The sequence below is a fragment of the Equus asinus genome, chromosome 2, assembly GCF_041296235.1.
Source record: "Equus asinus isolate D_3611 breed Donkey chromosome 2, EquAss-T2T_v2, whole genome shotgun sequence".
In the NCBI taxonomy this organism is placed as follows: Eukaryota; Metazoa; Chordata; class Mammalia; order Perissodactyla; family Equidae; genus Equus; species Equus asinus.
In genome coordinates, this window is record NC_091791.1 from 36,014,161 (window position 1) to 36,071,332 (window position 57,172).

At 41.4% G+C, this 57,172-nt stretch overlaps 1 protein-coding gene and 1 long non-coding RNA gene across 5 annotated transcripts; one reads left to right on the forward strand and one right to left on the reverse strand.

Annotated features, from left to right (window-relative positions):
• Positions 1–510: 510 nt before the first annotated feature.
• Positions 511–49,635, reverse strand: PDE6C (phosphodiesterase 6C). 3 transcript variants are annotated; one of them, XM_070486971.1, is made up of 23 exons: positions 49,561–49,635; positions 48,982–49,459; positions 42,798–42,950; positions 42,604–42,693; positions 41,509–41,649; positions 37,683–37,757; positions 36,626–36,690; positions 36,456–36,522; positions 31,453–31,500; positions 27,665–27,814; positions 26,932–27,075; positions 25,644–25,712; positions 21,336–21,482; positions 20,989–21,096; positions 20,259–20,368; positions 16,552–16,639; positions 7,731–7,831; positions 5,842–5,964; positions 5,693–5,756; positions 3,689–3,763; positions 3,490–3,573; positions 2,972–3,128; positions 511–679 (listed from the first exon to the last, which is right to left on the reverse strand). In XM_070486971.1, the coding sequence occupies exons 2-23, from the start codon at positions 49,438–49,440 to the stop codon at positions 618–620; spliced, it is 2,580 nt and encodes an 859-aa protein (XP_070343072.1). In that variant the 5' UTR covers positions 49,441–49,459; positions 49,561–49,635; the 3' UTR covers positions 511–617. The 3 variants fall into 3 exon arrangements, with proteins under 3 accessions (XP_070343072.1, XP_014718447.2, XP_070343078.1); XM_014862961.3 differs by having other exon boundaries at positions 5,842–5,949; positions 48,982–49,632; XM_070486977.1 differs by lacking the exon at positions 2,972–3,128 and having other exon boundaries at positions 48,982–49,632.
• On the forward strand, positions 22,267–47,477 carry LOC139040402 (uncharacterized). Of its 2 annotated transcripts, none has more exons than XR_011494896.1 (4): positions 22,267–22,530; positions 34,714–34,820; positions 41,470–41,559; positions 46,722–47,477. It is a non-coding gene; the product is annotated as an uncharacterized lncRNA (long non-coding RNA). The 2 variants fall into 2 exon arrangements; XR_011494897.1 differs by lacking the exons at positions 41,470–41,559; positions 46,722–47,477 and adding exons at positions 34,911–35,155; positions 35,308–36,447.
• Positions 49,636–57,172: the final 7,537 nt, after the last annotated feature.

Below are 57,172 nucleotides of genomic sequence, written 5' to 3' on the forward strand. Positions count from 1 at the left end.
ATGTGACTATTTGGAGATAGGGTGTTTAAAGAGGTGATTAAGGTAAAATGAGGTCGTATGAGCAGGACTAATCCGATAGCACTGTGTCCTTGTAAGAGGAGGCGATTAGGACAGACACACAGAGGGAAGGCCATGTGAAGACACAGGGAGAAGACGGCCATCTACAAGCCAGGGAGAGAGGCCTCACAGGAAACCAACCCTGCCAACACTTTGGCCTTGGACCTCCAGAACTGTGAGAAGACAAATTTCTGTTGTTGAAGCCCCGTGGTCTGTAGTGCTCTGTTACAGTAGCCCTAGCAAATGAATACAATTAAGGAGAACTTGCAAAAAAAGAAGTGGTGACTAGTTTTAGGATTTTATATTTTTAATTTAAAACAAATTGGCACCAAAAATGCACCTATTTTCATCTTACTTTGCACTTTTGTTGAACTTTATTTGACCCTCAGGGTTTTCAGGCTAGCAATATATTTTCTCTTGATGGTCACAAGGGTAGCTTTTCAGAAGATCCTCTTACTCTGTTACTTGATGGTTTGCTGAATGAAATTTGCAGACGTTCTTTGAACGTTTTCTGTCTTCAAAAGTAGATAGAATATTTGAAATTTAGACCAGTTGGACTGTTAGAGCATTAGACATGTTTTGGACTTTTTGTCATCACCACCACCTCCTGAATCTTCTGCAGCTAGTAAAAAGGAGAAAAGCAGTATTATTGGGAGTCAGTGGATATATAGTGTTTTTATTCTAACATTCTTATGATATTAATGTCAACTTTATAGCCTAATTAATAGATTTAACTTACAGCAAGTACTAAGAGTTTGACCATTTAAAAACTTGAATTCATATTCAGAATTGGTCCATTTAAGAAAAGAATCTAATAAATGATTAGCCAATTAAACATCTGTTTTTTTTTTAATTTTTTTTTATTTTATTATTATTATTTTTTTCTTTTTTCTCCCCAAAGCCCCCCGGTACATAGTTGTATATTCTTCGTTGTGGGTCCTTCTAGTTGTGGCATGTGGGATGCTGCCTCAGCGTGGTTAGATGAGCAGTGCCATGTCCGCGCCCAGGATTCGAACTGACGAAACACTGGGCCGCCTGCAGCGGAGCGCGCGAACTTAACCACTCGGCCACGGGGCCAGCCCCTAAACATCTGTTTTTTAAGAGAGCCACTGAACTATGCAGTCTGGGAATCTGAGTTGTTGCTTTGTGCCAGGCACAAAGCTTGTCGTCTGGAGATACAAAATAATGTTCTTGGTTCACAGAGACTTGTCAGTGTAGTAGGAAACAAATTCAGAAGTATTTTTTATGCAAATGAAGTACAAAGATCCATATCCAATATACTGACTATGAAAAGAAAATGTCAGGAGCCACTGACAAGACCTGATACCCTGTTCATCATAAAATTGAGATAGAGAGTAATTGCACTAGGAAATACCTTTGCTTTTCACTCACTCAGTACAAATTACTACTTCTATCATCTTTTTGAAATGCAAATCAGATCTTATCGCTTTCTTGTTTAAATCCCTTTAACGACTTCCCCTGCCTCTTCTGGAGGACAAATCCTTAGCAAGGCCTTCAGGGCAACAGGCTCTGGGCAGAGCTGCCAGCGTTACCGGCTTCATCTGGTACTTTGGCCCCCCTTGCTCTCTAGACTCCAACTAAACCAATTTTTTAAGTTCTTCAGCTGCATCAAGGTTATGTCCACTTCAAGGCTTTTGTGCATATTCTGTTCGTTCCCTTCCTCTCCAACCCCTCCTCCTTTCTTAGTCCAAGCCTACTGTCTTTAGAGATTAGCATAAGCATCCTTCTTCAGGAAATCCTTCCCCAGTGCCCCAGGTACACACCTCATGCTTGCTCTGAGAGTTATAGTTAGATAATCAATTGTCCATTTTCTGGTTTGATGTCTAGCTCCCCCACCAGATGGTCAGCTCTGTGAGACAAGGAACCCCTTTCCCAGGGCCTGCCTAACACGGGGCCTTGTACAGAATAGACCCTCGATAAATACCTAAGTGAACGGATATCAAGGTGTCAGAAACTCCCATTTTTATTCTGTTGAAGGACATCCTTAACCTTCTAAGCGAATACTTTCTCTCTCTCTGAATTCTTTAAAATACACCAAACACAATAGAAACATCTAAAAGGAATGTTGTATCTTCTGTTTTACAAGGCCTTTCCAGATAGAGATGATTTCTTTGTTAAACAACAATTTCTTACAAAACCTCTTGAGTGCTGAACTCTCAAGACAAAATACGAAGCCGTGACTTTAGCATTCCACTTCAAGATGACATTTGCGTCATCTCATGAACTAATAGTTGATTCTAAGCATCTTAACAGAGGCTTTCTGAGGATAATGTTAAACCTAACAGAAAGACTTCAGGAGTAGAAACTTCATCGGGAAAAACAGCACAGGGCGGAGACATCTGAGGCACAGGCAAAGTCCTGGAGTACCACTCAGGTCACCCCGCTCGGCTGGCCAGCTTCACTTTACATGTAGAGCTTCCTTAAGTCTGGAAGTGAGGCTGGAGATCTGTAAAACCTCAGTATTTAGAGATGAATATTCAGTTCAGAGAGGTTAAGCAAGTTGCCCAAAGTCTCACAGCTAATGCATACTGTTGGGATTAAAATTATTTTCTCACTTAACTCTGATCCCACTGATTCTATGGTTTTCATATTATTTCTAAAAACTCCGTATTCTGCAGAGGTACACCCAGGAGCCACCTTCTAGGTGGCTGAAGAAGCCTAACCCCAACCCCTACTTCAACTGGACCAGTCACTTCCATCTGGAATTATACCTAAGCTCTTGTTTGGGGGAAAAAATCTGAAAACCACCCATCACCTTCTTATAATTACCAGTCTGTGTACAGGAAAGCAAGTTTCCAATTTGCTTTCACTGTTTATGCTTTTATCATGTGAGGTTAAGCTCAGCCTGACTTCTGGCTACTTTACAAGAAGCAAAAACAAGATTACATCTAACCTTTTTCGATAGCGTTTCCTTCTTCCTGCTTTTTCAACTCCTCTTCAATTACCTTCATCTTTGCATCATACTCATCAGCTAGGGATTTCCACTCCACTCTGTTATTCTCAAGACCACTCAGCATAGGTGTGATTTCTTTGTGGAACCTTGAGAATTCCTAGAGAGAATCTTAGGTCAGAAACTACCTAAATCATGTAGTTGATTTTCAATATTTTTCATATGCAGAAAAGGAGCTGTAAGGAATTGTTACAGTGCTCAGAGCTGCTAAAATGAGTGGAACTCAGTGCCATGGAAACTTTCCTGCCTAAGTCAGTCCGTTTGGTTTGCTCACATCTGAGTTCCTTCACCTTTCAGTCCACCCCTGAATGAAAGATTAGGGAATAGCTCAAACACTGGAGAAACAAGGACACTCCTAATGGCTTTCCATGTGGGTGACTTTTTGATTTTGGTTACAGTTTGAAAGAAGAATTCTCATCCAGATGGTTATATATTTCACTCGAATATGTTTGGTTACTTACCTTATATACAAAAGTACAAACAAAATCAATAAATCCAACTTGAAGTTTAGGTAGTTCATCTTTTTTGTTTCTGTCCATCATAGGCTAGAAAGAGAAATAAATCCTTTAAAGATAGTTTTCTAAGATTCAGTGAACAAAATAGACTGACTTGTAGTGATAATGCGTAATAAGTAGTGCATTTTTATGTCAAGGTTTTTACAATAGGTTGTTGCTGCAGCACTGTTCTCTCCAGATCTCCTTGTTCCCAAAATTCATTTGCAACCATAAGTGCCACCTGCAAATAAGAGAGACTTGGTTCACGGAAGTGACTTATTAATAGAGAATTTGCATTTTGTTACTGAGTGATATGTAAGGATGCAGTTTCTAGCACAGTTTCTACTGGATGTGAGTTGTTTTCACACCATTGTCAAGTGGAACCATCTTAAGGTGAGGACCGTCTGTGTATCTGCCTGTGGGCACGCACACACACATGCACACACAGATTAGAACACAGCTTTTTTTGATTACAGTGTGAGGATATTTGAGGGTTAATCTATACAGTTTTTTAAAACCCAATATCTATCAAGTTTATTGAACACCTGCTATCTGCCTTACGTTGGCATGAGCCAGGCTTACCAAGAGGAATAGAATGTGACCTTTTTCCTGAAAATGCTCTCGGTCTAGTGACAGTCATGTAAACAATGTGGCAAGTGCTGTGATAGTAATAGTATGAAGTGCTGTGGATCAAGGAGAAGGGAGTAAAGATCAGAGATAAAACGGAAAGTACAGCGTTTGAGTAGGATCCCAGAGTGTGAGGCAGTGACAGGGGAGAAAGTGAGGGAAATAAACAGGGAGGGTGGGTTAAGGGCCGGTGGTGACAGGTCACGTGAGCCTTGCTGGGGAGTTTGAACTTAATTCTCTAGGCGGGTGGTTCTCATCCTTTGAGCCCTAGGGCTCCTCCAGAGTGTACTGGTAGCCCAAGAAGGCAGAGGCCAAGAGAGATTTAAGATAAGGTAACTTTGTTCTGTTCTCTTTTATAAAGTGACCTTTGTACAACTTTTTGTAGGAGGAAAATGGACTTTACTTCATTTTTTTAAAAAAGGTGGAAAACCTCCAGCAATGGGGAGTTTACAAGGCTTTTAAGTGGTGGAGTGGCTGAGAAGAGCTCTATTTATAAACGATCCCAGCAACAGGAAGGTTGGGGAGATAATGATGAAAGGACCACTTAGGAGGCTACCGCCACAGTTGTGACAGACGAGGAGGAAAGGCTGAACTAAGGTGGGAGCAAGGATGAGAGACAGGAGTGATTTTGAAAGGGGGGAGATGGACTCAAGCAAGACCCCAGCTTTCTGGCTTGGGTGATTGTGTAAAGACTAGAGGATGAAGAGCAGGCGTGTCACGGTGAAAGAAGCACGAGTGTCTGGTTGTGGACTTAATGGATCCAATTATTCTATCTTTACAAATATTAATCACATTCAGAGTTGAACCCAGTGAATTCCGACCTCTCTTCTCCTTAGGGTTTTCCCTAGAGGTTACTGAGGGAAAAAGAGAAGCTTCTTTCAACCAAGTTGTAAGAAATCAAGAGGTGAACTAGTGGCTCCCCACTCTCCCCAAGGTTGGGGAAGAACTTCTGTGGAAGGCACCCTTAAACCTGAACTCACAGACGGTGCCGTCTCTAGTTGACAGCACGTTGAAGAAGAGATGGTAGGAGCCAACCACCCTTGATAGAGGAAAGCACTAATGGCTCCTCCTTGTCTGGTGCTCATTTAGCTCCTCTACTAAAAACTCAGACATTCCCTAAATAATTCTAGAGAAACTTTTCACAGCCTGTTCAATGATAAGGAATTCTTTTCAAAAAGCATTTTCTTTCCAAGCTTCCTTCTGTCGGCCTGTCGTGGGGCCGACCCAATGACCTCTTATCTCACTGAGATTTGTGAGCGCTTGAGAGCTAGTTGCCTTTCTTCGTTAACAGAAACCTAACAGGGAACATTTTATTTTTGTCTTAACTTCTCAAGTTCCTTTTTTCTTGTTTTAAAATGATAAACCAGTTGTCTTAGAAGACAAGTCCAGGGTAATGAAAGATAATCGTTGACAAAACCTATAGTCATAGAATTGATAGCAATAACAAACTTCTGAGGCTGGCAGATGTCTTCGTGTTCACTCTTCCCTGGGGCCTAGACAGTACCTGAGAGTGTGACAGGAAAGGACACGGAGCTGTACTCGCCTGACTTTGCACCTCCCAGGGCTTGGTTATAGCTGACAAGTCACATGCAGTCATCATCATCGCCCTTTGGAAGGAAGCAAAAACGGTTAAAATAGAAATCTGAAATAAGCTATTTTTGCCCAAAGAGGGATACAATTCTGACTACTCACATGATGATCTCTTTTTTGGTTGGATCAATTGTTACATATTTGATGGCCTCATCTTCAGTTTCCATTTTTTCACAAGCATCAACAATTTTTTGAAACATGGTTCTCTTCCTAAAAAAGATACAGCTGTGCAACAGTTTTAGCATGTAAGACCAGAGATAAAAAGGTATCTTTAATAAGTACTTTTCAGACTTCGTGTTCCCACTTTGCATCAGATGTCCACATAGTGGATCTAAGGGTCCAGGGGATAAGAGAACAGGGAACGACCATGTAACCTTGGCACAGAAAGGGTTTAAAACAGCAAAAGCACAAACCATAAAGGGAAAAAACTGATAAGTGTGAATACCTTAAAACTACAGGTTTCATGTGACAAAGAGGTCATAACATACACATAAAGGCCAAAGCTGTGATAAGATGATGTAATGCATAAAACCAACAAAAAATTAGATCCCAAGATATATGAAAAGATGCTCAATCTCACTGGTAAACAAGAAAATACAAATGTGAACAACAATAAGATGCCATCTCATACTCAGATTAACAAAACCAACAAATAAGTAGATTAAATGTGCCCAGATCAAGAGTCATCTAGGTATGGGATAACAGGAACGTGAACTCTGCTGGTGGGAGTTTCAATTGGCACGAGTCAGGAGGGCAGTTTTGCAATGCGGTATAAAATGGAAGATATGCAAACCCTACAGCGATCCCATTTCTAAGTGTGTATTTTAGAGACACTGTCATGTATCTATAAGGAGGCACAATGAAGGATTGAAGGCCATGATGAAAAACTAGAAGTAATCTAAATGTCCACAAATAGAAGAATGGCTAAGTTAATCATAGTGTATTCGTACAGTTGAATATACAGTTAAAATGAACGAGCTGGATCTCCATTTACCATCAAGGGAAATCTTTAAAACATAGTGCGTGAAAAAATCAAGTTGCAGAAAGGTATGTACAGTATGACACCATTTACGGAAAATTTTAAAGCACACAACACCATACAAAACATGGGAGGAAAGAACAAACACGCATCAACCTGAGGAAAGTGACATCTGTGAGGGAGAAAAAGGGGTTTTTCATGGTGGAGTAGGGGTGTGATGCCTCACTGCATCACTTTTTTTCTCCTTAAAAAAAAAAAAGAGAGATTTAAGACAAGTGTGGCAAAATCTCAGCATTTGTTGAATCTGGGTCATGGATATTTGGATATCAATTATATTATTTTAAGTATCTGTCTTCATGTCTGAACTATGTAAAAATTAAATTTTTAATTAAGAAGGATCCGAGAGGCACAATTTGATACTGCCCATTCAAGTCTTTAAATGTTTAGATTCTATAACTAGTTATCTTGTCCTAATGCATTTTTGGCAAGCAACTTTATAGTTCACTGACAAGAAAGCATGCAGAAGATTAGAGTATCTGGTCTCCTCGGTAATTATTAGTATTATAAATAGGCTGGTGCTCTGCTGTATATAAGTCAGAATCTTGTGAGTTTGGTTAATGTGCATCAGTATCGCCAACATATTTCAGCCCCCAGACTCGGGCAGGATGAAATGTCTATGCCTGCAGCTCTACATACCAGACTCTGAACCATGAGGAATTCACCATGACACAAAGCCACCTCGTAAGGTTTTGGCGCGTCACTCTTCTGGCAGTGTACCAACCTTGCTGCATATTCTTCAATTCAAACTTCTTCAGATAACAAACTAATTAATATTAGGGGCTTAGCTTTTTAAAACATGTTTCCAGACGTCTAGTAAATTCACTATCATTCATCTTGAGAGTATTCTATTGATAATCCAAAAGGAAAATGAATAAATGCCTTTGAACTTTAATGCAAGGGACCATTTACAGAAGGCAGAACTACCCAGAGTGCAAGGGGGTTCCGTACTTACTTGAAGTATAAAGCCAGGTCAGTTGCTATTATTGCAACTTCAAACAAATGAATAACTGTTTCAAACTGGCGTTTATTTAGGTTCTGGAAGATGTTTAAACTCTGTAAGATGAAAATTCACAAAGTGCAATCATTAAGTTGCCTTTCATTCAACAAACAACCAAACAATGCTTAACAAAATAAAGACTATTCTACTATAGAGAGAAGAAAAACTAGGTCTTTCTCTCACTTTTTTTGCTTTCAATTTTCTCTCTTCGATTAAGTTACGCCCCTACTGTGCTTTGAGTAAGGTAATTTAAACTATAAAAGGAGATACTATGAGCAAATATTCCTGTAATCAATGTATAAGTTTTTGGAGTAAATATAAGTGTTTTTTCCAGGACCATTTAAAAAAATAACAATAGACTTAAAATTTGCTTGTATTAATTGAGAAGCTTTAATAAAGAATGCCTGGTAGATGTCGAATTGTTAGACATGTTGAATTACCCACCAGATAATTTCAGAGTGATTATAGAAACTGTTGGAAAACTTCTGCAAATTATACTACTACTCATGTGTACACAGGAAAAAATAATGAAATCCTCCCAAGTTGTTCTTCAAATGTTTTCTTGCAATTATATTTTACAAAGACTTAACTAGACCTTTCTTCAAAGAGTTTCACACTGATACTCTCTTCACATGTGGATCAGCTTCGTTTCTTAGTGTTCTAGAAAGTGAGACTGCGAATCTAGGAGAGGTTTTGTTTGTTTATTTTTGTGTGTGAGGAAGATTGGCCCTGAGCTAATACCTGTGCCCATCTTCCTCTATTTTATGTGAGATGCCATCTCAGCATGGCTTGACGAGCAGTGTGTAGGTCCTCACCCGGGACCCATGCCTGCGAACCCTGGGCCACCAAAGCAGAGCGGGCGAACTTAACCACTCTGCCACCGGGCCACCCCCTGGGAGTGGTTTACAAAAGGTCTGATATTTCAAGTACACCATTTTAGGCATACAGGCCAAAGGACGGATGTATAGTGGTTTTGCCAAATGAAGTTGACAGCTATGAAATTGTTGACTTCTACGAAATACAGAAAAATTCCACTGGAAAGAAAGAGGAAATAGTCTATTAACCTACCTAGAGACAGAGGCAGCAAAATTTAGAAAAGAATATTGGACTAAGCCCCAAATAACAATAGCAAACATTCACACAAGGTATACCACTTACTAGGCACTGTTCTAAGTGCTTTATGAAGACGCTTAACCTCACAACAAGCCACAGAGCAGAAAGGTTAAGTAACTTGCTTAAGGTTAAACAGCTAGTACACGGCAGGGCTGGTATCTAAGCCAAGGCAGCACGGCACCGCACTGCCTCGCAACAAGGAGCCCAGGTTCGGTTCCCAGCTTCACCGCTTGGTAGTTAAATAATCCTGGACATGTCACTTAACATCTGTGAGTATTTGTTTTCTTAAACAAGGATAACAGCTGCGCTGCTAACTCGCTAGCACTGTCTACGACCGTTAAATGTTTGTGGAATGTGGACTCAAATGAGACGGTCACTGGGAATGCATTTCAAAACTGTCAATTGCTACAAAATTTAATTATTGCTGTATCATTATTATTGTTATACAAAGTTTTGAAGCTAGCTCCAAGTTAAAACAGAATTACAAACCCAAGACCAAATATGGCTCTCTGTCATTCGAGGAGATTGAAATGTTAAAAAGCAAGAAATGGACAAGAACTCAAGTTTTCAATACTATACTATATATTATACAAAGTCATCTTTCTATAACAAACATCCAGGACAAGAAAAATGGTATTTTACACAGCAGATATAAATAATAGAAAGGGAAGCTGTGATATTTTTTGTTAAAATAATGAGTTCATAATAGCAACTACAGTTAGTCTTTTTAAACTGATAGAATGGAAAAAATGGCTGTTGATGATCATGCCAAATTACAATAAACAAAAAGAAAGCTTGTCTACATCAAAACCAACTTCCTTCTTGAGACAGTTCACAGCAGCCCCTTGGGTGTGATCTCTGACCCAATTTTCTGGATATAGGGTATTTTCAACCTGGTCTGGATTGGCGGGGGAAAAAGGAGGAGTAAATGGGGCATTTGGAATTTTAATCCCACTGAACCTGCTCCTGATTTTGGTGGTCTTCCTTTGGACTGGTGGTGACCCAGCAGCATATTTGCAAAAGCAAGTAGCAGCCTTTCTTTATCCACTGATATACATTGTTATGTTCCAAAAGTAATGTGTATGAGTGCTTCCGACACATACTCTGTAGATCCAGGAACACTTAAAGCCATCCTTGACTGAGGCACTGGGGAGAAAGGGAGCTGTGTGGAAATGCCTTCAACTTTTAGACAAATTAATAGCACATGAAGTCATTTTAATACTCATTGTATACTGAAAATTTGCTAAGAGCGTAGATCTCAGGTGTTCTCAACACACACACAGAAAAAGGTAACAGTGTGAGGAGATGGATTTGTTAATTAGCTTGACTGTAGTAATCATTTCACTATGTATATGCATATCAAAACATCATGTTGCACACCTTAAACATGTGTAATTTTAAAAAATAAAATTAAAATACACACAAAAAAATGGTTAGGAAAAAGAACCAAATAAAAACATTATAGGGGCCAGCCTGGTGGCGTAGCAGTTAGGTTCCTGCACTCCACTTCAGTGGCCCAGGGTTCGCAGGTTCGGATCCCAGGCGCAGACCTACGCGCTGCTCATCAAGGCATGCTGAGGCAGTATCCCACAGACAGAACAGAGGAAGACTGGCACAGATGTTAGCTCAGCAACAGTCTTCCTCAAGCAAAAAGAGGAAGATTGGCAACAGATGTTAGTTCAGGGCCAATCTTCCTCACACAAAAAAATATTAAGATTAGCAGAGGAGAAAAACAGGCTGCTGAATTTAAATAAATAATCCCTTAGGATAGGCCTTCTTGTCTCCACCAAGTGTCAGATTGGACAGAGTGCATAATCTACAACCATCGATCAAATGAATCAATATTTATTTTTTATGTACCAATTATTTTAATGCATGTTGCTCATATTTGTAAACCTGGATACCTGTCGCTATTTGCCAAATATACATGTGTGTGAGAGAAAAAGCTATGTATATAAAGAAAGATATAAAAATAAAAAGGACTAGCACTGTCATACTCCATTTAAGTCATACCTTTTTCCAATCCAAAATAATGAAACAACTGTGTTAAAGCTGACAGATTGTCAAAAGGTCTTTCACTTTATAAAGTAAATTAATATTAGACTAAAAAAAGGAAGAAGAATGACATACTTTTAAAATTGGTATAATTAAGAAAAATGGGTGTACCTTTAACTTTTCAGCACGGCTTCCTCTGTTGATAGCACAATATATCTGAATTTCACCTATCTTTTTTTCTCACTCATTCTCATTTTCATCGAAAAACATGTACAGGTCTCCTGATTGAAAAACCCTTTCTTAATTCCATATTCTTTTACATTTTCTCTTTTCTTCCTTTCATAGCTAAGTTTCCTAAAAGGAGAGCTCCTAAGTGGTTTCTTTTTAAGCTATGGATATAGATTCGTATAAAAGAGCCTGCTTGTGTTTTGTACACTTGCTAAAAAGCTCTTGACCAAATTTGTGGCCCATGTCTAACAAATGTTTATACCTCACTATGCACAGTTGGGGCCTTTACTATGCTTCATCTTATTTTTCCATTAGCCACCGTTTTCTTTTTCTCTAACGTTATATGTATTTTTGGAAACTCCATTAAATCCTTTTTGGAAAAAAATGAGGATTAAATACATACATACATATGCAATTTTTTTTTAAGTTAGCAAAGGCAGAATCCGTGATACCTTAATTAGAGCAAGAGGTCTCAGGATGTGGACAGCACACAAGGGGCATCAGGCTGTCCCTGAAGATCCAGTTTGACACCACAGAACAGGGGCCCAGGAGGAGTTGATGGAAAAGCTATGCTGATAGACATTTGTACTGACTCCTACTGCTTAGTCTCCTGGGCCAAAGAGAAAGCCATGGGTAACAAGAAGTGACGAAGGCAGACAGCAATGGCCAGATCCTAACACAGGGAGCCTGTAGCTTTGTGGACTTTGCTCAACACAGGCCTTACCAACTTCTGGAAAACCAAAATAAAAGAGGTGTGCTCCCCACACAAAAGAAATAGAATTGGTGAAAGAGTGTTGGAGATAATAAATAGGAAGCTGACGATTTCCTCAGTTCATTCCCACCCTTCTCTCCCTGTATTCTTCAGCGGAGAGCTGTTTCCATTAAGGGACGAGTAATTTCCAATAGGGAATAGGATAAAACCCCTGCATAAAGACCACAAAAGAACCTACAGACTCAATGTAATTCCAACCAAAATACCAACAGGTTTGTGTATGTGTGTGTGTGTTTGTAAGTTGATAAACTGATATTACGGAAATGCGAAAGGTTAATAAAAGCCAAGGCAGGTTAATAAAAGCCAAGATGATCTTGAAGGAGAACAAGGCTAGAGAATTTATGCCATAAGACATTAAGACTTATTACAGAGTTATAGTAAATAAGATAACACGGTATTGACAAAGGAGAAAGAAACTGATCAGTGGAATAGCATAGAGGGCAGAAATGGAGTCACGCCTGTACAGTTACCTGCTTTATGACAAAAGTAGCGCTGAAGTGTGGTGGAAAAGGGTGACTTTTTACATGAATGGTACTAGGTTCACATGGAAAAGAATGTGTCTTGATCTCTACCTCACACCACGTATAAATTATAAAAGGATTGTGGATCTAAATGAGAAAGGAGGAACAATACCACTTTTAGGGGAAAATATCTCTGTGACCTTGAGTAGCAAAGATTTTTTTAAGAGGGGAAAAAAAAAGAGCTACTCCTAAAAATTTTGATCAAATGGACTATATTAAAATCAAGAACTTCTAGTCACCAAAGTCCACCATTAAGAGAGTGAAAAGGCAACACAGAGAGAGAGAGAAGATATTTGCAATACACATATCCAACAAAAGACATGTAAACCAGAATATATAAAGAATTCCCACAAATCAAGTTGAAAGCAAAGTCAAGCAACCCCAAAAATATCAAAAAGCCAATAAACGTATGAAACTGTATCTCATAGGTATTGATCAATGCTATTTAATTTGATACAAATTAAATTCCATGCAATAATACTGCATCCCCTAATGACTAAAATGAGAAAGAGGGAAGGCACCAAATTTTAGAGAGGATGCAGAGAACTGGAACTGACTGTCGATAGGAACGTATGTTAGTACAACCATTCTGCAAAACTGTTTGTCCATACGCACTAAAGCGGAACATACGCACACCTGTGGCCAAGCAATTCTATTCCCAAGTATACGGCAATCAGAAATGCATGCACGTGTTCATGAAAAGACACATACTACATACTCATAGCCACATTATACGTAATAGCCCTGAATCAGAAATCATGTAAATGTCTTTCAATGGTTGACTGAATAAATAAAGGTAGTGTATTCATACACTCCCCCAAACCTTAAGAAAAAACAAAGGAAGAAAGGAACACAAATAAAAGACAGGTAAAAAATATATCAAAGGAAATATCGAGTGAAACATGAAAAATTCACACCAATAATTCTCCATTGTCTCAAATACATAAGAATTCAAAGACGATGTTGTCAGATAACAATAGTAAAATTAAAAATGAACTAGTGAAGCTCAGTAGTAGAATAAAAAAATGAAACTGAAAATAAAAGCATTATAGTTGATGAAATTCACATTAAAAGCTGCCCAGATGGGGCCGGCCCGGTGGCACAGCGGTTAAGTGCACATGTTCCGTTTCAGCGGCCCAGGATTCACCAGTTCGGATCCCGGATGCGGATATAGCACCACTTGGCAAGCCATGCTGTGGTAGGCGTCCCACATATAAAGTAGACGAAGATGGGCACAAATGTTAGCTCAAGGCCAGTCTTCCTCAGCAAAAAGAGGAGGATTGGCAGCAGATGTTAGCTCAGGGTTAATCTTCCTCAAAAAAAAAAAAAAAAAAAGCTGCCGAGAATAAACAACTTAAATGTTGGGGGACATAGCCCATAAGATTGAGGAAATTAAACAAAACAAAATGGAAAAGAATAAATATATAAAAAAGGCTATAAAGAATATACTAGACATGAATAGCAAAGGAAACTCAATATCTACATAATTGGAGGCCTAACCCCCAGCCCCATTCCATCTGGGCCCCCACTTGCCCAGCTGGCTTCACTTGCCATCAGAAAGAGTCTATTTTTGTTCTTTCCCTACTATTAAAATGGCAATAAAAATAGAAATTCTGTGTAGCACACCAAGGTAGGCAGAAATGGCTCTAATTCATTCTGATGAGGGCTCTCTGGTGAGGCCAGAGAAAGCACAGGCAGCTCACGTCTTCAACGTGGTAGCTGCCACACCCCTGAGAGAAGGTGGCCAACACGTTCCTGGCTCACTGGTGACCACACACAAGATGTGGTCATTTCTTCATGGCTTCTTTGTACAAAATGGAGTTGGCATGAAAAACCGTAAGTAAAATGATCATAAACGTCATAAAGAAGTGTTCTGAATAATAAACGGGTTCTGTTATTTACGCTGAGCAATTTATTTTGTCATTTCTACAGTACGCTACAGTATTAAAATCTATACTCTTACAAATTTGACTAAGAAGCGTTTTCTGTCTAGCACAGGTTCAAGGGTCGATCTCTGTCTGGTTAGAATACAGGTGATTTAATCCTCAAAGCACTGACTCCAACTCTACTGAGCTATACGGACATTTTAGGTCAAAGCCTTATAATACGCAAACAAAATGTCTGAGTCATGCCCGCAAACTGTCAAAATTGCTGGAAAATCCTAAGGATTTCTCTTATTTAAAAAAATTAAAGTTTTTTTTAATGTAAATATTTTCTTTATACAAAAAATAAATAAGTAGAAGAACTACACTGTCTTCCAAAAATGTATAAAGAACATCTGATGGCTAAAGATTTCATTTCTTTCCGTGTTCAATTGGCCTGGTCATAAAAAGCTCTGTGATTGCATTGCCTGGCGACGCTATTTACAGGTCTTAAAAGGTCTGCAATTGGCAGGTCGAATAGCATGGTAGACAGGTCCTCGCCAGGGTGGTATGGATTACCGGGATGCAATATTCCTTTTAGAAAGAATAATACGCCTTTATATAGCCATCAAAGCCAGTTAGGACTGCAGGGTAAATAACACTAAAAAAAAAAAATTAAGATGGAAAACCGTAACTCTGTTATAAACTCTCAAATCCCAAAAGGAAAAACATACGACATACTAGGAGTGCTCCAATGTCAAACATTTCAATATTTGGCTGTAGTTTTAAAAGATATTTTCCTTTAGTAAGTAAATGTAAAATTAAATGATAAATTCTATTTGACACTACCTGCCTTTGGTATCACATAGCGGATTGTATAGAAAATTCTTACTCGAAAATACAAGATTGTCCCCAACAGTAAAACAAAGACTCATAAGAAATTGGGTAAGAACAATTTACTCTTATCTTCTTTCAATTCTACTCCTTCTAATTTTCATGGAACAGATATTATCATCACTTTTATGGTGTAAATTCTACTGCAGGGAGAGGTTCTGGCTGTACATCAGAGTTGTTAAAGTTCTTATTAAAAATGCAGATTCCTGGGCCCGACCCGCAGAGAGCCCAGTCAGTGAGTGTGAAATGAAGCCCAGGATCTGTTTTTCACAGCCTGCCCCGCCGCCCTGTGAAATCCACGTTCCTGCGCAGTTGGTCCAGGTCCCTGTGTCTGGGCACAGCCTCGATCACAGGCTATTAAAAACACTCAAGTATTTCTTTTTCTGTTTCCACTTTTCTGCCTGGTCACTCTGCCTTACAAGTTTTCCCGCTTGGCTTTTCATTGCCTTGAAGAATGTAGTGTTGTCTCTAAACTTGGGCATATTTCAGTGTATTCTCTCCTCTGAGCCTTTAATAAAAGATTCTTATAGAAACGGAGAAAAGCTGCGCTCTCCAGAGGGCTTAGTGATCCTAACGAGCGTGTGTGATGCTAATCAAGCCTCTTCTTCTATGACAAAACAGGGTTCCCCTCCATCTAATAATGACTCATTTTACCCAGTTTTGGTGTGGAACTTTCTCAAGAGATTTTTTTTAAAACTATAACTAGATTATATCCACAACTTTTCCACAAGCCTAGATACCTCTTAAATAAAATTGATAGGGAGGAAGAATGACTACCGTCTATGGAAGGTAAGTAGCACATACTAAGTGAATTCAAGACCAAGCTCAAGCCACTTCCTGCATAAAAGCCACCCTGGGTCCAGCCCTCCTTCTCCCCTATGGTCTGCCCAGTCCTGTATGTGGCATCTCCCTCCAGAACTCTCTGAACTTAACTCAGTGCCTTTCTGATGGCAGTGGTCAGATTCTGTCTTATAGCCCAATTTCATGCCTGCCTCCACTACCAGACTTGACTTTCTCAAAGATAAAGACAACGCCTTCCAGTGTGGGCCCCATGAGTAAGAAAATCACTCGTTATGGAGCCTCCTTTCTTCTCTGCATTCATACATATTTTAGGGTGCACAGATCTCTCTCACATCTACCATAAGTTTTTTCTTCTTTCCCCACAGACCCACAGAGATTCTATGACTTTCCATGGCTCTTTTCTCTATCTCTGCTACTTCCAACTTGGTTTTTCAAAAACTGTTCCAGTATAGCAATTTCTGTTCATTGATTTCAATAATGGGTACACTGTCAACTGCCGTAACTCAAGGCCATCTTCTTTATAAGCATCTTCTGTGGGTTAGTGCGCTGATCCAGAGCTTGGGAGCCAGCCTAGAGAGAGGCTCACGTACCTCATCCTGCAGTAGAGTCTTACTGTACTCCAGGTGGTGCCTCTCCAAAATGGAAGATCCATGAAGCCTTGCCAATGGAGACGTGGATCTAAGAGGAAAAGGATTTGCTGTAATTTTAGCTGTTTAAAGCTTACACATAAGTCAATACAACACAGAATCTTCACTAGCTGAGGATTTTTTCATTTATTCTCTCTCCTTCTCTCCTAATGACTCAGTGCTCAAAAGTAATGTACTGGAAAAGATTTTTTAGATTTAGAAGATGAGAATATGTCCTTTAAAAAACCCTAATTTGTTGAATGCATAAAATGACTGAATTGCTTAAACTAGAACGTTTGCTTCACCCCCTGCATCTAAAATCTGTACGTTCTCTGGAGCTTATGGTGGTTCTCTGGAGCCTCTGACTTACAGACCACGTAGCAAACCCTATGTTTCTTCACACAGAAAGCGTTGATTAAGAATTTCCAGGAACCAAAATGAAAATGATTATAAAATAAAATTTCTTTCCTCTTTCAAGACAGTGACAGAAATTTAAACTTAAATTTCCCATTTCTTAAGGGTTAGGTCACAGTTTTATGTAAGTGGGGACCTCAGTCTTTGGTACCTTGTCTTTCTTCAATTCTTTCTTTTTGAGGAAGGGGAAACAACATTGAAAATAAAAAGGTGAGGGGCAGGCCCTGTGGCCGAGTGGTTAAGTTCGTGCGCTCCGCTGCAGGCAGCCCAGTGTTTTGTTGGTTCGAATCCTGGGCGTGGACATAGCACTGCTCATCAAACCACGCTGAGACAGCGTCCCACATGCCACAACTAGAAGGACGCACAACGAAGAATATACAACTATGTACCCGGGGGGCTTTGGGGAGAAAAAGGAAAAACTAAAATCTTTAAAAAAAAAAAAAAAGCAAAGAAAAAGGTGAAAAAAGGAAAAGATGGAGAGAGGATGAGGTCAAAGGGCTACATAGATGATGTGAAGACTTTGTTATGGAAATATGGAATAAATAATTTTAAGGACGGAAGAAATCAGAAATATGGGTGGAAGCCTCAGTAGAGACATTTCATTTTATTTCAGAAAGAACAGAACTTTAAGGAGGGGAGGAGTCATGAACAAGCCACTAAAAGGTCTGGTAAACAAATCCTCCAGTTAGGGAACAATTAGACTATGTCTGACCAATATTATAATTGCTCATAATTTTCACACATATTCAAATACCAACTCTGTGTCAGCACTGGAGATTTTTAAAAAATGAATGAAGTTCAAATCCAGTTTTGTCCTGATGCACAATTTTATAGATTTTGAACGAATATTGATGGAAATCATGACTATCCAATTTTCAGATAATAAAAACCTGGAAAAAATAACTAATCCATTGGCTGACAGAGTGCAATTTAAATGGCAATTTCATTTGAGTGGAATAAAGAATCAAATTAAGAAGATGAAATTTAACTAGGATTAAATATAAAGTGCGTCAGATCATGTCTGCATTAGTGTCAAGCCCCGAGACGTGCACTTAGGAATGACATAAGATATTGGAGTGGGTACAGAGAAGAATAACAAATAAGAATTATACGTATGGAAACTTTATATAAGCACTGGTTAAAACAACTTGGTGTGTTCAACCAGGAAAAGGGGAGAGAGAAATGATAGTTCTTTAACATATGAAGGAATAGCCTGGGGATGAGAAATTATATGCATTTTGTCAGCTCCTGAGACATGAACTAGGACAAACAGATAGAAGTTATAGGGAGGCCAATTTCTGTTCAATATTGTGAAGAATGTCAGAATCATCTAAAAATAGAATGGCCTGCCTTGTGAGCAAGTGGATTCTCCACTGTGGAAAATAATCAAATAGACTAGAGGACACAGGAGGGAATACAGTGGAGGAGAGACCTTCGTGGGATGGGGGATGAGATAAATTTCTAAAATTCCTCAGATTTTTTTCGGATAACTGCATTCCTTCTGGGACAAGATGGGGGAGAGTGAAGGAGACCGAAGGTAAGAGAACTGAAAAACTAAACAAGAAAAAGGAACAAAGAAACCTATAAAAGAACAAAGCCATCACTACATGTTCCTGCTGTCCAGTTTACAGAGAGAAATGGCAGAGGAAATTCAGCATGCCAGTCACCAACAAACAGAGGGACCCACACAGACCCCACCCGCCAGCCAAAGTAGAAGTCAGGGATGTGGCTGAATCCTTCCTGCAAACCTGGAGGCGAGATGCTGCAGCCAAGTCGGCTACTTCTTTCAATCTAAGGCAAGGTGGACTGTACCCTTTTGAGCTTGTTTCTTCATCAGTCAAAGCCGGGGATAAGAGTTCCTCCCATGTGGGAGTACTGTGAGGATTAAACGAGGTGATGGGTACCAAGCGCTTAGTCTGATCTCTAGCACACAATAGATGCTCAATAAATATTAGTTCCTTTGGAACTGAACTGACTAATGCACTACTGACTAGGAGGCAGGAAGAGAACTCAGTGACGGTCAGGAGACTTGCGTTCAGGAGTGCAGAATGGCCGGCATGGGCTGGAACCTCCCGAGATGAAGCCGGCCCTTGCCCAAAGCCAGAATGCAGATCCACTTTTCAAGACAAATCCCAATAGGTAGAGTTGCTGAAGGTGAGAATTCACTGCTCACAAGCATTTTCCATTCATTGAATAAGTTTTTCTTGAGCAACTACTATACGGTTTCACATTTAGAATTTCATTTGATTCTCACAACAGTCTTTGAGAGGTCAATATCACAGCCAATTTACAGTTAAGAAACTAAATCTGAAGTGGACTAAGTGATTTGCCCAAGATCCCTCAACCAGGAAGTAGTTGGACCCCACAAAACCAGACTCCAGAGCGCAGTCTCTCTGAAACATCTCACTCTCTCCAGAGAGGGGTAGTTCGTGTGTCAGAGATGAGGACGGAGTATGGCTAAGGCAGATAGAGCATCTTAAAAACCACTATCAGGGAGCTCGGCTGGCCATGGGCATTGCTGATGAATTTTGAAGACTGCCAATGACATAATAATAACAGCAATAATAATAATGCCTAATATTTATGAACTGCCAAGAGCCTACCACGAGCAGAGTGTTTTCTACGCATGACCTCATTTAATCTTTACAACGACCTTACCTGTGAAGTACCTGTATTATAATTCTTATTTTCCAGATGATGAAATCGAGGCTTAGAAAGTTTGAATAACTTGTGAATCCGGTGACCCCAAATCTGTGTGAGCTGAGAGCTCACACCCTTATTATTACCCTTTCTGGAGGCAAGAGAGGAAGATGGCAATGATGTTAAGAGGCAGGGCCAGCTGAAGGAGAGTTCGGCAGAAACAAAAGGACCAGGGGCGTGAGAGGTGGTGCGCCCAGGGAGAAATATTCCCTAGCTTGAGCTGGGGGGCGTCACCCAGGGATGTACACACAAGAGCGTCAGCCTAAGATCAATGCACATTAATGTAGGAATTCAATACTCGGATTAAACGAAGTTGAAAAAAGGAGTGAAGGCATTTACCAATAAGGCAGGGGCACATTTGGAGATGGAAACAGAAGGAAAGGGGAGGCAGTCAGGGAGAAAGGGTGGACACCACGAGGGCCGAAGCTCGCAAGGAATAGAACACGGCCCTGCGATTCCTAAACATGACGAAGAGGAACTGATCAGGCTAAAGGATGGAGCCTTAGGCACCTTCAAACGTCACTAGTACGTCGCCGTTGCTGCGTGTGTTCACTTACTTCATCTGATACAAATTATTGGTGCCCCTGTGGTCAATGTCGTGGCAGAAAGCAGCAGCGAGCATGGCGAAAGCTTCAAGATCCGTGTAGTACTTCTTTAGTCTTCCTGTCTAAAGAAGCATATATATATTTACTTGGATTCAGACACCTCTGCAGCACGTGCAGTGAGGCCTGCCTGCAGCGGAGGAGGGGAGCTGCAGTGTTTTCAGAGCAAGTTGGCTTTACTTTTTGTGAGTATTGTAGCTCATTTCGGGCAATTATGAAACCCAGCAGGTAACTGAGTTTTCCTTTAAGGAGGTTAGTACACAAATGTCAGAGGGATCAAGCCAAGCACTGGATACCCACGTTCCCTGGCATCATGTACAGGGGAGTTTGGGGTTTATGGGATTGTGGCCATGAATTCCAAAATTACTGATCTAAAATGAGTGACTGGGGCCAGCCCAGTGGTGTGGTTAAGTTCGCATGCTCTGCTTGGGCGGCCTGGGCTTCGTGGGTTTAGATCCTGAGCGTGGACATATGTACCACCCATCAAGCCATGCTGTGGTGACATCCCACATATAAAATAGAGGAAGATTGGCAACAGATGTTAGCTCAGGGCCAGTCTTCCTCACCAAAACAAAAAACAAAAAAAAAGGAAAAATAAAATAAAATGATGGACCGGATCCACTTCTTGCCATGCTCAAGTGGGCCATGTGCAGGTTTACAGTTATTTATGACACTCTGTACCTACCATCAGCAAAGTAAACATGGTCTGCCCCACATTGAACCCGTGCCGCCAGTTGTGGTAAGTGACAGAACGGTATCCTTTCTTCACGGTGTACATCCATCTGGTCAGAACCTGTCCCCAGAAGAAGACAACACCCCTCAGACTTTGGAATAGGATTCTAAAGGTCAGAAGGTCCGTGAAAATCTTATCTAAAAAGATAGGTTGTCTTGTTTACAGAGTTTAAGCTGCTATATTTACAAAGTTAGTAATAATTTAATCTCCAAACTGAAGTTAATCCTTTGAGCCCCGGGAAACCCGAGTGGAGCACAGCAAGAGAATGTCACAGCATTTTAAATTAAACACCGTCTGACCTCTACGGGTACTTTGAACTTCTCCACCACGTTTATTTCAAAAAACAGCCGCAGCCCACACTTAATCAGCCCGTGCTCAGTAATGGGGAAGTCGCTGAAGCGGAATTCATACAGGTCCACGGCCTTCGGGTCCGGCAAGTCCTCTTTCTGTTGAAACAGGGACGGACTGTTTCAGATTACATTCATCTTTCTTCCCTTCAGTCGCACATATCCAGAATTGGGCGTAACACAAAATTATAATGAAAGGCCATCACGTGCCCCTCACGGAGCCTCTGCGTGCCTGGCACTGGCTTACGCAGTTCACATACACTACCCTCACAACAAACGTGCACGGTCATCCCCAGTTTCCAGATGGCGAAACTGAGACCGGACTATACTACGAAACTTTCTAAGTGATGGAACTCAATCCCAAATTCGACTGCAGTGGCTATTTTCCTTCTTTGGTGCAAAATAAAATGTTCAGTTGCAGCAAACTTACCCATTTTCAATACTCAACTTCTCTTTTTGCCTATTTGAGAAATATTCCTTAGACAGTAAACAATGGCTTAATTTGATTCTATTGTATTTTCTTTACATGCTCAGTGGCACTTTCCCACTAGACTGTGAGCTGACAAGGGTGGGATCGTGTCTGTCTTGTTTGCTGGGGTATCCCAACTGTGGGGCCCAGCCCATGGCGGTCCTGGGCAAACGTTTGTTGAATGAATGAATGAAGACATTGCAATATATTGGTTTGCTTGGAGACATCTCATTTAATCCACCCCTTGTTAGGATTTAGGCCTATGTGAAAAAAACAGTGAACTCGGCACATGAATATTGACATGGCTTGGGGAATAAAAATCTGGATCTTGCCCTTAAGGAACTGAATTTATTGAAATGGTTATACATGCAATACAGACCAGAGAAAGGGCGAGCTGAGAATACTCACAGAGCACAGCGTCCAGGGCCTGTGACTGTGGGGGAAACTGACGGCCAGCTGGGGGAATTAAAGCAGGAGATTCTGGAGGAGCGTGCATTCAGCTGATTTGGCAGAAGGCAGGGAGGAGGTGCTCCCATGGGAGGAGAGAAAGTGCCAGGAGGCAGGAGGCAGCAAGGACTATGTGGTGCACCGGATAAACGCGCAGGAGCGATTCAGTTCAACGGGGAGTGACTGAGTCCATTGCATGTCCTCGCTGCTGTGCTGTGGTCACTTCTCTCAGTAAGTGCACGGTTCCCCAGGGGATGGCTCACACTCTATTTACACAAATTTCAACACCAAATGGTATACAGCTGTTTTAAGTAAAATTATGGTTTCTGGTCCTCTAACCCCCGAGTCTGGGCTGGCCCCTCGCACCCTCCACCTCCTCTCCACTCCCTGCGGCTCCCTTCTCACCAGTGCCACTCTGAGACTGTCACTTTAGGCAGAGATTTTTTTTTTCCTGCAAAGCAATGGCTTGGAGTCAGGAGACCCGTGCTCAGTTCTGGGTTTGGATTAGCTACCTTTCCCAGACTGAACAAGCTTTAGTGATCTCATCTGTGAAATGCGAATGATAATAGTAACATTTTTGCCTTTAGTGCTTTAGTTAAAAAGTAATTCCAGAGGGCAGGCCCAGTGGCGTAGTGGTTAAGTTCATGCACTCTGCTTTGGCAGCCCAGAGTTTGCAGGTTCGGGTCCTGGGCACAGACCTACACACTGCTCACTAAGCCGTGCTGCGGAAGCATCCCACATACAAAATGGAGGAAGATTGGCACAGATATTAGCTCAGTGACAATCTTCCTCAAGCAAAAATAGAAAGATTGGCAACAGACGTTAGCTCAGGCCAATCTTCCTCATGAAACAAAAGCAATTCCAATTTTATTTGCACATCTCAAAGATTAGAGGGGATTCAATTCAGGGCCCATAGTAACACTTCACAAAGCTCCTTTCTCCGTTTCTCATAGGACGCCCCTAACCCTTTGCTACTCCTTCTCATCACTTTCTTTCTCCGAACCCTCCAAGATTTCTTGCCCATACACACTCTTCTTTTTCATTTATTCATTTTATTATTTAGTCATTCAACAAACATTTATTGGTTCCTATCTGTGGCCTAATAATTAGGGACACAGCAATGAATAAAGCAGACCTTTTCGCTGCCCCTGAAACATACATTTTCATGGGGAGACAGAGAATAGCACATATTTTAAGAATCAAAGTAAGAGAAGAGAGTTATGAGGTGTGTGTGTGGGGGGGGTGCGCCACGTAGCCTCTTATCTGCCCTACAGTTCTCAGGGTGTTATGTAAAGATAAAGTGTGAAAATGCTTTTTAATGTATCACAGGGTCACTCACACTAAACTGTAAATGTGTACTTTAGCGGGAAACAAAGTAAGAAATTCTCGGAACCATGACTCCCAGGCCCCATCTGCAGTTACAGGAGAACCAATAAAATAACACTTGAATACAGAAATCAGATATTTTGAAGTCCATGATACTGAGAGGTTGATAAAAATAAAGGCTTTTGGGGCTGGCCTGGTGGCGTAGTGGTTAAGTACACGTGCTCCGCTTTGGCAGCCCAGAGTTTATGGATCCTGGGTGCAAATCTACACACCACTCATCAAACCATGCTGTGGTGGCATCCCACATACAAAATAGAGGAAGATGGCACAGATGTTAGCTCAGTGACAATCTTCCTCAAGTAAAAAGAGGAAGATTGGCAACAGGTGTTATGCAGCAATGATTTGGGATGAGCCTGGAGCAGATTTTACATTTAAAATAGGCTATCTTTTGGTAAAGCTACTGGTTCTTTGTCCATTTTATTGCTTCTCCAACACAAAAATCCTTCCTCCTCTAAATAGAGAACTGGAGAGTTTCCTAAGTGTCATGGATGTCAATTAAAGTTTGGTTTTACAAGAAGATGCATGTTGTTGAGGACAGGTGAGGAAAATGAAGGGTCATCTTCTGGGCCCAGTGTGAGAGGAAAGGGCTCAGAGGTGAAGCCAAGGAGAGGAGGAGAAGGAGGAAGAGCTCAGGTGACAGGAAAATATGCAGGGTGGGAATGGGACCCTCAAAAAGGGATCAAAGGCCAATGGCTCTGTGGCCACAGAGCCAAGAGCTAGGATGGGAGGACAGAGCCCATAAAAGATGGGAAGAGGAGATATTCAGTATGTCTTACCTTAGAAAGAAGACTTATATCACAGATCAGAAAGGGGCAGTGGAAAACAGGACGAGGTAGTTACGAGGGAAATAAATGTGATGTTATTTCAATGTCAATCAGATGGAAGTCAAGCCTCTGAAATTCGAGGTTTAGGGGCTTGGTAAATATCCCAGGCTTTCAGTTGGGATCCCAGAAGGGCTGTTCTAGAAATAAGGGCTCTACTCCAGTAGTAAGGGCAAAACTGAAATAGACCATCCCTAACAAAACCTAAAGCCAATGCTCTTCATCCCCCAGAAGAAAATCAAGCTCTCTTTGCAGAAAGATAGTATCACCCAGAGCCCCTCCAAGTTTTTACCAATAATGCCTGGTTCTCAATGCAAGAAATATGAAGTGTGCTTTAAAATGATCAAATGACTGCAACCCAAGAGTAAAAAGAGACAGTAGAAGCAGACCTGTAGGTGATTCAGGGATTGCGATTGAGAATTTAAAATAATTATGGCCAATAAATTCAAGAAAATAGAGGGGAAGATAGACAAAGTAGATAAAAGGATGAAGAGTTTTAATACAGAGTTGGAATCTTTAAAAAACAGAATTAAATGTACATTCTAGAACTGAAAAAGATAACCTCTGAAATTAAAATAATTTATTGGATGGTTTTAACAGTAAACTGTAGAAAATGGATTTGAGTGAACTTTAACAGCAGACACAATAAAATATAGAATTAATGAAGTGGGAAAGAAGTTAATTTCAACCAGAAGAAATAGGGGTAGCCTAACTACCATGGGAAAAAACTAAATTCCTCCAGGGTGCAGGAGAAAAGCTAGAGATGGCAGATGATAATTGTGCCTAGAAGGGTCTATGTTCTACTGTAATCCTGACGTGTCTTCTGGGCTGGCCATGGTGAAGTCCAGAGCTATTAAAATAAACTAGGCCATGATATCTCTAGAGTCTGTGCCTGAAATCCCTTATGCCACAGTCTAGTTTAGCTGTGATTCTAAATTATCTGTGTGGATCGGACTGCAGGGGAGAAAAAGGAAGAAAAACAGGGAGCTAGAAGATGACTCTTTAGAAGAAATCTCCCTTTTTTTAGCCTTGAAAGGTACCAGGGATGAGGAAACTCAACATTTACTTGAAAAATGGGAAAGTGTGTCCTAATATATCTTATTAAAAAGGCATTAAGGACAGAAGCAAAACACTTACCAAAATTGTGACAAGTTGTTTTTCTTCACAGTCTTCAATTACTTCTACATTTAGCTTCTCTTTATATTTCTAAAATGCAAAAGCAATTGCAGTGTGAAATTCCTATAAAGCAGAAGATTTGTATCTGATTCTTCTCCTCTTAAAATCAGCTAAAATATATTGAAAATATGCCATAATGAGTTATGTGACAAAGACGCATTCTGGATACAAAGACATAAAGCACCTTATTATGAACAGTTTTCTCCAATAAATAATGTAATATAATTGATTTCTCTATTCCCTAAAAATGTATCAATAGCTATCTTAAAAAAAAGAGAGATGTGGGTTGTTTGTACGTAGGTAAGAAAGAAAGAGAAAAACGAGTGGCTTACATCTGTTTTTTATTAGTTTATAGCAATTTCCCTTTATTCTCCTCAGACCTTCTCATCTTCAACATCTCAAACTCTCAAATAAAATTCTCTTAATTCTCAAAACACCTAGCAAAGCCAAAAACAAAATGAAAAAACACCCCAGCAAAACTAGACCTATGCAAACACTCTAAAATGTATGGAAATAAAAAGAATAGACATAGTGAATGTGCGATATTTTCCTTTCATTTGGTGATAATTAAAACACTGTTTGCTAATATCTACTTGCTCTCCCACCATCCATGATGCTGGCCTTGGTCAAGTTTGGTCAGTGAGAATTTTAGTGAATGTGATGTGAGTAAACACTTGAAATGTGCTTGCACAGTTGGGTTTGCTGTCTTGCAGTTCCGTCACCACCGTGAGGAGAACATCTATCAGGTAGCTGCTGGTCAAGAAGGGTGAGAGATGCATAGAGCAAATCAGACTCACAGCTTGGGGCCAAACCCAACCAAGATCAATTGAAGCCTGGTCAATCCACAAATTCATGAATCAGAAAAGATGCTTACTGTTACAACAATAACTGAGGTGTTTGGTTGTTATGCCGCATTATATGGCAATAGCTGACCAATACATTTCCCTTCCTGAGAATATTTTTTTGTTTGTTAACACACTTGAATCTACCAGTCACTACTCCAGCTCCCATATACCCAGGAGCTGTTTTTTAACAAAGTGCTATTCCAACCAAGCAGCCTGGAAGTCTCGTAACACCCTGTGTATAGTGGGCCACCCAGGTCATCCCCCTACCCCTCCTTCTTTGTCTCCCCTTCCTTAGACCAGGACTAAACCTATTCTCATTTGTCAGACCTCTGAATAATTAGACGAATTCCAGAATCCATGGTTAGATACCACCTAATGTCCACAGGACTGAATTCCCCACTTACCAAAATAGACTTGATTTCATCAGGAGTAGCTTTGGTCTGGCTCATGAGCATTTCCTGAGCTATGTCCTTTCTGTTCTCTAGCTTATTCATTTTATCATAGGTGTCAGTATTTAAAAGAGACCATCCAAGAAATTGTGTGAGCGTCTGAAAGGGATAATACGTGATTCGATTCTCTAAAATTAAAGGAAAATTAATTTGGAAGCAACAACCTGCATGTTCTCTTATCAATTTCCCTTCCACCATCAACAACCCAGTTCTTTGTTTTAACCTAAGAAAAATCATACTAATAGTTAGCACCAGACAATAAAATTGGCTAAGCCCTTGCTTTTCAAAGTGTACCATGCACCACAAAAACTTTATTAGAGGAGAAGAATTACAAAAAATCCAGTAGGATAAAGCATGACCTGAAAATCAGAGAGAGGCCTGGGGGTGATAAGAGGAAGGAGAGAAAATAGAAGAGGGGGTGGGGAGAAAAGAGATAGAAACCTTCTTTCCCAATTTCCCAATATTGTAAAGAACTTTGACTAAGCCAAAAGTTCATACTTTGGTAGAAAATGTTGCAGTTTATAGAAGTCAGGAAATAGAAATACACAATAACAACATATTGACTACAGATATGTGTGACTCATGTCTTAATTGCCCTTCCCAAATATCATTCCAGAATAACAAAAAAATGCCTCCTCCATGATTTCATGAATTTCATTTACCTCCATTATTTTATAATTGCACTTACCTCAGTAATGTGTTCATCATACTCATCAAAAGGTTTTCCATCCTTTCTGTTGTAAAATGTAGCCACTCCCACAATGTCTTCCTTCTTGTTGACGATAGGCAGGGACAAGACGTTTTTAATGACCCAACCGGTTTCATCTACAGGTCCTTTCTACAAACAATAACGACATTTACGTTATTTTTTTAACTTTTTATTTTGAAATAATTGTAGATTCACAGGATGCTGCAAAAGAAATGTACAGAGAGGTCCCAGGTACCCTTCACCCAGTTTCCCCAATGCTAACGTCTTGTAACTGTAGTACACTATCCAAACCAGGAACGAGACATTAGTACAGTCCACGGAGCTTATTCTGATTTCATCAGATTTATATCTATTTATTTGTGTATGCATGTGTGTGTGTTTCTATGCAAATTCATCACATGTGTAGATATATGCAACTTCCACTAGAATCAAGACACAGAACTAATCCATCACCACAGGGCTCCCTTGCACCACCTCTTTATAGCCACCCTCCCTCCTTGGGCTATTTTTAATTTAAAAAGAGAATAATCTTTGGGTGTTAGACGCACAATTCCTACATTGTGTCAGAACATGGCTAGGACTATACAGCCATACAAGTGTCCTAGTACATTCGATTAAATGTACCAAGTGTCTGTATTGTGACAACCCCCTCCTCTCTTTGTCCCCCCAGCCCTAGGGATGGGAAGCACTTACCTCTGTGTTCCCTGTTCACTTTTTCTGTCCTCCAACACCAGTTTAGCTAATTCCTTACATTAAATTCTCTCTGATGCAATACCTCATTGTGGTTTCTGTTTCCTGACTGATCCATCAAGATCTTTTGTTCTGGGATGAGGCCAACTAGTAAACATCTGTCAAGTCCCTATGATGTGTCAGGGCTAGTTCCTTGTGGTACAAAAATGAATAAATCACAGGCCTTAACCTCAAGATAACTGTCTCGTGGGGGATGCAGACACGGAAGTTTAGGAGTGTTTCCCAAAGTGTGACCCAAGGACCACAGAAAACAGATTTTTTTAGCTTGTTTCATAATCTCTGGGGAAGCATTATAAATAAGTGCCCCAGGTAACTCTGATGGCCTCTGAAGGCTGAGAACCATGGGGTAGCACCCGCACGCTTTGTAGCAAGGCAAAGGTAGCCGAGGACTCAACACGGCGCGTTAGTCCTTCTTCGGTCTGCCCTTGGCTTCCTTAGCATCCGCGGAAGCCCGGGTTCGCTCTTGCCTTCCCCATGAAGCTTCCTCTGACTCATTTTCGCCCATACGGAACTCCGCTTTTTCAGAATTCCAACAGCAACCATAGCCCGGACCATACAATTTAGCATTCAGATATTTTTCAAATGCTTCAGAATCATTTATTTTTGTCTCTGAGGCTATTTTCTAACCTTACCAAACAGCTGTGCCATGAATGGTTGAATTCCACCTACGTGATAGGACCGCCTGGGGCACGTGACAGGGGGTCAATAAACGATTGTTTATTAGTTGAAGAGCTCATCTTTCTACTTGGAATGAAAAGCAGAGAAACCAAACCTCAATTTATGTTGCCTAATTTTCAAAGCTTTAGGACAAAAAAGCAGTGCACAGCGGTTCTCAGAGTCTTCATCCTTGGAAAACGCTGTGAAATATTTATATACTCAGACCTTCACACGGCCTAGGGACAAAATTAATAGCAGAAAATATATTACCTGTGTGCAAAATAACTTCACAACCAAAGCACCTATGTATATTTTTTTAAAACTTCCAAAATAAGCTTTTCTGACCTCTGACCTCCAGAACTGTAAGATCACACATTTGCATTGTTTTAAGCTACTGAGCGGTAATTTGTTACAGCAGCAATAAGAAATTAACACACCGTGTCCCCAGGGAACATAGTTTGAGAACCACCGCCTTTGCAGGTTTGCTCTGACCAAAGGTTTGCTTTGGATCATTGGTTTTTCCATTAACTTCCCAGATGCAAAAGGGACTAGTGAGAATGAGCAGGAGGCGGGAGAAGGGGAAGGCAGAACAGGGCGGAGCCTTGGGGAGGGCAGCCGCCCTATCCTTGTCTGCTCTTTGGAATAATCCACAGGGGCAAAGCCGTGAGCGAAAATGGGGAGGGAGCCTGAGGAGGCTGAGAACACCATCAAGATGCAGGTCTGACCCAGGGCTAAGGAGAGGGGGAAGGAGGGAGGGTTGCGTGGAAGCATCTTAGACCACAGAGCTGTTTTATGAGTCTGCTGGGGACTCCTAGGGCCAACACTGTCAGTCAGAGGAGGCTGGGTTGCTTTAGCATCCCTGCGACACTCAGCCAGCAGCTGAAAGTGGCCCATGGGAAGCCTGGCCTCAGTGCATCTGTGACAGTGGATTTCTGAGTCCAGCAGCCATTGGATGGTTATCCTTTCCACAGTGGGAGACCTGAGAAGTGCATTTTCATGGGCACCACACTGACGTTTCTTGGAGAGCTGGGAAATTCCTATGGGCTGAAGTTTGCCCCAGCCTCCTGTCTGCCAGGGCCATCAGAGCACCAGTGTGGTTTCTGCCGTGGAAGCCACAGTGTGGCACGAGAGAAAGCAGGAGTCCACAGACCTCAGAGCGTGGCCCTGGTTCTCCCGGGCCATCTCCTTTCCCTCCCTGTTTAGACAATGACTACTAAAGTTTCCGACACTTTAGAAAGTCCTTGTCCCCTTTTTCCTGCTTGTGCATTCTTTCCTGGCCCCGAATTGCCATAATATGGGGTAAGGGCTGGGCACAGCATGGTCATGAGTAAGCTTTGGCTACAAGAAGCAAGGAGCTGGAGGACATGCACCATATGGTGTTTGCGTGTTTTCCGTGTCAGTGAGCAGGAGGACGAGCAGGCAGAGCAGAGGGAAATCTTCCATGTCGCTAAGCAAACGTGCACAGGTTTCCCCAGGCTGGTTTGCTGCTTCTGCTGAGGATGTGCCCCTCGCCCTCCAGGAGGTTGGCCTCCCCATCCAGGCACAGCTTGGGCTCTCTGTGTGTATCTGTGTGACAGGCAGGAAGACAAGGTCCCCACTGGGAGGGCAGTCTCTACTCCTGACCAGGACTAGGGCTCTAACTGGACATTCCTTAAACCTAGGACACGGAACAAGAGCCAGAAGGCAGAAAAGGAGCGGCTGCAGAGCCAAATGCCAGTTTATCCCCAAGGTCAGGTGGGGAGGGGGTAACAGAGGTCACAGGTGAGGAGGAGATGGGAGTGACAGATGCGGGGGTGGCAGAGCTGACAGGTGGGGAAAGCATGTTGGATCTCTGGATGTTGGAGGAAGAAGGATAAAACCGAGAGCCTTGACGGCAGGTGAGGCCCCCGAGGACCCAGTAAGAAGTTTTCCTTTTCCGCGTAACGGTTGCCATGAGCTGCAGGAAAGGGCTGCGAGAAAACCACCCAGAGGGCTGAATTCAGGTGCCAGCTATCCATGCAGAGAACATTTATTGAGCACCTGTGATGTGCCAGGCATGTTGCTGGTACTAGATGACCAGGAGTAGGGGAGAATGGAGAAGGGCAGGGCCCCCAAACACCAGTTGGCAAACACCCTATCTCCTCTCTCACTCTCCCTCTTTTCCTCCTGCCTCTTGTCCCTTCAGTGAAGAATCTGCTACTTGGCCCCTGGCCCAGCCAGGGTGAGGGGGACATAAGCCCTGCGTGTACCTCCTGGCCACAGCTCAGCACAGGTTGACTGTGGGGATTGGGGGTGGGGTGGGGTGGGGCGGGGTGGAGGAGACTGTGCTGCTCCCCTCCTCCCTGGACTGAGCTGTGAGGCCTGGCAGAGAGCAAGGTTACCTGGAAAGTGAAGTATTCGTCTGCAGGGGCATTCAGCATGTTACATATCTGTAAAGCAAGAAGAGACAAAAGTCCTGAAACATCCTGTGGTGGAGCCATTAAACCCACAAAGCAGAACAAGAAAGAATGCATCAGTTGGGAGGGTTTCTTGCAAAGTGCTCGAATGCTCGAAAGCGAATTAGCCACACGGGACCTCAGCTAGGCCAAATGTGCTAAGAGCGCATGGAATTCAGCTTCTCTTCTGCTAATTAAGTCATGGGACGACATTTAGCACCATCTATCTCTTCTCCTTCTTACTCTCCCTGCCTCTAAAGATTCTTCTTCCAAATTCAGCGCAACTAGCTGTTTAGGCCAAGGAGAGGAGAAATCTGAGCAGAAAGGCCGTTCTGTTGGGGCAGGTGTGGCAGCAATGCTGGGAAGGCTCTGTTTTCTTTTTCTTTTTTTTTTTTTTCTGATGTGGGATCTGTGTTGGAAGAAGGTGGCCACGGAACAGGAGGAAAAAGCCAAACAAGCTTTTAGGTACACCAAAGTAAATATTCACTATGAGACATCACTTTAAGTACTGAATTCAGAGACTATTGCTCACATCCATAAGGACAAGAAAGTATTCCAGTTTGGGTCATTTTTAATTATCTGTATGTTGTGTCATATCCACAAATGGGTCTTAATAAAAGACTATATCTTTCTTCCCACCAAAATTATATTGGATACTTGAAATCACAGCATTTTAAAGCTGGAAGGAACTTCAGTAATTAAATTCACGCTTTTCTTTTGAAAGATGAGGAAATAGAAGCCCAAAGAGGTTAAGTGATTTTGTTCAAATTCATGGGGTGAAACTAGAAGTGGGGTCTCCAGTGAGGGTGCTGGTGGGATGGGTGGGATGGGTGGTCCGGGTGAGGAGTTGGGGAAAGCCCTGATTTGCATTATTTGCCAGTTTCCATGTTGTAACTACTTCTACCATGGGCGATTTGAAGCTGCCAATAGTTTAACAACTTGCTCTCAAAATTCCTGAAAAATCTAGATTTCGATTTTGGGGGTAGGTAGGAGCAGGCTTCTACCCTCTGCACTAACCCGGCCCCTCAGGCCCCAGGTAAGCGCTTTCCGAGGGTGGCTGAGCCATGTCAGCTATTGCTGTGCTACTCTTACAAAGCAAATGTGCAAATCTTTCAAAGTTTTTATTAGCATATCTAACCTAAGAATTTAACGATTTTTGGTGCCATCCATTAATTTCATGATCTAATTTGAATGAATAACATGAATTGATCGTCTGAGCATCATTCAGGTGTGTTTTAAAGAGGCAAAAAGCTGCTTAGTCCTCTTTTCTCACCCTTCCATCAGCAGCATCTGTTTCAGTCCACACTTTCAGGCCTCTGGGGAACACCTACAGATGGGCCAAGTCTTAGAGGCCAAGCTTTTAACTCGGTATCCAGAAATCCTTTCCATCCTCCCTCCCTCCCTCCCTCCCGTTCTCTCTCTTTCTGTGTTTCCACATCATCTTGATTTCAGCTTAGTTTGATCCTGTATTCAATGCCTCTAATTCTAGAAATATACCTAATTTTTGCTTTTAATGTCTAAATGATTTCAGCTATAAGAAATCACTAAACTGAAATCTGTCATTTCCCCATTCAAAGCTGGGATTTACTTAAAAAATTTTTTTTAATTGAGATATAATTGACATACAACATTGTATTTGTTTCACGTGTGCAACATAATGATTCGATATTTGTACATATTGTGAAATGATCACCACACCAAGTCTAGTTAATATCTGTCAGGATTTACTTCTTTCATGAGAACTCTGTGTGCCCAGGGCCCCAAAGTCCAGCAAGGTCCAGTTGAAGAACTTCTGGGTTTGTGAGAAAATGACCCAGGGAAAAGTTTTAAAAAGCTAAAAGGAAAAGTTTTCATACAGTTTAGAGGAGCATGAGATATATACAAATAATTATGGTTAAAATTACAGATCATTTTTATTACCCAGAAAATAGCATTTAAAAAATTTTTGAAGGCCCCATCTCTTAGATAATTAGGTCAACAAGTCAACAACCTCATTTTACAGATGAGAACGTTAAAACCCAGCAAGATCAAGGGATTTGCCCCAAGTCAAGGATTTGCCAGGGGATTTGCCCAAGACATGACTGAGTCGAGGCACCCGGGGCTCCTGAGTCATAGCCTCTTGCTTTCCTCACCAGAACCCACTGCTGTTAGAGCAGGTACCCCACGGAATGGCGTTACTCTGGCTGAGTCTGCTGAAATGTTTGATATCATCCTCTAGACTAGTCATTCTCAGCAAGGAGCGATTTTGCCCTCCTGGAGACATTTAGCATTAAACGTCTGGGACATTAGTCTGAGACATTTTGGGTTGTTACAAGCAGGATAGTGCTACTGGCATCTAGCGGGTAGAGGGCAAGGATGCTGCTAAACATCCTACAATGCACAGGACAGCCCTCCACTACAAAGAATTATCTGGCCCAAAACATCAATAGTGTCCATATTGAGAAATCCTTCCCTATACACAAATTATGTATGTTTTTAGTAGGTTCTGCCTCTCAAAAGTACATATAATAGGATTTCACTTTTTTTTCTTTTTTGTGAGGAAGATTGGCCCTGAGCTAACATCTGTACCAATCTTCCTCTATTTTGTATGTGGGATGTCTCCATAGCATGGCGTGATGAGCTGTGTATGGGTCGGTGCTGGGGAGCCGAACCTGCAAACCCCAGGCCGCTGAAGTGGAGAGAACTTAACCACTAGGCCACCGGGCTAGCCCCAGGATTTCACTTTTGAGAGTGAAAGGGAGGACTATTAATAATCTACAAGGACAATAGGTATAAAGAGAAGCTATCCCAGGCAAACTGGGATGTATGTTCATCTTAACTATGGAGTCCCAGGAACTGGCTCAAGGTCAATTCTCTAAAACTCACGTTGGAAATGCTAATTCGCCTAACAAGCAATTTGGTTAGAAATACCTTAAACTAGAGGGGAAGGATCTGAGGGGTGAAAGGGGTAAAGGGACACAAATGTACGGTGACGGATGGAAACTAGACTTGGTGGTGAACATGATGCAGACTATACAGAAACCGAAATATAATGATGTACACCTGAAATTTACACACTGTTATAAACCAAGGTGACCTCAACAAAATAAAAAAAAATAATAATAATAAAAGAACTACCTTAAGCTATTTACAACAGTTTGCCACCATCTTGGGCTCCCAGCAGAAATACACTTATAGCATTTATTTGCATATTTGCTTGTTCTTTAGTGTTGTCCTCGTGGGGAGGTCGGCAGGAAAGCAAGTGCAGGGAATCTGCGAAAGAACCAGAACCTGGAAAAAATCCTCAATGGCTCCGGGTATGGATCCCTCAGCAGGTTGGTTTTATGGCAGATGGATGACTTGGCAAATTAACCATTCAATCGGTTGGGTTTTGAGGAATTACCTTTCTCTAACTGTTTCCCTAGGAGAGAAGAGGTCCTGAAAAATCAGGCCATAAACTCTTTTACACTGGCTGCGGCAGCTTTGGGAATATTAAACGTGATAAAAGCTCTAAATAGGGGCCTAGTAGTCGGCCTGCCAGGAAACCAAGGATGGGGGCCAATGGGCAAGCTGTTTGGCTATATAGTGAGGATGAAAAATTGTGGCATCTATGGATTCAGTTAGGAAGGAATCAGATTGTTTTGGGCATTACCACCAAGTCACTATAAAGGTAAGACTGACGTTTTTTAAAAATTTCAATTATTTTGGAACAATTTTAAAAACATGATATTTGTTAGTATATATTGTTGCTTATTCCTAAAAGAAATAAAATTTCTTTTCTCTTCTTTTTCTTTTCTTCCCTTTGACATGTCTCTACACTAGGGAAAGGGATCATGTCACCTGGTTGAGGCCACCTGGTCCTGGAATCATTGAGCCCGGTGTTTAGGCCTCTTCCTTGAAACCCCAAAGTAAAGCACCCCTGTGTGTAAAGATTATTCTGCAGTCCAATTCAGAATTTTCCTCTCTGTCACCATTCTGCAGCCAGCAAGTTTCACTCTGAGCAGAGGCAAATCTGTGACAGTAGAAGGGAATATTAGACAACCTAGGTTTTGTTTCACTTTCTCTATGATCCTTGGGTGACTCTATTAGTCACTATAATTCACAGGCCCATTTACTAAATAAGAAGATGGATGAAAACTGCCAAAAACACAAGGATGACACTAAAGAACAAGCAAACATGCAAATAAACGCTAAAAACCTACTTCAGAAACTTGGATTTGAAGGGAGAAGAAGGAAAAACATCAACATAAAGAGATGTTGAAAGCATCAAATATTCTTGCAGGGTGACATCTGGATGCCAAAAAATGACACAGATGGCAGAGAGTCCAGCTGGGGAGAGAAACCAGCCATGAGAAGGAAGGAAAGTGTGGTTGAGGCTGAGTGGGAAAGCTATGGTGACCCTGGTCCCCTGACCTGAGAGCTATGGGACCTCCCAGAGATCTCTCATTTGCTGTTTCCCCACCCCTGACTTCTCTTAGCCAGACCTGACCGCCGTCCACCCCAACCCCTCCCACCTGAAAACCAGAGCAAAAATCTGCACTCCCTCTGTCAACTCACTACATTTTTGCATTGCAGTCAGTGGCAAAGTTCTCTCTCTATTTTTCTCTTTCGTCAATAATTTTCCATACTCCAAAAGTCTTGACCAAGGTAACTGTACTTGAGATCAAACTAAACCCAGCATGAATCATAGTCATGGACTTCACGTCTGAAATTTGTGTGGCTGCAGAATAAGAAGTTGTGGGATGGATGAATCTTTCTCGTGTTGACAAAATATTTTTATATAGAGTTTGGGAGCCTCTGGTTAACCTACCTTCGACTGCCAAGATTCCTCTCTCCCATGTCCTGTGCCAAAGGAAGTGGCCACCTCACCCTCACCTGGTGCATTCTTGATTTCACAACTGTTTCCATCTTTTAGCTAATAAGAGTTTCATTCAATATTATTTAAGATTTGAATTTGTTCAGTAACTTACAAATCCATTTTCAGCAACATATGTTGGCAACCCGCTAACGAGAGTCCAGTGGTCTGCTGGAGGTGTCCTTGAGAATGATTAGAAGAAAGAAAATCTTTACTACACAAAGAAATGCACTGTGTACAAAAATAAAAAAGCAACTCGTGCAGCCACATCATGACAATACTCACGGAATCACTTTGATCTCTTCTTTTCCATGTAAAATGTAATCAATGATTTTATAAAAGATGATTTCCTAAGACAAAATGGAAAGATTATGAACATAATTTTATTTCCCAAAGAAAATACTTTTCATTGACGAACTTATACTTTTAAATTCATTTAAATAGAACCTTATTTCCCCATCACATTTCTCCACATAACTACTACCAAACTAATGATGTCCTCATTACAACCCTGTAATAAAACTGGAAATATTATTGGCCATTTATCTACATGAACAAGCCAGTTGAACTAAATTTTAAAAGTTGAATTCACCCAAACAGCTTTTAAAGGAATCTTGTTTTTTCTTTTAACTGATTTCCAGAAAGACTTGACTGATAACTTCAGTGGCACAAATCATGTAATTTCTCAAGCTCAGTCAATGTTTTCTCTTCCCAGCTGTACAATGAGCCCTTACCCACTTCCAGCACTGGCTTCTCAGAACAGCTGCCTCAGAAACAGGATTCAGCCAATACACTGTCAAAACTGGAAGGGACTTGGGAACTAGTCTCTCTACTTCTTTGGGCAGATGAAGAACCTGAGGCCTGGACACAGTCCATCCCTTTACCTTCCCTTTCCTGTGTGCTGGGGACACAGCGGTGAAACACAGTGCCTGTCCTGAGAAGCTTCCTGTCAAGGGGGACAGTAAATCTAACCCCACCCTTCCCTGGAGATTTCAATCCAGCACATCAGAAGAAGGGCCTGGGCACAGTGTGTTGAAAAAGCTGTGCAGGTGGCTCTGATGCGTCCCTCCGCACTGAGAACTGTGGATCCACCAAGCCCTGCCTTTACAGAAAAGGAAACAGGTTAAATAATGAGTTAAGACAAGGGCCACCCAGCTGGCTTGGGGCAGAGCTGGGGCTTGAACCTCAGTATCCTAGTCCAGGGCTCTTTCTACTACTCCAAGTTCCCTCAGAAAGTTTCAGGACTAGAACCCAGGCCTTCTCCGGCTAGTGCTTTTTCCTCTATGCACGGCTTCCTCTGGTTTTAGCATGGATGTCATCAAGGAAAGATGTCTGCACTTACTCTGCCATCTGGTGTCTTTGGACCTTTATAAGGCTCAACTTCTCCAAGCTTGATTGGCCATTCATCATAGAACTCCTAGAGGCAATTAAATTAAACGTTATTAAACAAACTGTTCCATGACCTACCATATTTTATATGAATTTCCTGTGTTTGCATATTTTATGTTAATTTATATAATTAGGGAATTTTAGAGCTGGAAAAGACCTATAATTCCCAGCAGTACTGCTCATGAACTCATGACAGTGGACAAGTCACTTAACCTTTTTCATCTGTAAAATGTAGCTCACGATAGAACTTATACTAAAGGGTCTTTGTGAGGATTAAATGAATAATACAGACCACCTATCCTGACACATAGCGAAAAGTACTTAACAGATAGCAGCTCTTTTACACATAACTAAACTAAATACAGATAGGTTAAGAGGCTTGGTAAGGTCATGCAGAGTGGTCAACAGTGTTGTCTGTCTCCCCAACATCTGTTCTCTTCCTCTTCCTTGCTAACAGAACCTGGTTTTACTTGGGTATCAGGTGGTAATTTGTTCAGGGAAGATGGGTCTTGCACAGCCCATGAGCGGTCAACAGGAGGTGCCTGGGATTAATTTGAGGGCAGGTATGTGGCCCAGTTGTGGAGAATGAAAGAAGGGGAGAAGTCTGCCAAGGGGCTTCTGTGGAAAAGTGTTCCTTGGATGAAAGGTGATGAAAGCGACCTTCGTAAGAAATTTTGTCATGTTTGTGTGTCATGCCTTGAGCTGCAGCAGCCATCTTGCCACCGTAAGAGGAGACCTCACCAGCATGCTGAAGGTAGCAGGCACCTTGCCAGGAAAAAATGGGGAGCACCTGGGACTTTGATGACTGTACTGAGCTCCGGATTAACCAGCCTTGGAACTTCCCTACCTTGGGATTCTTGTTAAATGCAGTAATAACTGTCTTGTCGTTAATGATGCTTTTAGCTGGGTCTGATGTTACATGCAGCCAAAAACATCCTAACCAATACACTCAGCTAGAAAGTCCCAGAGCCACGATCAGAACTCAGCTCTCCTGCTTGGTCTTATATTTATCCACTTAGAACAATTACTCTGAAAAAATAACTTCCAATCACATGGGTAATAAATGATATGGTATTCATTAGTTATGTTGAACTAGGAGCGCTCCAACAGAATTAATTAATTAAGGTGAGAAATGAACATTATATTGTATGTGAATAATATTAAGTATTTCATTATTTATACTTTACAATAACTTTAACTTTTCAGAATATAAAGTCTCAAATTGATACTCTCATTTATTATTATGTCCTACTATGTGCTAGATACTATACCTATACATAAACAGTCTGTAAATAATCCTTAACCCTCACAACTGATAAGAGAGACATCCTCATTTTACATATGAGTAAACCAAGAGTCACGGAGGTTAAAAGACTGAAAAGAAGAACAAAGTCAGAGAAATGACACCACCTGACTTCAAGACTTACTATAAAGCTACAGTAATCAAGACAATGCAGCATCGGTGAAAGAACAGACAAATAAATCAGTGGAACAGAATAGAGAGTGCAGAAATAGACCCACACAAATATAGTCAACCGATCTTTGGCAAAGGAGCAAAGGCAATAGAGAAAGGATAGTCTTTTCAACAACTGTGCTGGAACACTGAAAATCTAAATGCAAAAGAGATGAATCTAGACACAAACCCTACACCTTTCACAAAAAAATAACTCAAAATGGACCAAAAACCTAACCGCAAAATGCAAAACTATAAAACTTCTGGATGATGACACAAGAGAAAATCTAGGTGAACTTGGGTTTGGTGGGATTTTTTAGGTACATCACCAAAAACACAATCCATGAAAGAAAAAATTGAAAAACTAGACTTCATTAAAATTAAAAACTCTTGCTTTGCAAAAGATACTCTTAAGAGATTGAAAAGATAAGCCACAGATTGGGAGAGAATATTTTCAAAACACATATCCAATAAAGAACTTGTATACAAAATACACAAAGAACTCTTAAAACTGAACAATAAGAAAATAAACACTCTAATTAAAAAGCAGGGTGGGGAGCCTGTCCAGTGGCGTAGTGGTTGGGTTCTCATGTTCCATTTTAGCAGCCTGGGGTTGGCCAGTTTGGATCCTGGGCACAGACCTGCATATCACTTATCAAGTCATGCTGTGGCAGGTGTTCCACATATAAAATAGAGAAAGATGGGCACAGATGTTAGCTCAGGGCCGATCTCCCTCAGTAAGAAAAAGAGGAGGACTCATGCCAGATGTTAGCTCAGGGCTAAACTTCCTTTAAAAAAAAAAAAGTGGGCAGGGGGCCGACCCTGTGGCTGAATGAAGTTTGCACACTCTGCTTTGGCGGCCCGGGGTTTGCCAGTTCAGATCCCAGGTGTGGACCTACACACCACTCATCAGGCCATGCTGTGGCAGGCGTCCCACACAGAAGAACTAGAACGACTTACAACTTGGATATGCAACTATGTACTGGGGCTTTGGGGAGGGGGAAAAAGACATTGGCAACAGATATTAGCTCAGGGCCAATCTAGAAAAAAAAAAAGAAAGCAAACGGTTTGAAAATTTTTTTAAATTTAAGAAAGTGGGCAAAAGATCTGAACAGACATTTCACCAAAGAGGATAGAAAGATGGCAAGTAAGCATAAGAAAAGATGCTCCACATCATATGTCATCAGGGAAATGCAAATTAAAACAATGAGATATTACTACAAACCCATTAGAATGACTAAAATTCAAAATACTAACATCACCAACTGCTGATGAGGATGTGGAGGAACAGGAACTCTCATTCATTGCTGGTGTCAATGCAAAATGGTACAGCTCCTTCAGAAGATAGGCTGGCAGTTTCTTACAAAGCTAAACATAATCTTACCATACAATCCAACAATTGCATCCCTTGGTATTTACCCAAATGAGTTGAAAACTTATGTCCACACAATGTTTATAGCAGCTTTATTCATAATTGCCCCAAACTGGAAGCAACCAAGACGTCCTTCAGTAGGTGAATGGATAAATAAACTGTAATATATCCAGAGAATTAAATTTTATTCAGCAATAAAAAGAAATGAACTATGGAGCCATAGTAAATGCATATTACTAAGTGAAAGAAGTCAATCTGAAAAAGCTATATACTGCATGAATCCAACTATATGACATTCTGGAAAAGGCAGAGCTATAGAGGCAGTAAGATAATCAGTGGTTTCAAGGAGTTTGGAGAGGGGAGAGAGAGATGAAGAGGTGGAGCAGAGCGGATTTTTAGAGTAGGGAACCTATTCTGTACGATAGTGTAATGGCGGCTGGGTGACACAACGCATTTGTCAAAACAGAGAACTGTACAACCCGAAGAGTGAACCTTAATGTGAACTACGGACTTTAGTGAATAAAAGTAAGGTATCAATACTGATTCATCAGTGGTAACAAATGTACCACACCAATGCAAAATGTCAACAATAGGGGAACCTAGGGGGAGGGAGAAGAGGACGTATATGGCAACTCTGAACTTTCTGCTCATCTGTTCTGTAAACCATAAAACTTCTCAAAAAAAAATAAAATCTATTAACTAATTTAAAAACGAGAAGAAAAGACTTGGTCAAGACACATACGGCTAGGAAGCAGAAGAGCCAAGATTCAAGTCTAGATCTTTTTTGCTCCAAAATGCACACTTTCCCCTCTGTACCATACCTTCTTGTCACTGGTTCTTGTGATCTAGCATGATTATTTACATAGTATATCCACTTTTTAATGGATCACATTTCATGTGATGTCTATTTTATAGGTGACTTTAGGTGAGACAAATGTATGGAACAGTGAGAACCTTCTCCTTGGTCATGTCCAGCAGTCCAATGGAGTATCGTTCACAGTTCAGGTACGTTCTAACAGTGTAGAGAGCTTTGTGAAACTGCCGCTCAACATCTGTGAGCTCTTCAAACACCTTATTGGCTGACCACATAAGGATCTGAAAGTAGGTATTGAAAAGAAAACAGTTAGAACAAAATACACTGTGAAGAGATGGAGCATTAGCCAGAAGAAACAGGAGGTGCATCACAGAGCGAATACATATCACTAAACAATGCAATTCCAGTTTTGAGCACGAACACACCCGACAAACCACTCAGATGCTCTAAGTGGGACAATGAGTAGACCTTTGCAAGGCTGTGGGTTTATGAAGGGAGAAAAGTCATGATTGGTCCCCACGTCCACATGTTCCGCTCCAAAGGTGAAGTGATCTAAAATTGGATGCAGACACAGTCCCTGGGCATGGGGTCCAGTACTGGCAGCACATTGGCTCCTGCCAGCCCTGGGAGAAAGTTGCATGCCTCTTTCCATGCATCCTGGACTAGTTAGAAGTAACCTTACCTGGAAAGTTAGAACAGGAGGGCACCTTGGAATCCCTCCACGCTGACCTCCCTCCCACCATTGTACTGATGAGGAAACTGAGGTGCAGAGAGTGGTCCAGACTCAGGTATCCTGGCTACCAATGTTGTCCTTTATCCCTTTGGCTCAAGGAGGCAAAAGACTTCAGAGGAGTGATTTGCTTCTCAAATTAATAGCTTTACTATGTACTAGCAACTGCTAAGAGCTTTATGTGAACTAATTCATCTTTTAATAGTCACAACAACCAAGTGGGGTGGTACTATACATATCATCATCATCTCATAGATGAAGTAACCATGGCTACCCAGGATATAAACTGAAGAAAGGAAAGCTAGTTATACATACAGATGGAGGGTCAGAGAGGTAGTGCTGGTGGGGGGTCAGACGACAAGAGGACACCTGGGATTGAAGTCGGAGGATCTGCTCCATGTGGTTTAAACCCCTACAGGGGATGGGAGGGGCCTGGACTTGTCATCTCTGGGTGCCTTTGTCAGAACAAATCAGCATGGAGTGATTAACATCCCCTTCCCTTTACCTGGCTTCTTCGGGATTCAATACTGTACAAGTAGTTGGTATGATGAAACTTTAGGATGATAGAAACAAAGTTGATGTATTTGGAAAAGACCTACAGACAGCAGAGAAAAACAAATTAGGTGTGATATCTTTCTTTCTGTTATACAACAAATAAATTTCCTGAGCCTCTGACAGGATTCCAAGAGTTAGCATTACCTCTTCATCCTGCTTGGAAAATTCAGATGCATTTACTTTGTTGACTGCCATAATCACAGCAAGAACCTCCTTGCCCATCACGATCGGGGTTGCCAGCAGGTTCCTGGTGACATACCCAGTTTGTTTGTCCATGAAGTCAGAAAAATGGCTGTTCTGAAAGATACATTCACACATTGGCCAAAGCATCACAGAATCACGGACTGTAGATCTAGGAATGGCAACAGATCATTCTCTCTAATTGAAGTAGTACCAACAGATAAGCAGGGCCTCAGCACAGAGGTCCCAAACATTCCCACCCACTCCCATCCTAAGATTGCATAGAATGAAACTGCCCATTTCAGAATGAGCATTTCCCATCTAGCTATGGCCTACCAAGGGTAGGCTGAGATTGTGCCGGGAGAAAAGAGGTGATGTCATGGCCGAGTGGAAAGTGTGCTAAGAGGGGAGGGAAAGATGCAGGATTACAATGGACAGAAAGCATGTGCTGGGAAGGCGAGCAGGGCTGAGATTAAAGGCATATTTCATAGAGCTCTTCTTTTTAATTACCAAAGTAAAATGTGCACTTGAAACCAGTCAATTCCCCAAATTCCTACTCTCACCTACTTGTGGAAATCAGTGTTAACTGCTCAGTATGTCTCCTTCTAAGCCTTTCTCTGTGCTTGGACAAAGGCTTTTTCTTTTCTTTCTTAATAAAATTTTCCTTTCTACTTTTATACAATACTTTCATCGCTTAACAATATCTGAAGGACTTCCCTCCAGACCGATGCATATGGATGTGAACGCGTCTTCCAGATTCTTGCACACCACTCCACAGTGTGGGAGCTCCATGATCCTCTCAACCACCCTCCATCGATTCAGCCTATTTATAGTTTTCCCCTCTGCAAACAACGCTGCACTAATCATTCTTGCTTTTATTTTCATGTGATAGATTCCCCAAGGTGGAAATCCTTTTTGCTGGATCAACAGGCATATATAGTTTTTACTTACACAGATTACTTTTACAAAAGGTTGAAATTTTTGCTCCCAGTGGTCATGTGTGAGAGGACCACCCTCTTGCCAGCACCAGATACTTTGCAGTTTTTCAATGTTTTACCAAGCTAACGTCTTTCATTTATACTTTTTATTTCTTTTTGGGGGGAAAAGAAGTGGATCATCCCAGACACAAGCTTCATGTGGTAGATGCAAGAGATGATTCTAACACACTAACCATGGAAAGGGCAGAGTGATGAGTCTGGAGAGACGCACAAATAGAAGGCTTGAGAAGAAGGTCAAGGATGGCAATTATCTTTTTAGCTGTAATTTAGAGGAATACCCACTCTAGATGAGGGTAGACTCAGCCTTCTGTGGGTCCTTACCATCTCCCCTTTGAACCTGAGTCTTCTTCAAATAGAACTGTATTTTCAGCCTGACTCTGAGACTTATTGGCCAAAATTAACATGATGTTTCTTTCACAAGTCATGTTATTTTCATTTCCCTCTGTTGGTGGTGCTTTTAAAAGCAGCACAAACCTTGGAGGCTGGACTCCGTTGCTTCCCAAAGTAAAAATGTGAGAGTCCACCGGTGTGTGATTTCCAGGCCAGAATTTCCACCAGGGAACAAGACCTGCCTGGTCAACAGAGCTCGCAGCTCAGCCCAGAGCAGCAGTCCCGGGCTGTGCCTCAGAATCATCTGCAGATAAATGCAGATTCACGGACCTCACAGCAGACCCACCGAATCCTAATCTCCTAGAGTGGAATCTGTCTTCCCCAGGGAATTGTACGTTTAGGGAGTGAATCACTCCAGTGGAGGATCCCTGGAAATGGGACCATTCACAAAGAAAATGTGAGACACCATGGGAGTCAAATGCAGCCCCTCACCCCGGATCTCTTCTGTACCTTTCCCAAAGTGGAGCCACACAAACAACTCTGTCTTTATTTAGGAGACAGCATGGTGAAGAAGGTTCTGGAATCAGGCTTCCTCAGCTGAAACCAGGCTTCAATTTACTATCTGTGTGATCCTGGGCATGCTACTTAGCCTCTGAGTCCTCTTTTTTAATCCGAAAGTGGGATAATGATATTATCTACTGTCTAGAGTCCCTGTCATGAAACTAGAATAACATAGTAAGACTAGAGCACTTAGAAAAGTGTCTGACACAGAGTAGGCGCTCAAGAAATTTTGGGAAGAGAAACTGGGATTTTTTGGGCCTCCCTGGATGAGAAGTAGTTCTCTTTTGCAACTTCTATTTTGTATCTAGTTCTAGCTTTTCTAAACATTTCTAATCACTGAAGAAGTTAGATGCTCTTAGCTGATGAGGCCTCCTATGCCCAGGAGCACACTTCCTCCAGAGGGTCAGCTCCCTGACCCCAGCCATCAAAAGCCACCTTTCTTTCCTAACTCCTCTCTCAGTTACTTCTCTCTGCTTCCTGTAGCATCTTCACCATCAGGCCAAGACGTCTCTAGACGTTGTTAGGTTCTTTCTCTTAATCCACTGCTTGCCCATGCCAGCTCGTATTTCATTTTCCTCTTAATCTATTACCCATTACAGATCGTGATCACCTTCATTTACACAGCAATTCTGGGCACTAAAAGAATAATCAAAATGCCAGGAACACACACCATGGGATGGAGCCAGGCAGCATTTCTTTGCAAACACACTTCACTCTGCAGCTTCAATATTTGATGCTATTTTATTCTAGATTCTAAACACAAGGAAATGTTCTTAAATTCGATTGGAAGTTTGGAGAAAATGGCTTATTAGTTTCAAAATGTAATGCTTGCTTATTATCATATCAGAAAACCCTGGATAAAATCACCCATCAGGCGAGATGAGGCTTTCTAGTTTTTCATTTTCACTTGAGCAAACAAGCCTTTGTGACGTTTATTTGAACAAATCCTGTATTTCTCGGATTAAACTCCCTCAATGATCCTTCTTCAAAGAAGCCACTGAAGGCAAGTGGAGAACACTGTTTAGAGCAGCAGGAGGCCTGGACCCCTCATCCAGTCTCAGCATCGTTAAATTCTGATTAAATACCCTTAACCCTTGAGATCAGGAGTCAGAAAGAGAGGCGGGAAAGCAGAGAGCAGAGGGAGAAAAGGGAGCTATAAGCACTCTGTTAATTATTGAAAACTCAGGACTTCTCCCGTGGCTTTCTTTTAAACCACAGTCAGAATGAGAACCACCCACAGTATTAATCAACAGCTTTCCCAATAGAAAAAGAAATGATTAACTTGAAAAGGATTTCTCTCAGTTTCCTGTTATTAAAAGTTTTTCTGCCTTTAACCTGTTTTAAAAACAGGCAATAATCATTGACCATTTTTTGGCCGCCCACACCCAGTCCCCAAAACCCCTCGTGGCATAAATATAATACTATCATAGCTGTCATTTATTGAGCACCTACTAGGCGTCAGGCACTTTATGTACATTTAATTTGTACATTTGGTGACGTCCATTTCTCGGGTGCAGAAACTCAATCCATCACACAGCTACCTAGTCTTACAACTGGATCTGTGCCCAGGTCTGTTTGAGCCCGATGCTCTCATCCTACACCATGTGGCTTCCATGTTACCACCTTCATAGACCTCCAATGTCAGGAGTGTCTGGCTCTGTCTCTTTGCCTAGGTGTGAGAAGTCCTTTCCTCACCTGCACCCACACTGCCAACCAGAGAGAAGTGTAGTCAGAGGTGTGGTAGAAAGAGGGAGGCCACAGAAGACCTGAGTTATGGTCTCAGAACCACCACATCCTGCCTAATTGACTTGAGAAGATTCCTACATATGCAGGATGGAAATAAAAATATGGTCCTTGCATTCTGCACAGGGTCTTTGTCAGAATCAAATCAGATCAGGAGTGAGAAAATACCTTATAAATTGTCAAGTGCAATGAAAAGTTACAGAATTAATAGAAATTTCCTTTAAAACATCGGTTTCCATCTCCTTTCTCTTTGCAGATTTTATGACAGAAACTAAGTGTGGCAAAACTGCAGGGATGTGGGGTAGCGTGGAAAGAGCACTGGACACAGAGAGAGGAGGCCTCGATTCTATTCCAGCCCTCCTCATTCACTGACCACACCATGGACTCGGGGAGAGATACAGCTCCCATGACCTCAGCTTCCCGTCTGCCCCAGGAAAGAGTTGGACTAAAGACTCTGGGAGCCCTTTCCATCTCTAACGTTCTGCAGTTGACTTGAAATTCACTTCCTCTTCTTGCATCTGCTCCCCCAATAGACCAGCGGTTTTCAGCATTGGCTACATATCAGAATCTCTTAGAGAGCTTTTCAAAAATACGAATGCCTGTGCCCCAACCTCTGCGAGTCTGGTGTAATTAGTCTATTGAGAATCTTAGACACTAGTATTTTTTAAAAAGATCCTAATTTGATTTATGGTGCATCCAGAGCTGAAAAGCACCACTCTAGGGGGAAAAAAATGCCTAGAAGCAGTACAAATGGAGAACAAATTAGGACTTTGTCTCTCCTTTGAGCTTAGGAGGGTGCCTGTCTTCAACACGTAGGTCTCCGTGCCACATGCAACAGCCAGGAGTCCTGAGGAATGGGGAGAAGGGAGAGACGAGACCCTCCCCGCCTCCCCCCGCTTCCCTCCCCTTACTGCCCTGTCCATGCAGTGACTCTCACCATGGACAGCAACAGACCAAGGTCATCTGATCTTTTAGGCAGCTCTATTCTATTATTTTCACCTCAACTTTGAGAACTGGGCTCATTAATAAAATATTATGGTAAAAATCTTTTTGCCCAACTCTTCTTTAAAACGCTTTTTCAGAAAAAAATCTTGAATGTCACTTTCTTAAGTTTGATGTCCTAGTAATTTTCAAGATGGCCTCCCTTGGAGACTGGCAAGAAGTGTATTCCCATGAGAAAACCTCAGGGTGTGTGGGCATAGCCTCCTAACTGGTGTCCAGAGAATTTTGCCTGAAGGGTGCAAATCAGTTTAGTCGCCTAAAGCAGCTGTGGTCAGCCTCAAAAGCCAACTTCAACTAGCTTAAACTCACTGGAGGGAGGGATCGTAAAGGCCTGAGCACCCTATGGTGCCCACGACAACCCTTGCCCCTGAGGGCTGGCCGGTGGTTGTTTGCCGAGTGTTGCTAATGTTTGACAGCTCCTGCGCCTTATGGATCTGTGCAGCCCTCCTCCTGTAATCAGCTTCAGGAGCCACGTAGGGTATTATCCTCCCCGCTCCAGCTGCCCCCTTCACAAGCAAGCAATAAACCCCGGCACAGAAAGCATTTCAACTCCGTTCCATCATAATCGACGTCTCCCCTTTTGTTAACAGTAAATCATAATAACGGGGTCCCTGTGTAGGAAAAGGGCTGGCAGGAGAAACTCCAGGCTGTGCCTATGGTTATTGCTGTGCAGAGGGATTATGGGCGACTTGCATTTCCTTCTTTTTGTTTATTTCTATTTTCTAATTTGTCTAAAATGAACATGTATTACAGTGGTAAGAAGAAAGAGTTAATTTTTCTGTTTTCAAAAGAGCATGACAATGCCTTGTATTTCTACAGTATGCTGTTGTTTTAGGAAGGGTCCAAATGTCCTATTTACATGCTTGGAATTTATTCGTGATAGATCTGAGTTATGGGGGGTTGGCATGGTCAACTGCACTTAATCATTACCTAAACTCACATTTCTAGTGATCTCAATGTGAACACCTGAACTTTCAAATGGAATCATTTTTTTCATTTTGCACATTTGGTCTCTAGCTGAAAGAATCTATTTATGAGCCAATCCATCCCAAAGAAATGAGTGTCTTCAAAGGGTTGGGAGTGAGAGGCGTGGGGAGCGGTTCAAGAGTCTTGGCATCTGGCCTGTTGGCTGATCTCCGCAGCTGGCAGCCTGCTTTGCGGTGTTGTTCAGAAGGATAGTGCCCAGAGCATGGAGCTCTAAAAGAGCAGGTGTGGAAGGTACCAGGCCCAGGTAGGTTGCCCAATAAAACACCAAACGCTACCTGGGACATACTTACCCTACAAAGTTATTCATTGTTGATCTGAAATTCAAATTGAACAGGTCATGTTGTATTTTTATTTGCTAAATCTGGCGGCTCCCTGCCTGGATGCTCCTCTTCCCTCCTGCCCCCACTCCCCAGGTTGGGGCCAATCAAAGCCACAAGGATGGCCCCCTGAACCCAGTTCTCTTTCCCATTGTTCTTCCCCCACCGGCCATCACCTCATCTCCACCCCACTGTCTTCAGGTCACCTACCTTTTTCACATCTGGGACATTAAGGGCTTTCTTCGTGTGAGCCGCCCAACCCACTATCCCGATGTCCAATGGAAACACAGCTTCTCTGTCAGGGACCACCAGGTTGTCCTCAAACTTGGAGGTCGCGGTGACATCGAGTAGCTTGGAGGCCACCTCGGGGGTGCCGTTGCGGGCCCGGCATATGAACATGCTGCAGCGGTCGGCCCCCAGCAGCTGCGCCAGCCGTTGCAGGGCCCTGTGCGCCGTCAGCTCGGCGCTGCCCGTCTCCTCCTGCACCAGCAGCAGCAGCTCCGCGCAGAGGGCGGCCTCCTCCGCCGCTGTCAGCCCCGGGAAGGCGCCGCTGTGCTCAGAGGTTTCTCCTGGCGCCGCCACCCGCAGCTTCTTGTCGAAGTACTCCTTGGCAAACTGAGGATTGTCCTCGAGATACTTCTCCACGGCCTCTTGGCTGATGTCACCCATGGCGTGGCTTGCCTTGATGCTGTTGTTCAGAAAGAAAGACCCTCAGAGTACTACCCGGGGCATAGTGCCAAGAAGGAAATACATCCTGGTCAAAGTTACTGAAGAACCCCTAAGTAGTACCTCGTGGGATCCCCAAAGGCCCAGCAGAATGGTTGCTTAGCAGAGCTTTCAAACTGCCTGTAACTTGGGATGTGACAGAAGGTCCTGGCTTAGAATGAGATTCTGGAAGCACGGGATTAACGAGTTCTTCAGGTCACGAAATCCCTAAGCATTATTAGCTCGTAAGTCCCTAGAGAATCCTTAGAGCATCTTAGCTCAGTCAGCCAAGTGGCAAGTCGAAGTAACTATTTCAGAAAAATAATTGAACGTTGGCTGCTCTCCACCGCAAGAAGTATCGTGGACATATCCATTAATTATATTACATCAGCATCGATTGACAATTTGACTTGTTCTTTCACGATAGCTTTCTGTAATGAAACTATTTAGACCTCGGAAGTGTGTTTGTTTATATGGCAACTTTAATCAACCTTTGGGGAAAACGGAAGCTTTTTAGCATCAATGCAACATAAAATGGAATATTAATCTTTCATTTTCTTAAAAGTCTTATGATCTTCCAGCTTACTTGGACTACTCTTTCTCTAAAGCCCTCACCTCTCAATTCCCCTCATTTAAAAGCTTGACCTTGGAAGTGTTTTAAAGGAACAAACCTTGGGCTTATTCTGGAGAGGCGAACATAGCACAACATTTGCCTGTGGGCCAAGCCTAATCAAGCCCCAATTTCAACAATAATCCTTGTCAAAAAACATGATCGTAAAAGGCAACCCATGCAGCTGCTAACTGGGTTTTCCTGCTGGGAATATTAGTTTGGATTTTGTTTTCAATAGTAATAGCCAGACCTCATGCAGTTTTGCTCCAAGGTACAGTCTGTTAAATCTACTGGATAAAATCTGTTTTGTCTGTTGCTAGGATCTTTAACGTCTCAGGGGCTTCTGGAGTGGAAAGAACACTTACCACTACTTAGTTTTGTTTAATGTTCAGTTTATGAAGCTTTTACATCGATTAAGCACATTTTCCCAAATATTTAAACACTATTATGCAACTAATAAGTCAAACTACCCACTTCATGAACCAATTTCCTTGAATATTTAAATGCTGATTTCAAACTTAGTCAAGGTCTTTTAAGCATTTCAATAAAGCTACAAACATTATATAACAGATCCTCTTGAATGAAAACACACGTTACAGTGACTCTAAAGTTATTGTTATACCCATGTTTAAGTCCACTTCAAAAATAGCAACCCGATGGGTGTCGTTTACTTCTCTAGACTTAACATTTACCTCACTGGAGTGATAAGAGTCCTATCAGATAAAAAAGAAGAAGAGATCCGTTGAGGTTGCTGGTTCCCGGTCATGAAATGAGAGATTCTTGGTCAGAACCTGGTCTTCCCAGGGGGACAGAACTCAAACTGGCATTTGTGGAGCTGTCACGTCTTGTGGTTGAGACTGCTCACTACCTCAGAGGGCCTTGTTAAGCACATGCCTTTTCTTGCACCTCCCTCTGTCACACCCGCGTCTGGTCTCCAGAAGGTCCTCTTCAAATTACTATTTACTTCATAACATCCTATTTGCATCTCATTACAATTAGAATAATGCAGAGGTTTATCTCCTGAGACAAAGGAGTTGAGTCACCTGATGGTCCCTCCTATGGGACTGTCATCTTCTTCTAACACCGTTGTGGACACTCTTTCTATCTAGTTATTTTGTGCAGCTACGGTGCAGTTCCTACTTCTCTCAAGAGTGTGTGGTGTGCTCACAGTTCCCCGATTCCATCCTTCCCTCTTTAAACAGAGAGAAAAACACATCTCTGTATTTCATATGCAGATTTATACGTAAGAGGAAAAACAAAAAACCCATATATGTTAATATTCCTCTACTCATAGAAATGCAAATTAATTTAAAGATGAAACATACGCTATTATAGTCAGCATTCTTTTGTTTTTATAACTACTTCTGGATTCACTCATTTGCTCATTTTTTGAACACATCTATTGATTGTCCATTATAAGCAGACACCATACCAGCTCCTGTGGCAGAGACTTCATATTCCCCCTTATCTGATTCTCCTCTCCTCCTAGTTATGTAGGAAGATTATACTCTCTGCCCTCCTGCCTTGGTAGGGCCACATGACTAATTTTGGCCTATGGGTTGTGAGCATAAATGTCCCTTCCAGGTAGGAACAATTACTTGCCAGTGTGAGACGCTCCAGCTCTCCCTTCTCCCTACAGCCACATCAGTTCCAGATGGAGGGGCCTCCTCAATCCCAGAGTGAGGATGTCATGGAACAGGGCCCCCTGCACACCTGACATGGACATGCATCATGAGTAAAAAATAAACCTCTTTTGTTTTTAGCCTTTGAGATATGAGGGTTGTTTGTTCTGCAGCATAACCAAGTCAATCCTGACTGTTACACTTCTACTGCAGGGGAGGCAGAGGACAATTATTCAAAGCCTTGGTCTGAGCTTTGCAAGCACTTGTGGTGTAGTAAGGGAGATAAGACTAGAATATAAAAAGCTATGAAACATAGAACAGAATATGATTAATCCCAGAAGTGTGGTACATTCATAGGACTATGAGAGTACGTATGGTATAGAAATGGGATATAGATACAGGATCATATCTACAGCGGGTGGAGATAGGGTAAATCGAATGTGTTCCGGGTGGTGGTATCAGCAGAAGCAATAGCATGGAGTGTAGAGTAACAGGGGAAACAGTGAGAGATGAATCTGCAAAGTTGGGGTGGGCCCTGATTACAGGGGCCTCAAAGGCTAGACTGAGCATTTTGAACCCTGGAAAGTTTTGGGGGTAGGAAATGACATTATTAGGGTTCTTCTCTACAAACTTAATCTGGTTGTACTTAGGAGATGAATTGGAGAAAAGAAATATTGGACATTGGGATACAGATTAAGAAGCTATCTTGCATTTGGTTCATTATCAAATACCTAAAAATGTGTATAGGCTTTGACCCTGCAATTCTGCTATTATGAATTTATCTTACAGAAATAATTAAGAATGTATGTGATTAATGTAGTTACAGGGATGTTCATCAAAAGAGTGATTATAAAAGTAAAAGATTAGAAGTAGCCTAGATATTCAATACTCGGAGGCTGAGTAAATTAATGGCCTTATATCCATAGAATAGGAAGCTGTACATTTATTAATAATCCTATTATATTAATACTCCTATTGATATGAACAAATATTTATGATATGCAGTAAATTACAAGATAGTATTGTAGTACAATTCCACATGCACACACACATATCTGGAGGTGCGTATTCCAAAATGTTAACAGTGATTATTTCAAAGGGGTGGGACTCAACACATTAATTTTTTCTTCTTTTTTGCTTACGTGATTTTTCTAAAGTATCTACAATGAATATACACATAATTTATGTAATAAAGAAATTCATTCATTCATAAACAAAGTTTTTAAGGCTATTTTGATAAGCTATGAGTGAGGTTGCTTGGGAATGAAAAAGAAAGGGAAAAATGTAAGACATAATTCCAGGCAACAATTGACAGGACTAGGCAATTGATCAGTTAGGAAAAGCAAGCAGGAAAGAGGGGTCCTTAGTGACTGCTTTGTGTATTGGATGACATTTTATAAAGACAAAGTTTCTTTTTTTAAGGGAAATATTGGAAGCCTGTCTTTTAGCACATACACACAAAATCCTTCTCCTTTTCTCCTATCCTGAGTGAGTGCCATCATCCCCACGGCTCTTCTTCCTTGGGGTCCTTGCAGAGTCTTTGGCCTGTGCTGACAAGGCCTTTGTGTCTCTTATTGGCTGTTCAGTCCTAATCATTAAAAAACCCCAAAATTTAAGAAAATGTAGTATTTTTTAAAAATTACCAAACAGACCACTTAGAATGATTTTTTCACACTATAAAATAATTGTTGACTTTGTTAAACTTCACTGCTTAATTTTTATGTCAGCATTTCCAGTTCATTTAAAGCAGAGATTTTTTTTTAATAGAGCATCAACTGGTAAACAGAATGAGGAAAAAGGTCAATATCTTAGATTTTACAGACATTGACAATCATTTATTTAGATAAAACATCTCTGAAACAACAACTAAATCGATGCGAAAACTCATTCTATTTACACAGAATGTTTTTAGAAATATAAGCCCCAAGGTAATGATAATGAAAAATTCATCCAAAAAATAGTTGACATTATAATATATAATCTGTACCAGCAACTCTTCTAAGACCCTTACACATAGTATCTCATTTAATTCTTACAACAACCTTATGAGGTAGGTATTATTATTATCTGTATTTTACAGGTGAGAAATGGAAGCACAGAGAAATTAGGTAACTTGTTCAAGTTCACGCAGCTAGTAAATAATAGTGACCTACCCCAAAACTACCGGTTTAAGTAGGATGAAATTAAACAGTGCACCTATAAGTTGTATAAGACATCTTACTAACTGCTACAGAGAAATATACAAAGACCTTTCCTTTAAGGAATTCAAAATCTAGAATACAAAATGTTAAACAACAATACAAGAGTTAAATGAAAATTCCAGGAAATTCTTTTTAAAAGCCTACGAATATACCAAAGAATGATTTAACTACCTTAAACTTTCTACTTAACAAGTTTACATTTTTCAGTAATATACTATATTAATGAACACATGTAATATTTAATTCCATCGTTGCTAAAATTTTCCACTACAGTTAACTATTTCTACAGGAAGTAATGCTTATGTAACAGTCAAAAACTATGCCTATGAGGTTGAAGTACCAATATGAAACTAACAATAATATCCTGGATTAACTCAGTGCATTTTGGATCATTATATTGAACCCACTCTTCAGCTCCACCTGAGCCAAATTAGCTGTTCCTACCACTATTCATCACCAAAAGGCATCCTTTCAAGGCAGGGATTTCAAGCACATCCCGGCAGCCAGCTTCAAAGGGCCCTTTCACCTTGCTCATTTGCTCTAACAAGAGCCTCTGCCTACACCTAGTTGGTTAGTATGACCAGGTATCTTAGAGATAATTCAGTTGGTAGGATCCATGTTATTTTCAACTAAATTGATGAAACTGACTGATGGCTTTATATCCACTGAAAAAAACTTACTGAAAAAATTAGTTTGACTCTTTCTACCTGAAAATGTTGGCTGAATAACTAATCTTTTCATTTTCCCACCAATCATTTTGGCATCTTTTAAATGGAGTCAGAAGATAAATGCTACCCAATTTCCTTGTTTTTCATTTGTCTTGGCCTCTCTGTCAGGATGTGGATGTAAATGTCAGTTTGTAAAATGGAGCTGGTTGGAAATGCTTGATCTTTTTGAGGGGAGGGACATAAATTTCTTGCATTAGCTGTTCTTTCAATTATGGTAAAACGTTCTTCAATGTTTCCCAGGAGTTAGTGACTTGTTTGCTGCTGTATTAGTTCAGGTAATACGAACTTCTGTTATAGGTTAGCCCCCAATCTCAGCAGCTTAATCCAATGGCAGTTTATTTCTCATTCAAATCAAGTGAATCACCGGTGGGGTCCCAGGCTGATGAAGCCTCCACCAGCAGGCAGATGAGGGAAGACAGGAAGCAAGGACAACTGGACGGGTAGCTTTTATAAGCTCTGTCTGGGAGTGACACACAGCACTTTTGTCCACATCCCATCCACCAAAACTTAGGCACATGGCCTTATAGAGCTGCAGGAGGCGGGTAGGTGTCCTCTGGCAGGGCAGCTTCTTCCCAATAAGCTACACTATGGAAGATGGATGCAAATCTTTTGGTGGAAGGACAGCTAGCCACCTCTGTCAGAAGTGCTCAATCCTGAGAAATTATATTTTAGAAAGAGTAATCTCTGACCAGGTCTTTTTAAATAAATATTTTATGAAGCTTACCTAAAGTGACTGATTTCAGTAAAACAAATTAAATGAATATTTATTGATTGAGCACCTACTATGTGCAAGTCTCTTGATAAATCCCATGGAAAAGTTGGAGGGATGGATACCAAGATGAATGAAATATGGTCTGTCTCTCCATGAAGTATGGGAAGGAAATGAACTTCTGTGTATATTATCTACGATCCATAGATATAATTTAAAACATAATTTTATTTCTGGAAGAAAAAGAAAAATGTTTGCAAAGAGAATATTTGTTTTATTTTCTGATTATACATTTTCACTGTAAGAAAATTTGGAAAATACAAAAGATTGCAAAAATTTTTAAAAGCCTTTAAATGTCCCTAACCCCATCACACAGAAGTAGTCACTATGAACATTTTTCCTGTTGATATCACATATATATAATTGTTGATAATGTATGCATATTTGAAAAATTATTTTATGAGGCTAAATTTTTAAGCATCGAAGTTAAAAACATCAGTTGACCTGTATTCACGTATTTGTCATCATGAAGAAATTCAGGAGGGAATGCCAAAATAAATTGTTTTTCTTTGCTGGTATCTGGGACACCAAGGTTCATGATTTATCATTAAAAGAGAGAGAGAGAAGAGAAGGAACAGTTAGACCAACTTCTAAGCATCTAACAAATAAATGAAAACATGTTGCTGCAAAAACAGTCCCCATAAAAATGCACGGAAATGACCTACATTTATTCAACATACGGTGTGTGCAAGGACCACCAAAATATGTTCTAGGAGAAATGGCTCGGGGTATTAGGAGAGCTCTTCTGGCAGTAATAACTGTGCAAAGGCAGTTGGGCTCAGCCAGGAGCTCTCCATCAATGGAGGTGTTGGAGCAGAAGCTGGAGGACCTCTACTCTGGAATGTCGAAGACGGGATCCAAGCTAGAGAGATGCTCAAAAGTCCTTTCTCACCTAGGGTGCATAGATACTACCAGATGTACGGCCACACACATGGTCCCTGGAGAAGTGGCTCTGGAGCTGACATTATTTGAGCTGTTTGGGATTATGTATCCTGTGATAAAACTGGCCTAAGCAGAAGATCTCCTAGTTGGCTGGTTGGTCAGAAACAGAGTTTTCCAAGCTCTTGGGCAGTAAGGACTTAAATGCGTCATCAGTGGCACTCCAGAGACACCTCTGAGACTCAGAAGTAGCCCCAATCCCTGAAAGAGCTGGTCTGCGGACCAATCAACTCCTTCTTTCTCTGTTTGCCAGCCACCCTTCACTTCCTCTGCCCTCTCTTATTTCAAGTCTGGCTGTAGCAAAATGGTCCAAATTCATGTTGGTTCTTTCCAGTTTGGGCCATGGAGACACAACTGATATTGTATACAAGGAATCTTACAAAAAGAAGGTACTTCTTTGCCGTAAGACTAATTCTCATTCAGTCAAAAGCTGCATCTTCTGACTACTTGGTCAGATGAGAGGAACTCTATAACTCTGAATGGAGAGAGAAAAATATGGTCAGTAAATTGTGCCATCACTCGGGCAAAATAACATAACCAGTCACAGCATTTTAACTTAACTGACCACTGACGTTATAGAATTTTGCTCCCCTCCCCCTTCTTGTCCACTCTCGCCAACTCACCCTAGCTGTTTTGAAAACAAAACAAAATTCCACTATGGCTCTGAAATAAAATTGCATCATAAACAATTGGTAGGTGTGCTTCCAAGCGGTTTGAGCGAGGTGCCACAGAGTTAAGTAGCCGACCACCAAGGTTGCTAAAATATTTCCTGTCCTGACCAGGCTTGCGTTTCTGGAGAATATTTAACAGAGAGGGTTTTAATGCTT

Excerpts from the sequence above, each read along its gene's own strand:
- PDE6C (XM_070486971.1), bottom strand. The coding sequence starts at position 49,440 with ATGGGTGACATCAGCCAAGAGGCCGTGGAGAAGTATCTCGAGGACAAT. Across the intron at positions 27,815-31,452 it reads ACGAATACTTCACTTTCCAG|AAAGGACCTGTAGATGAAAC; the intron begins GTAACCTTGCTC and ends TATTGTTTGTAG. Across the intron at positions 21,097-21,335 it reads AGTTCAAAGTACCCGTAGAG|GTTCTGACCAGATGGATGTA; the intron begins GTCAGACGGTGT and ends TTCTGGGGACAG.